We start from the raw sequence: 67,336 nt of genomic DNA, 5'->3' as shown, positions 1-67,336 counted from the left end.
AGCGTGTGAGAAAGTTTGCTACAAGAATGTAAATATCAGAAGGCTTAGAAAATCTTAAAGCCACACCTGTGTGCTCTCGGACACCGCGCCAGGGAAGCGCTGGCAGTAAATGGACACCACCCCATGCTGACAAAACTGAAACTGTAATTAATATTGATACAGTAATTAATATTTGGAAATAATGAAACATTATTATGCTTCATTATTAGTTAAAGGTGTAATGCTAAGAAAGAGAGAGGTTCCCCCCCCACCCCGTTCTCCTGCAGACATTCAGAACAGGAAGAAGCAAGAGATAACTATTACTAAATTTAGTTGGAAGAGAGGAAAATTTGGTTGGACACCAAGGAAATGTTAATTATATGAGATTTATTGCTTTAATGTTAGAAAGTAATATTGGCTTATATTGTATTAGCTTTGGCTTACATTATACCAGCTTGGTGCGCATGTGTAATCCAAGAGGTGAATCAAAGACATGGAGGAAGAGGAGAGGCCTTCATCAGGGACGACCCCCAAAGAGCAGACACCCCCTAAGGGAATGGTGGAGCATGCGTGGTAAAGGTGATGATGAGGGCAGTGATACGAGTGTGACCAATCGAAAATGGGAGGGGATGGTGATGACATACAGCATAAAAAAGGGAATTTTAGCTTTGCAAGTTTAGGTGCGGGGGGTCAAGCCCTGCCCTCTGTACCCCGAGCTACCCTGCACGGTTATTTTTGCATATGGGTATTATCAGGACCAAATTATCCCTTACTTTAACCAAATTATATTGTCAATATTTCAAGTGTATTCAATTTCATGTATTTTAAGCTACTTAATTAAAATTGCTGCTACGTTTAATTTTTTTTTTTGATGGGATAATTGGGCAAATATAACACCAGACACGCAGAACAGCAGCACCACGCACGGGTGGCACCCACAGGTGCTCAGGGCCTTCCCCAGGGCCTCCTTCTCCAGGACAGCTGTGAGGATCAGCCCGTAGGACATGGAGTGAAGGAGACATCCATCCCACCAGCAGGGAGGACCAGCCAGGGGCTGTGTACAAATCACCAACGGGACAGCACTGCTGGGAACGTGCCTTGAGCTGTTTTATTTTCCAGCATCTGTCTCATTCCATGGTTATGACAATGGGAAGGTGCCATCAGCTCACATCCCAGGCAGCAGACTAAGAACGTAATGTTACAACTCACTTTTTAAGTTTTTGACCAATCCCACAAAGCAAAAGCATATTGACAGTAGTTCCATCCAGCCACTGTAAGCACACGTACCTTTGGTTAAACAATACTTGCTTATTTGGAATACATTACCTGTCTGTAAGCCTTAAAACACAATGCACAGAGCTCCACTATTAAGCTTAGAACTTCTGAATATCTTGCTAGATATACTTTTCTGCAGCTTAGGGAGTTATTCTAGCCAAGCGTTAATACACAGACCATTGTTCCATTTGTCCTTTTCTATTTTTACATAATTTTTCTGCTGACTTATTTTATGTCTACTGCTTGGCTCTAATCACAGTTCTGCTGTCTTCGAGGCCTGCCTTTCACAGCTTTCCCCAAACCCTCTGATTTTATGGATCCCACAAAGGCCAGGCCATGTGCTGGCAGTAGGAGCGTGGCACCAGGCGGGAGCAGCAGGGCAGGGACGTCACCAGCCCCATCAGGAGGACAGAGGACAGCCCTTCCTGGGTTCCCTGCAGTCAGGATGACCCCAGAGTCCCTTTTTCCCAGCCTGGTGGCTGAAGAAAGAGTTGGGATTCTTCAGCTCTGGTTTGCAAGGTTGTTTATTATCTTTTATCTAGAATATTTTCTCTCAGAGCCACAAAGGTCTGATCTGCAGGTCAGTCCGAGGCACACTGCCCTGCCCTGAGGCACTGCTATCTCTTTATACTAGAAACTGTGTGTACTTTATTTACAGTTATTTTCCAATTTTTGTTATTACATTCCATTCTTATTCTTTCTAGCTTTCTGATGAATCTTTTCTCTCTGTTCTTTTAGTGTAGTTTTAATGTAGTATTTTAATACAATATATACCATAACATCATAAACCAGCCTGCTGAAACGTGGAGTTCAGACTCTCATCTCTCCACTCGTCCCGGGAGCACCCCACAGAGCAGTCAGCACAGGCAGAGCCCAGCCAGAGCTCGCTCAGCAGCCTGGGGAGCACAGACATCACCCTGAGAGCTTCCAGCACGGCCAGGAACCCACGGCTGGGGCCTGCAGGGCCCTGCCCAGCCCCAGCACCAGCAAAACCACCCCATTTCCTACCACGGCAAGGACCTAGGCCGAGCAGAAATGGAAGCCCAGGCAGGTGGAGAAAGCTCCCAGGCCAGGGACACCCCGCAGGATGGAGGAGGAGGAGCTCCTGTTGGGGAATCAGGAGCCGTTCTGGAGAATCTTCATTTGTGGGTAAAAATAGACACCAAACCTTGAGTCCCGAGGTACCAGGGGTAACATGGGGACTCTGCATCAGTGAAGAGCCAGATCAGGAATCCAGATCATTATTATGAGGTGTGCAACAGCATATCATCCTTTCCCCATGGAAAGGGTGCTCAGGCCTTGGCAGGGGCTGCCCAGGGAGCTTGGCAGTGCCCATCCCTGCAGGTGTCCCCTGCAGGTGGCACTGAGTGCTCTGGGCTGGGGACAAGGTGGCCGTGGGGCACAGCTGGCACTGCCTGGGCCCAGGGATTTGGGGATTCTGTCATCACCAGCTAGGGGGAATGGGTCAGAAAGGCAGAATAAATGGGGTTGTTGTGGCTAGAAGGCTCCTCTGAGGGGAAGAAGTTCATGTTTCAGGTTGTGCCAACAGGGATAACCAAGGGACTTCTAGTCTGTTGCTTGTGAAGGGTTTATTCCTTTGTTGGTTGCCTGCCAGGGCTCACTGACATCCTGAAATGAGCTGCAAGAGGAGAGAACAAGGAGGGCAAGGTCGGCTTCCAGCCCTGGCTTCCCTCAATGGGGCCAGCACAGGAAATTCCTCCAAATTTGTAGAGCAAAACAGTGCTCTGGGACATTAAATGTGATAATGAAATTCCCTTTTGCTGCTCTGCCTTCTGTCATCTGCCCTTGACAGAAGCCTGCAAAGGCAGGCAGAAGAAAACACCAATTTCTGAGGGTTTATTCAGATGGGAGAAGCTTGAAGGTAACACAGAAACTCCAGAGAACACTTCTGGAGGGAAAAGGAGAGTCTGAGCGTGGTGGGCAGGATCTACACCTTTGCTTGTGCTGAAATTTTTTCTGCTGCTTCTCCCCAGAAAGCAGCAAGGACCAGGCAGTGCTGACACACCAGATTCACCGGGAGAAATTGCCTGGAGGATCATCCACAGGAGCTTTCCAGTGCAGAGCAGGCTGTCCTGGGCAAGGCACAAACTCACACGCTCTTAGCCCGAACTCTGGGAGTTACCTCCCCTCCCATCCCATCCCATCCCATCCCATCCCATCCCATCCCATCCCATCCCATCCCATCCCATCCCATCCTATGGATCCCATCCCATCCCATCCCATCCCATCCCATCCCATCCCATCCCATCCCATCCCATCCATCCCATCCCATCCCATCCCATCCCATCCCATCCCATCCCATCCCATCCCATCCCATCCCATCCCATCCCATCCATCCCATCCCATCCCATCCATCCCATCCATCCCATCCCATCCCATCCATCCCATCCCATCCCATCCCATCCCATCCCATCCCATCCCATCCCATCCCATCCCATCCCATCCATCCCATCCCATCCCATCCATCCCATCCATCCCATCCATCCCATCCCGGGCACAGCCTGGCAGTTCCAAACTCAGGGTTGAACACATTTATTTTCCATCAGGATGAGACCCTAAGGTGGGAGAGGCAGACCCCGAGCTCAGCAGGCTCTGCTCACCCACCTGTGCAGTGGAAGGCACTCCCTGCCCTGGGCTGGGTGTCCCCTCTGACCCCCCCGGGAAATGGGGGGTGCCTTTGCACCTCTCCTGTGCTGCCCTGGGGATTCCTGCTGGGAGAGCTGATCCTCCTGCACAGGGGCTGGAGTCCTGGGTGGAACAGCGCAGTCAGCTGTGGGGCTGCTCCTGCTGGAGCCCAGAGCACCCTGCTGAGCCCCAAACCACCCTGCTGAGCCCCAAACCATCTTGCTGGAGCCCAAACCATCCTGCTGAGCCCAGAGCACCCTGCTGGAGCCCCAAACCACCCTGCTGAGCCCCAGAGCACCCTGCTGAGCCCCAAACCATCCTGCTGGAGCCCAAACCATCCTGCTGAGCCCAGAGCACCCTGCTGAGCCCCAGAGCACCCTGCTGAGCCCCAAACCATCCTGCTGGAGCCCAAACCATCCTGCTGGAGCCCCAAACCATCCTGCTGAGCCCAGAGCACCCTGCTGGAGCCCCAAACCATCCTGCTGGAGCCCAAACCATCCTGCTGAGCCCAGAGCACCCTGCTGAGCCCCAGAGCACCCTGCTGAGCCCCAGAGCACCCTGCTGAGACCCAAACCATCCTGCTGGAGCCCAGAGCACCCTGCTGGAGCCCCAAACCATCCTGCTGGAGCCCCAAACCATCCTGCTGAGCCCAGAGCACCCTGCTGGAGCCCCAAACCATCCTGCTGGAGCCCAAACCATCCTGCTGAGCCCAGAGCACCCTGCTGAGCCCCAGAGCACCCTGCTGAGCCCCAGAGCACCCTGCTGAGACCCAAACCATCCTGCTGGAGCCCAGAGCACCCTGCTGAGCCCCAGAGCACCCTGCTGAGCCCCAGAGCACCCTGCTGAGACCCAAACCATCCTGCTGGAGCCCCAAACCATCCTGCTGGAGCCCCAAACCACCCTGCTGGAGCCCCAAACCACCCTGCTGGAGCCCCAAACCATCCTGCTGGAGCCCCAAACCATCCTGCTGGAGCCCCAAACCACCCTGCTGGATCCCAAACCATCCTGCTGGAGCCCAAACCATCCTTCTGGAGCCCCAAACCATCCTGCTGGAGCCCAAACCACTCTGCTGGAGCCCAAACCATCCTGCTGAGCCCCAAACCATCCTGCTGGAGCCCAGAGCACCCTACTGAGCCCCAAACCATCTTGCTGAGCCCCAGAGCACCCTGCTGGAGCCCCAAACCATCCTGCTGGACCCCAAACCATCCTGCTGGAGCCCCAAACCACCCTGCTGGATCCCAAACCATCCTGCTGGAGCCCAAACCATCCTGCTGGAGCCCCAAACCATCCTGCTGGAGCCCAAACCACTCTGCTGGAGCCCAAACCATCCTGCTGGAGCCCCAAACCACCCTGCTGGAGCCCAGAGCACCCTGCTGAGCCCCAAACCATCCTGCTGGAGCCCAGAGCACCCTGCTGAGCCCCAAACCATCCTGCTGGAGCCCAGAGCACCCTACTGAGCCCCAAACCATCTTGCTGAGCCCCAGAGCACCCTGCTGGAGCCCCAAACCATCCTGCTGGACCCCAAACCATCCTGCTGGAGCCCCAAACCACCCTGCTGGAGCCCAAACCATCCTGCTGGACCCCAAACCATCCTGCTGGAGCCCCAAACCATCCTGCTGGATCCCAAACCATCCTGCTGGACCCCAAACCACCCTGCTGGAGCCCCAAACCATCCTGCTGGAGCCCCAAACCATCCTGCTGGACCCCAAACCATCCTGCTGGAGCCCCAAACCATCCTGCTGGAGCCCCAAACGATCCTGCTGGAGCCCCAAACCATCCTGCTGGAGCCCCAAACCATCCTGCTGGATCCCAAACCATCCTGCTGGAGCCCAAACCATCCTGCTGGAGCCCCAAACCATCCTGCTGGACCCCAAACCACCCTGCTGGACCCCAAACCATCCTGCTGGAGCCCCAAACCATCCTGCTGGAGCCCAAACCACCCTGCTGGACCCCAAACCATCCTGCTGGAGCCCAAACCATCCTGCTGGACCCCAAACCATCCCGCTGGAGCCCCAAACCATCCTGCTGGATCCCAAACCATCCTGCTGGAGCCCAAACCATCCTGCTGGAGCCCCAAACCATCCTGCTGGACCCCAAACCACCCTGCTGGAGCCCCAAACCATCCTGCTGGAGCCCCAAACCATTCTGCTGGACCCCAAACCACCCTGCTGGAGCCCCAAACCATCCTGCTGGAGCCCCAAACCATCCTGCTGGAGCCCCAAACCACCCTGCTGGATCCCAAACCATCCTGCTGGAGCCCAAACCATCCTTCTGGAGCCCCAAACCATCCTGCTGGAGCCCAAACCACCCTGCTGGAGCCCCAAACCATCCTGCTGGAGCCCCAAACCACCCTGCTGGAGCCCAGAGCACCTGCTGCAGCCCCAAAGCCCCTCTTCTGGAGCATCCCACCCCCAGGGTCCCTGTCCCTGTGAGAGGAAAGCCAGGGCTGTGTCCCGTCCCTCCCCTCCAGCCCTGGCACAGCAGGAAACGCTGTGACTGGTCCTGTGTCACACAGACATGGAAGGGTTAAACCGGGCTGCTGGCACTTTGGGAATGGGATGCAATTTTCTCAGGCACTTGTATCCTGTGCTTTAGCCAAAATTCCAAAGGGCCAGACCTCATCCCCTCGGCTCTCCAGGCATTTGACTTCCTTGACCCCCAAACAGTTTAATCTCTCCTCTAAGTCACTTTGTGTCCTACCCACGACACAAAGCAAGAGGTTTTCCAGGCTGGCTCCAGAGAGGAACACAAACCAAGAGGTTTTCCAGCCTGGCTCCAGTCAGGAACACAAACCAAGAGGTTTTCCAGCCTGGCTCCAGAGAGGAACACAAACCAAGAGGTTTTCCAGCCTGGCTGCACTCAGGAACACAAACCAAGAGGTTTTCCAGCCTGGCTGCACTCAGGAACACAAACCAAGAGGTTTTCCAGCCTGGCTCCAGAGAGGAACACAAACCAAGAGGTTTTCCAGCCTGGCCCCAATCAGGAACACAAACCAAGAGGTTTTCCAGCCTGGCCCCAATCAGGAACACAAACCAAGAGGTTTTCCAGCCTGGCTGCACTCAGGAACACAAACAGGTTCCAGGTCCCAGCCCTGTGTGAAGCATCCCACCCGGAGCAGCTGCTCCTTCAGGCTCAGGGACCCTTCTGGCTCTCCAAGCTGCCTGGCAGGAGGGTGCAGCCCTGTGGGTTGGGGCTCTCCACTGCTGTAACTCCCCCAAATCACCCATCCTGGCGTTTTCCCTTGCTACAAGGCTGTATCTCCCCAGAGCTCAGGATTTTCCCAGCCACCCACTCTCCTCCCAGGCGTGTTTGCTGTTCCTGGGTGTGTGCAAGCACAAGGGACAGGGAGTGGCAGGTCAGCCCAGGTGACAGGAGTGGCAGCTGTCACCTCTGCGTGTCTGCAGCTTGTTTGAGGTGGGTTTAACCCAGGAAGAGCCAGGTAATTAGCACTGCTGTAATTAACCTCAGTGAGGCAGCCGGTGGTGGTTGCAGGCGTGTGGCTGGCAGGTCTGGACCACAAAATTCACTGACTCTGGGGTGTCTGGTGTCGGGGTCGGCTGTCACTTGTCTCTGCCCCAGCACAGGAAAAGGTGGTTCTGGGCAGGCCATGCTCTGGAAGAAGGAGTCTGGACTCTTGCTTTTGGTCTTCAGTTGGGTTTATTGTTCCTTATCTACAAAGTGTTTCTGTCTGTCCAGCCGAGGTCTGATCAGCAGGACAGCCAAGGGCACTCTCTCCCGCCCACGGGGCTGTTGTCTCTTTTATAGTAAAAACTACATATAAGATATTTACCTTTAATTTCCAATACTTTTCGCCCTTGTTGGCAAGTGCACTTTCACCATGAACCAATCCACATATGCCAACATCATCCTGAACATGGATGTCAGGGAGAAGAAAGAAGAAGGACAGGGCACACCCAAATCCCTCCATCTTAGAACCCCTGACCCCCGTGTACAGAATTCCAAACCCCCCTGTACAACATACAAAACCCCCCTGTACAGTCTCCAACATTTTTCCCTTCACCCTGTGATTGCTACTACTGTGCTACTTAAACTTTTGTGGCCTGTAACTCTTCATATAAGGTTGGCAATTGCTCCATGAATTAAGGTCGAATTCCCAGGTGTCTTTGGCTTCCTGCCAGGGTCTCCGAGCCCCTGCCAGGGCTTTGAGACATCCAGGGCATCCAGAGAGATGCTCTGCGTTCTGACAGGCTGGAGGTGAGGAAGCCTCATTACCTCCACTAGATGGACTGGCACTGCTGCCCAGCAGCTTTTCTGGGTGGGTTCTTTCATATTCACCTTGGTCTGGCTAAAGTTCGAGCCAGGCTCAGAGCTGACACTGCACTTGAAAACACTGCCCCAACACCAGGTTAGAAGGAACAAATACACACCCAGGATGGTGTGGGACCTGATCCTGCTGTACCTGCAACCTCTGCAGGCACTGGCTCTCGCCCACAGCAACGCCTCAGCCTGCAAAAGACCTGCATGGAAAGACTGAAGTGCCTTAAGGAAGCTGATGTCCCTAATCACTGCTGGGATTTGAGGCACTGAATCATCAGGGGGAGAAGCTGCTGCCTGGGAATAGCCAGGAAGAGAAATGACAAACAAACACACTGCTCCCACTGCGTGGGGGATGTCTGCCCCAGCACCAAGATGCCAAACAGATCCTGGGTCATACGGGGGAATGTTTGAACCCGGGGTGGGTGTGGAGCTGCTGGAGAGAGTCCAGAGGAGCCACGGGCTGCTCCAGGGCTGGAGCCCCTCTGGAGCCAGGCTGGGAGAGCTGGGGCTGGTCACAGCGGCTGGACACGAGCCCAGGTGTGCCCAGGTGGGAGAGGCTGATGGCACCTGGGCAGTGCCAGCCCAGTGTGGGCACAGCCCCAGGGCAGGGACTGTCCCCTGTGCTGGCACTGTGTGACACCTCGAGGGCAGTGTCCAGTTCTGGGCAAGAGAGACCTGGAGGGGCTGGAGTGTGTCCAGGGCAGGGAACAGAGCTGGGAAGGGGCTGGAGAATTGCTGAGGAGCTGGGAAGGGGCTGGAGAATTGCTGAGGGAGCTGGGAAGGGGCTGGAGAATTGCTGAGGAGCTGGGAAGGGGCTGAGGCTGGAGCAAAGGAGGCTCAGGGGCCCTTGTGGCTCTGCACAAGTCCCTGGCAGGAGGGGACAGCCGGGGGGGTCGGGCTCTGCTCCAGGGAACAGGGACAGGAGCAGAGGGAACGGCCTCAGGCTGGGCCAGGGCAGGCTCAGCTGGGCCAGCAGCAGGAATTTGCCCATGGAAAGGGTGCTCAGGCCTTGGCAGGGGCTGCCCAGGGAGCTTGGCAGTGCCCATCCCTGCAGGTGTCCCCTGCAGGTGGCACTGAGTGCTCTGGGCTGGGGACAAGGTGGCCATGGGGCACAGCTGGCACTGCCTGGGCTGGCAGGGCTGTGCCAGCCCCAGGGATTTGGGATTCTGAGGGAGAGCAGCTCCAGCTCATGGGGAAGAACACAAACATGAGAACAGTGATATTTTTTTAAATCTGTCTTTTCAGTTGTGTTTGTCCTCCTGTGACTCCGACATAATTTCTGTTGCCTGAATTAGTTATTGATGTGTGGGGCTGCTGCAGAGCTGATTCACAGATCAAACACAAATCAGCAGCTCTGAGACATGCTGAAGTTAATGAAATCCATAATATTGCCACGGACTTAATGTATCTACTTCCTTTATTTCTCCCAAGTCTTAGAACAAGGAACTGCAGAACTGGGATATTTATAAATCCATGCTGATACAAAGGAGGTTCCTCATGAGGCACAAGAGCAAATCTGGCCGATTTCACTGCTGAGTCCCTGACCCAGCTCTTGCCACCCCAGCCCAGCAGGTAAGAGATCCCCTCACCCAGGTGGCCCCGGCTGCCCTGGGGGTCACAGGGTTTTGTAGGGTCTGTGTTTGCTTCCCCCAAGGTGTCCTCAGCAGCTCTTTCTCCAGCACAGAGCCCATGGCCAGGGAGAAGGAAAAAAAAATACAAATATCATCTTCAAAAAAAGAAAAAAATATATAATATATAAATAAAGTCTATAAATAGTAATTTTTCACACGTGTAGGAGGTTCCCAACTTAGTTGTGCAGGAACTGAGCTTTGCACATAGAGGAAATGATGGAATTGGGTTGTTTTGAAGCTTTTTAAGAGCCTCCCTCTACCCAGAGAACTGGGTATGAGGGATCAGGGGGGAATTTAAGATGCTGAAAGATGAAGGGATAAACTGGACAGTGAAATCCAGTGTGGGCTCATCCCTTTGGGGTGTGCCTGCTCAGGTGGGGCCCTTCAGGGCTGCAGACCCTCCAGGGCTGCACCTGCTCTGTTTGATATTTTCTGCCCTTCATAATAAATACATTTACACAAAGGCACCCCAATTCCCCACCCCTGGCAGTGCCCAAGGCCAGGCTGGGCAGGGTTTGGAGCAGCCTGGTACAGTGGGAGGTGTCCCTGCCCTGGCAGGGGTGGCACTGGGTGGGATTTAAGGTTCCAAACCATTTTGTGATCCTGTGACAAAACCAGGACAAGAGCAAACAGCCTCAGGCTGGGCCAGGGCAGGCTCAGCTGGGCCAGCCCATGGAAAGGGTGCTCAGGCCTTGGCAGGGGCTGCCCAGGGAGCTTGGCAGTGCCCATCCCTGCAGGTGTCCCCTGCAGGTGGCACTGAGTGCTCTGGGCTGGGGACAAGGTGCCCATGGGGCACAGCTGGCACTGCCTGGGCTGGCAGGGCTGTGCCAGCCTTACTGGTTCCAGAGTTTGGCATTCTGCACAGCTTTGGGAAGGTCCTGGCTCTCCATGGGCACCATCTCCACCCTGGTGCCCCCTGTGCCCACCCCATCCTCTGTGGCGTGAGCACCAGGCAGGGGCATAGCAGGATCCTGCTCCAATTTAAATTTTCACGGCAAAGCTCCCCCTGGGAAGGTGTGGGGTGGGAAGGGCTCCTCAGCTGTGCCCGGGCTGGCTCTCAGCACATAGAACTGGGGTGTGTGGCTGCTCATCCTGCAGCAAAGCCATGCACTGGGGTGCAGCAGCTGGGCTTGGTGGGGCACTCGGAGGCTGCCAGGAGCTGCCACGGGGCTGGGATGTGCTCCTTCCCTTGCTGCACATCCCTGAGTGACACTCACAGACAGCACAAAGCATTCATCTGCAATTAACACTGTGGCATCTTTCTCTTGCATTTAATCACTGCCTCTAATTTGGAAATTTATTTTTGGAAGAAGAAAATCAATAACACTTTGTGGAAGCAGAAAGTTCTAGCACAAACCCAATTAAGATCTTCATTTCCTGAATTAGGAACAAATTAACTCATTACCCACACAGCAAAATCATATTTGCAAACAGCCACTCACAATGCGTGTGGGGAGGTGTTTTGGGGTGGCTTTTGGCAATTTGGGGGGTGCAGGGTGCCCAGCAGGGAGCTCTGGGCTGCCCTGTGCCAGGCACAGGTGGTGCCACATGGATCAGGACCCATCACAAAACCATGGAACCATGGAAGGCCAGAGGGGTTTGGGATGAGAGGGACCCCAAATCCCACCCAGTGCCACCCTGCCAGGGCAGGGACACCTTCCCCTGTGCCAGGCTGCTCCAGCCCCAGTGCCCAGCCTGGCCTTGGGCACTGCCAGGGATCCAGGGGCAGCCCCAGCTGCTCTGGGCACCCTGTGCCAGCCCTGCCCACCCTGCCAGGAACAATTCCTCATTGCCAAGATCCCATCCATTGCTGCCCTCTGGCACTGGCAGCCATTCCCTGGGTGCTGTCCCTGCAGGCCTTGTCCCCAGTCCCTCTGCAGCTCTCCTGGAGCCCCCTCAGGCCCTGGAGCACCCCCAGCCCTGTCAGAGGTGTGGAACGGGTGCTGGGGGCTCCCCACAGCCAAAGGGAGCACCACAGCTCCCTCCAGCTCTGTGCCCCACCACTCACCCTCTGTGTGTGAAATTCATCACATTATCAAAAAAAAAAAAAAATCCAAATACCATTTCTGATTATGAATCAGAGGTGTGAACCGTGGTGGGTGGAGAGGAAGGAAAGGAGCTTTGAGGTCCCTTCAGCCCAAACCATTCTGTGGTTCTGTGGTGGTTCTGTCAATCCTGTGCCTGCTTTCTTGGCCTGGGCTCTTTTTTTAGAAGCCTTTTGGGGATTTTGCTCTCATCCTTGTTTCCTGGTGTGTAGTCCCTCTCTCTGTATCTCTCTCTCTAGATGTGATACAGACCCATGTACACAGATACAAAATCTCCCTTGCTGTAAATCAGGGGCAGCTGGGGCAGGAAGGCACCTGTGCCACCTCCTGTCCCTGCAGGGCTGGCCCTGGTGCCCCGTGCCACCCCCTGTCCCTGCTGGGCTGGCCCTGGTGCCCCGTGCCACCTCCTGTCCCTGCTGGGCTGGCCCTGGTGCCCCGTGCCACCTCCTGTGCCACCCCCTGGGTGCTGAGTGGCTCCCTGCTGGCCCTGCAGGGCTGCCCGTGGCTGTCCTCGTGGCCAGGACACCTTCCTGCAGGTGCCACACGCTGTCCCCTCCTCCTGCCTGCTCCAGGCCATGCTGAGGCCTGTGACAGGTGAGTAATGAGGTGATTGACTCCCACAATTAACACACAAGTATCATGTATGTAGGTTAGGAAAAGTTTTATAGGTTTGTAGTTATTTCTTACCCCCTTGTGTAGCTATCAAGGGACAGCAGGGGTTGGGACATCTGGGAGGGGTGGCTTTTGTCACTGTGGTGACACCTGAGCTCCAATCAGGACCTGAGGAAGAGATCTCCAGCACTGGACAGCAAAGAAGGGGTCAATGGACAGAACTTTGGGAGGGGTTGAAGGGTTAAAAAGGGAAAAAACCTCCATTGCGTGGAGGGGAAAATCCTCTGCTCCTGGCCCTGTAACCTTTTTCTCTATTCAGTCTCCTGTTGTATTTTTGATAAGGTTTAATAAAGCTTTCTAAATGATGAAAAGTGAGTGACCATTTCTCACAGGCTGCCGTGTGGGGATGTGCAGCCCAGCCTGCTGTCCCCCCTGCCCTGCTGTCCCCCCTGCCCACCACCAGGGCCATCCTGCTGTCCCCCTGCCCTGCTGTCCCCCTGCCCTGCTGTCCCCCTGCCCTGCTGTCCCCCCTGCCCTGCTGTCCCCCCTGCCCACCACCAGGGCCATCCTGCTGTCCCCCTGCCCTGCTGTCCCCCCTGCCCTGCTGTCCCCCCTGCCCTGCTGTCCCCCTGCCCTGCTGTCCCCCTGCCCTGCTGTCCCCCCTGCCCACCACCAGGGCCACCCTGGGCACTGTCCCTATGGGGCATGAGCCAAGCCTTCAGTACTGCAGCATGGGCAACCCAGACGTTGGAGAGGGAGAGAAAATGCATCTGACTCCATCATCAGAAGGCTAAAGAATTGGTTTATTATTCTCTACTGTATTCATTGCCTTGCCCTCGCCCTTGCTCACAGCTGCACAGGGCTGCACTGGTGCTGTGACTGTGCCGTGAGTGCCTGCAGACAGCCCTGACACAGACACACTCTGGGGAACAAAACACCCTCACTTTGCGTGAGCGATCTCAACACTGCATTCTACTTCAGCACAGCAAGAGACAAGAATCATGTTTTTCCCTCTTCTCTGCTTGTCTCACAGTTTCTCTCTGTTCAGAGGACATGTGAATGGCACACTTCAGCACCTGCCTGTGCCAGCTCTGCTCCATCCTGGCTCCTGCAGCCCGCTGCCAGCCTGGCTGTACGCACAGCCTTGGGGAGCAGCTGTCCCACGTCCTGGTGCCGTGCCCTGAGCCCCGTGCAGAGCTGGAAAATGATCCTCCCGAGGCACTGGCTGCAGGGCCAGGCCGGTGCCCAAAGGCAGACTCCTCTGTGCATCCTCCCCAGCCTGGAGCCCCTGTGGCCATCCCCTAACACCCTAATTCACCTCCTGCTGCCCCTCCAGGCTGGCAGCTCGTGGGCCGTACCCCTCCTGCAGAAACTCCTTGTGCTCCTGCCCGTCCCCTCACCCCTCCGTGGCACTGCTCCTCTCACGAGGGCTGGGTTGTGACAACCCACATCACCCCGCTCCCGTTTTGGGATGGCCAGGCTCTGAAGGGCACAGCTGGTGTGGCCGTGTGGCACAGCTGCCCTCCCTGCAGGCACGGCACAGACAGGGCTGCTGGGAGCAGGACTCCTCTGGGATTCACTGCCGGGAGGGGATCTGGTCTTTGCACAAATACAGAGTGTTCCCAGACTTGTGTTTTTATTTGCAATGTCCCTGTGGAGCCCAGGCTATGAAACTGTCAGTTCCCAGAGTTGTGTGACCCTCTGGACTGCTCAGCTTTCACTGCACAGCCAGAGTGAGTCACATCTCTGCAGTTGTGGAGACAAGAACTGCTGGCCTGTGGACAAACCCCGAAAGCTGGGACACAAACCCAGCAATGTGACTGTGGTCTCCTTGAGGGCTCTGCAGGGGAGTGTGTGGTTTTCCCTGTACCTGCTCAGCCCCTCAGCCTTTTGGGAACACCAGGAAATTCTGTCCCACCGCCCAGGTTCTGCCCCCAGGAGGACAGGCTGCTCTGAAGGGAGCTCCAGGGAGCCCTGGGTGTGCAGTGCCACCCAAAATCCCCCGTGACGTGTGGGGCAGGGCCTGGCCACGCGCCCCCAGGCACACTCGGGGAGCACAAGTGACATTTCATAGCTGGGCTGCTGAGCTGCCCCTCTCAGAGCATGCAGTGCTCACTGGGGAGCTCCAGCCACCCCAGGACAATCCCTCCTGTTAACCACACCAGGAATGCTGTAAAATAATCCTCCCTGCAGGAAACTCCTGGTGGCTTGTCCTGTCTGCAGGGTCCTGCCAGGCCCTTCCCTTGAGCCTTCCCTGGGCTGGGCTCCTCCTCTGGGAGGTCTCAGCCCAGCCAGCTCCTTATCCCAGGAGTTGTGGGGACAAGGAGGAGAAAGAGAGAGGGAAACCACACAATCCCACACTGGCTGTGGCTGGAGGGACCCCAGAGCCACCCAGTGCCACCCTGCCATGGCAGGGACACCTTCCCCTGTGCCAGGCTGCTCCAGCCCCAGTGCCCAGCCTGGCCTTGGGCACTGCCAGGGATCCAGGGGCAGCCCCAGCTGCTCTGGGCACCCTGTGCCAGCCCTGCCCACCCTGCCAGGAACAATTCCTCACTGCCAAGATCCCATCCATTGCTGCCCTCTGGCACTGGCAGCCATTCCCTGGGTGCTGTCCCTGCAGGCCTTGTCCCCAGTCCCTCTGCAGCTCTCCTGGAGCCCCTTCAGGCCCTGCCAGGGGCTCTGAGCTCTCCTGGAGCTTCTCCTCTCCAGGTGAGCCCCCAGCTCTCCCAGCCTGGCTCCAGAGCAGCTCTTGGAGCATCTCCGTGGCTCCTCTGGACTGGCTCCAGCAGCTCCAGGTCCCTGTTTAGGGGTCCCAGAGCTGGACTCACCCCAGCTGGGCTCTCCCTAGAGCAGAGGGGCAGATTGCCCTGCTGGCCCTGTTGCCCTCACTGAGGGGTGGCCCAGGACAGGGGCCGTGCCCTGTGCTCCCTCGGGGCTGTCCCTCACTCCCACCCTGCTGCTCTCCAGCTGTTCCCAGCTCACTGCCATTCTCTGCCTGCCTTTAATCATTGACAGCACCTCCAGCCTTCCCAGCAGTGCCTGTTTGCTCTGCTCTGTTTGACTTTCCACAGCAGCGCCCACAGCAATAATGGACAGACCCATTTTTCTAAAAGTGCCTTCCAGCTGTCGCTGCCTTTCCCCACCTGCATTTCCTCAGCCCTGGGCCTGCATACTGTATTTGCCATGCCAAAATTCCATTTTGCCAGCAAACAGTCTGAGCTGTCAACATCCCCTCCACACCAGCACCAGCACAGGGGTGAGTTCAGGAGCTGCAGGATGCTCACAGGGATGTGAAACTTCTGCTCTGGGAGAGCTGGGAATGTTCCCCTGGAGAGGAGAAGCTCCAGGCAGAGCTCAGAGCCCCTGGCAGGGCCTGAAGGGCTCCAGGAGAGCTGCAGAGGGGCTGGGGACAAGGCCTGCAGGGACAGCACCCAGGGAATGGCTGCCAGTGCCAGAGGGCAGCAATGGATGGGATCTTGGCAATGAGGAATTGTTCCCTGGCAGGGTGGGCAGGGCTGGCACAGGGTGCCCAGAGCAGCTGGGGCTGCCCCTGGATCCCTGGCAGTGCCCAGGGCCAGGCTGGGCACTGGGGCTGGAGCAGCCTGGCACAGGGGAAGGTGTCCCTGCCATGGCAGGGTGGCACTGGGTGGGATTTAGGGTCCCTCCCAACCCAAACCTCTTGATGATGATGAATAAATGACAATGCCTCACTTCATTCCTGTTCTGATCAACATTTGTGGTTTGTACCAATCTGACATTTTCATCCCTTGTCTGACATTCCTTTGGTATCAGCTGACCCCACACAGCCCCACCAGACATCCAGCTCAGCTTGTGCTGATGGATTTGAAAGAGTTTTCATTCCCAGGAAGGGAGAAGTGTCTCTGCAGCAGCACAACTTTCTTACCAGCAAAACTTCTGCTCTGGAAGACAAAAAAATGGGTGCTAAGGAGTTAAAGGAGTTAAGGAGACCGGCTCTGACATGCAGTCTGATCTGGGATACTCTGATGCATTCCACAGAGATATTTGTCCTCTTTATTGTTTTAGGATCAGCCTCTGAACTCTGCTTCTGTACTTTGGGATTCCACTGTCCTGTGAAGGTCCAGCCCTCCCTTGTGACCCAGCATGAACAGTGTGATCCCAGGGTGGTCACACGTTCCTTGGGACGTTTGCTGTATCTGGGATTTGGGCATGGCCTGATGCTCTGACCCAGGCAGAGCACACACAATCCTCTGTTCCCACCAGGCACCACCAGCCAGAGCAGCCCTGGCTCTGGGTGAGCAGACTCCATACATTAATTAACCCCAGCCACCAGTGAGGCCAGCACGGGCTGGGTGTTTCAGGTACACGACGTGCGACACCATAAAGGGACACAGGCCTTGTCACACGATGAGAGAAACCCCCCAAAATGCAGCTTCTGGGTTTCCCCAGGTCTGCACTGAGTGCCCCAGATGTGGGGCTGCCTGTGAAGGCCAAGGTGCCACGGCAGGAGGTGATGGCTTCATGTGGTCCCCAAAGCTGTGGAGCTCACCTGCTCTAGGTGAGCCGAGATGCTCTGTCAGCTCAAACAAAGAAACCTCAACCAAATCCCAACCCCAGCCCCACATCCCAGATCCCAAACCCTGTGTCTCTGGTTTCCCTGGGGCATGGGGCCATGGCAAGTGTTTATGGCTTTTTAGGCCGTGCACAGATAAACCCTCAGCTGTTCCCAGGCTGGACAATCCTTCAGTGGGCAAATTCCTGCTGCTGGCCCAGCTGAGCCTGCCCTGGCCCAGCCTGAGGCCGTTCCCTCTGCTCCTGTCCCTGTTCCCTGGGAGCAGAGCTGCTGTCCCCTGGCTGTCCCCTCCTGGCAGAGCCACAGGGGCCCCCAGAGGTACAGCTGGAGTGTGACACCAGCCCAAAGCCACCTCCCCATGAGCAGCACAGGTTCTGAGATCACTCAGCATCACAGCTGCTCATGTACTGGCCATAAATTCCCCTGGATCTTTCTCCCGTCCCTTCTGGAAGAAGAATCATCTGATAATGGTTTTCCAGATTGAATTTTGACCAGTTTGATGACAACCCAGTGATTTATTTTGGAGAAATCATTGCAGAATTGCAGCATAATGTTGTTAGTGCCTCTCCTCACAGCTCTGCCCTCATTTCCTTGCGTTGTTAGTGAGATGCCTGCTGCAATATTTTCCAAAAATCCCATTAAAACAGAGTGATAAAGGAGAATGGACACATTTGGCCTTATGAGAATGAAACTACTTCAAACTGCAGAACATAAGATCTGTTGAGGAGATCAAAACACGGACTCTTCTCAACCTTTTCAGAATTATATCCCTGGAAGTGTTCCAGGACAGGCTGGAAGGGCCTTGGAGCAGCCTGGTCTGGTGAAAGGGGGTGCAACAGGGTGAGCTTTAGGGTCCCTCCCAACCCAAACTGGCCTGGGACTCTATGATTCTGTATTCTGGAATTTTCATATTTTTAAACTTTGTGAAACAGGGCAAAGAAAAATGAGAAATGCACACACCACTCGTGCACCTCAACCCTGCCTCCGTGATCCAGGCAAGCTGGAGACCCTGAAATGGATTCTTTATAGGAAGGAAATCCTCCTGCAGAGCAGGCCGGAGCTGTCCCTGTCCCTGGCAAGCACCTGGATCCACCTGGCCCATTTTGGGCACCTGGGAATGCTCCAGAAATCAAAGCTGGCTTTTCAGTGACACTTTTCTGTTGCTTTGGCAGAGCACTGGTGTCTCCAGGTCACGCTGTGCCCTCTCCCCTGCCAGCCACTGCTGGTGGAGCTGTGCTGGGGATGGCAGCTGCAGGGGGACTGGGGGCAATGCTCCCCTCAGGAATGGCTCCTGTTTGTCCCAGAGTCCCCAGCATGGAGCTGGGGCTGGGCTCTGCTGTCCTTAGGACCACCCAGCAGCAGGAGTGGCACAGCTTTGCCTGACATTCCTTCCCCATCAGGGAGAACTTATTGCATCCCATGTGTTATTCAGAATCCCAGAATGTCCTGAGTGGGATTGACCCCCAGGGACCCCCCAGTGCCAGCCCTGCCCTGCCCAGACCCCCCAAGCCCAGCCTGGGCACCCCTGGCAGCGCTGGCCAAAGGCTCCTGGAGCTCTGGCAGCCTCGGGGCCGTGCCCATTCCCGGGGCAGCCTGGGCAGTGCCAGCACCTCTGGGGAAGAGCCTTTCCCTGCCCTGCAGCCTGGCCTGGCCCAGCCCCAGGCGCTCCCTGGTGCTGTCCCTGTCCCAGAGCAGAGCTGGAGCTGTCCCTGCGCTGCCCTCGGGAGGAGCTGCAGCCCCGGGGAGCTCTGCCCTCAGGCTGCTCCAGGCTGGGCTGGCCAGGGCACCTCGGGGCCCCTCCAGGCCCTTCCCCACCCCGTGTCCCTCCTGGGGCTCTGTCTGAGAGCTTTGGGTCCCTTTCACCTGCAGCTCTCGGCCTGGCAGGGGTGGGCTCTGGGCCTGGTTCCAGCAGGACGCCCGGCTGTGCCTCTGAACCTCTCTGCCCTCTCTGCTCGGCGCGGGCAAGCAGAACCCGCTGTTTGCAGATGTCTCTGGGCTGTTTGCTTTTCCATCCCGTGCACTAAAAGCGGAGTCTGCTGCCGTGCAGCCCCACTGCCTGTGCCCTCTGCCTGCCCTGAGCCCCGCTGGTTGTTTCCCTGATGGGCCAAGCCAGCCATTAACTGTGTCAATGTTTGCCCCTGAGCAGCTCATGCGCTCACAGGAGGGTGTGGGGGCCGATGGCAGCCCAGCAAAGTGGCTGCTTGCCCTTGGCTTCACTGGGGCTGGTGCTGGTTCCAGCCAGAGTCACCATTGCCCTCCTGGGCCTGGCCCGGGCCTCACCCCTGCAGCTGGAAACAGGACTGGGAGCACCTCCCTCTGCCGCTTCATCCATGGGCAGTGCAGAGGTCACAAAATGTTCAAAATATCGTGAATCCCACAATCCCAAATCCCTGGGGCTGGCACAGCCCTCCCAGCTGTGCCCCACGGCCACCTTGTCCCCAGCCCAGAGCACTCAGTGCCACCCGCAGGGGACACCTGCAGGGATGGGCACTGCCAAGCTCCCTGGGCAGCCCCTGCCAAGGCCTGAGCACCCTTTCCATGGGCAAATTCCTGCTGCTGGCCCAGCTGAGCCTGCCCTGGCCCAGCCTGAGGCCGTTCCCTCTGCTCCTGTCCCCTCCTGGCAGGGACTTGTGCAGAGTGAGAAAATGGGAAGGCAAGAGAAGGGGAAGGGGAAGATTTGGTTGGAAGGAACCTACAACATTTCAGTCTGTCAACCTGACCACTCTAAGGAAGCTCCTGTGATTGTCAGAAAAGGAATTTTCAGCCCTGAGCAGAGACAATAAAGGAATACGGGAAGGGTCTGTAAGATAAAAAATGGGGAGGAGATGATCCCTATGGAATCATTATTCAGCATCACTCACGCTACATGAACCAGGAAGGGGAGAACACGCCCTGAAAATATCAACATATTAAAGGTACATTAAAGAATATTCCTAACTGGTATTTGAGGTCACTGCCAGCACAAATCTTTCTATGATTTTGATCAAGTAAAAAAGTAATTTTAAAAATGAGCTTATAGTGGAATTAAGGAACCCATCACTGCTGGATGTAGTGGGATCCCAAAGGATGTGCAAAAGGATCAGACAAGCCCACGGGCGAGAAATGTTTTGTTTTCCATGAAAGGTGGTGGTGAGGTGCTGCTCCGCTCAGGAAACCTCTGAATGGACTGCCAGATGCTGGGCCACGTGCCAAGGGGATGATAAGCTGAAAATGAGCTCCCTAAATGGCCATTAATAGCCACTCTTGGGGCAGCACCGCGAGATGAGGATTCTTTAGTTTACTCAATAAAACTCCAGAGTGGTTTGGCTGCAGAGGAGCCCCAAAGCCCATCCTGCTCCACCCTGCCATGGGCAGGAGCACCTTGCATAGGGCAGGATGCTCCAGCCTGGCCTTGAGCCCTCCCAGGGCTGGGGCAGCCACAATTCCTTTAACCACCCTACAGCACAGCGTGAGACTGATTCATCTCACCCTGTGTGCTCCAAATGTCGCAGTTCCTCTGCTCTGTGCCTTGGGAGTTCCCCGCACCAAGCTTCCCACAGGGATGTCTCCCTGCTCTGCTCCCACCAGCCACTCTCGTGGTTTTCTGCTTAACTCCTGTTCCCAGGGGTTCTGCTGCACGTGGGGAGGGTGTGAGTGACTTTCATCTGTTTTCCCATCTTTAGGAAAATAACAGGAGCGTTCCCAGGAGCTGGCTGGGGGGCTCAGCCTCCCCTTGGCACCGGCAGTGTTTGTGAAGTGAGGCTGAGCCAGTCCCCAAAAACTGACCCTGCAGGGCAGAGTTCAGGGGTCAGGGCTGAGAGCAGGGCGGGAAGGGAGGGCGAGGAGAGAAGGAAAAGGGGTGGAGGTTTGGTCATGGAATCCCAAATCCCAAATCCCTGGGGCTGGCACAGCCCTGCCAGCCCAGGCAGTGCCAGCTGTGCCCCACGGCCACCTTGTCCCCAGCCCAGAGCACTCAGTGCCACCTGCAGGGGATACCTGCAGGGATGGGCACTGCCAAGCTCCCTGGGCAGCCCCTGCCAAGGCCTGAGCACCCTTTCCATGGGCAAATTCCTGCTGCTGGCCCAGCTGAGCCTGCCCTGGCCCAGCCTGAGGCCACTCCTCTTGTGCTGTCCTCCCGTGTATAAACCTCTACAAGAATTCATCCCTGGAGGTGCCCAGGGGAGGCCTGGACCTGGCACTCGGTGCCCTGGGCTGGGGACAAGGTGGGGTTCGGGCACAGGTTGGACTCAGTGGTCTGGGACACTTCTCCAATGTCGTGATCCTGGGACTCTGTGAATTTCCCGGTGTCCACGGAGGGCAGTGCCCCAGCACAGATGGGTTTGCAGAGGTGTCATTTAGGGCCAGAAAATGTCTGCATTTTCTACAGACACCTCACGTGAGACAAACCCGTCTGCTCTCCCTGGCCTGGTTCAGGCACAGAAGTATTGGTTAAATTCAGTTTCCACCCCACAGCTGAGGGGGCAAAGATAAATCTATTGCCACAAGACACCTTGGCACGGACGGCTCCTGGGCCACCCGAGGGGACACCTGGGGCTGTGTTTGCCTTTGTGACATGCAGTTTGTTTTTATTGTGCAATATATTATGATTTTAATTAAACATTTGGTGTCTCACCGGTCAAGGGGAGACAGCCAGAACTTCCCCTCTGTCATTCCCTCGGAGCGATGCTGCAAGCACTCCTCTTGCAAAATTTATGACTTCCACTACAGATTTACCCTCCCAATAAAAATTATGTGTATTGCCAGCACCGTGGCTGCAGCACTGCCAGCCATAAATCACCGGGAGCCATAAACATGTCACCAATAAACTATCAGGAGAAAATCCTGCCTGCTGGGAGAGCAGCATAAATGGAAATGCTCATTTACTGCACACACTCCTCCCGCTGTTTGCGCACCGAGCGGGGCTCGCGGCTCGGGTGATTGGGCAGGGTCAGCGTTAAAAGGGCTGCCCTGGGCACGGGCAGGGACAGGGACAGGGACAGGGACACGGGCAGGGACAGGGACAGGGACACGGAGAGGGCACGGGCACGGACATGGGCACGGGATCTCCCTCTGCTCCTCGACACCGCTGAGCCTGAGAGCCCCCGGCACCCTCGGTAAGTGCAGGCACTCCTGAGCCCCTCTGCTGGGACAGGGACACGGGTGGCAGCTGTGGCCCCAGTGCCCCTTGGGTGGTCCCCATGGCTCCGTGGTGGCCCCAGTGCCACTCAGGCTGTCCCCGTGATCCCCATTGGCCCCAGTGCCACTTGGGTGGTCCCCATGGCTCCGTGGTGGCCCCAGTGCCACTTGGGTGGTTCCTGTGGTCCCCATTGGCCCCAGTGCCACTCGGGTTGTCCCTGTGGTCCCCCTGGCCCCAGTGCCACCCGGGTTGTCCCCATGGCCCCAGTGCCACTCAGGTTGTCCCTGTGGTCCCCATGGCCCCAGTGCCACTCGGGTGGTCCCCATTGGCCCCAGTGCCACTTGGGTTGTCCCTGTGGTCCCCCTGGCCCCAGTGCCACCCAGGTTGTCCCCGTGGCTCCGTGGTGACACGGGTGGGATGTGTGGAGGGGGGGCTGTTGGTGTCTCATGTGGAGCTGTCGGTGGTGCCGGTGGGCTGTGGCCTGGTGTGAGTGAGATCCAGCTGTTCTCCCACTCCTGGGGGGCCATGTTAGCCGTGGGAATGGCCCTGGCCATGGTCCCTGTCCTGGCCATGGTCCCTGACCTGGCCATGGTCCCTGTCCTGGCCATGGTCCCTGTCCTGGCCTCCAGTGTCACCAGGCCATGGGGCTCTCTGGGAGCTGCATCCCCAGGGTGCCCCTGCTGATCTGTTGGTTTTTGGTTTTCCAAAACTCCAACACGGATGCTGCTCCCTTTGCTGAGCCCTCACTTGGTTGCTTGGGCAGGCAGGGACGCTGCTGTGAGAACAGCAAGGTCTCCTCTTTGGGAAGGAGCAGAGCTCTGAGCCTCACCCAGCCCCAGCTCCCGGGGCCCTGCTCCTGCCCTCGCTGACAGGAGCTTCAAACACCAGCATTTTGAGTTACAAAATGAGCATCAAAGTCAGAGACAGGCAAACAGTCTGGAGGTGGCTTTAAAGGCATGAGAAGGGACACTCAGAGAGGGCTCTACCCTGGTGCCTGGCCTCTTCTCCCTGGCAGGCTGGGCTGCTCCAGGAGCACCCTGGCACTGGGCAGCAGACACCCTCTCCGTGCTGCATGGCTCAGCAGCCCCCTCCAGGGCTGCCAGCAATCCCTGACCTGCTGTCCTCCAGGAATGGGAGTGTGCTTCCTCCCCAGGGCTTGGCTGCACAAGAAAGGTGCCATTGCCACGAATTCATGTTATACCCCATGAAAGCCAGCCAGCAGATCTCTTCCAGCCTGGTTTGGTGGCTCTGTGACTCTGTGACAGACACGTGCCTGCTGTGAGCTGAGCTGTGTGTTACCCACACACACAGAAATGCACATCAACAGGAGCAAGCCTGCCTGGTTGTTTATATATTTCACACATTGTACATGTGTTTATTTATACACATGCTTTACAGTGACACACGTGGAACATGGAGGGGTAAAACTGTCTGGGAGTGGAATCTGTAATGTGGTGGGGCACATAACAAACCACAGCAGCTCAGGGGGGAGCAGAGTGAATAAATCCTGTTTCTGAGTGATTTCTGCACTGTGGTGGGAGTTGTTGGTGTTGGGCAAAGGTTTGAGGGAAGGTTTTCTTATGAGTGAAGCATCTCCTGCAGACTCAGGGAGTTCTCACCAGTCCCCTCTTTCCTTGGTGCTCAACAGTCTCTTTTCCCACCTCCATATTCCTGGAGAATTGTTGAATCTCAGTGTCTTTGAGAGTTCTGGATGCCTGCCAGCTGCTGTACTCAGGGACACAGGCCTGCACACACTCAGATTTTTCAGGTTTTTAACCCAGGCCCCAGAGGTGGCTGATTTGCAGAAGTCAGCAGAGTTAATTCACTTCTCCTATCACAGGATTGTGGAATGGTCTGGGCAGAAAGGGACATTGAAGCTCATCCAGTGCCACCCCTGCCATGGCAAGGACACCTTCCCCTGTGCCAGGCTGCTCCAGCCCCAGTGCCCAGCCTGGCCTTGGGCACTGCCAGGGATCCAGGGCAGCCCCAGCTGCTCTGGGCACCCTGTGCCATGGGTCTGGACACCTTTCAGATGCTGTTGCATTGGCAGAAAGAGGTAACTCTTCCCTTTGGGGAGCTCTGAGGCAGCAGTGAGGGCCAGAGGTACCCGTGGGCAGTTTGCTGCGGTGCCACCAGGCTCTGTGAAGCCACCAGGGGCTGCACCAGCTGCCCCAAGCTCCCCGTGCTGCCCAGGCTCTCCTGAGGAAGGGCTGAGATTGTCCCTTCAGCACCTGGCACGGCGCAGGGCAGGTGGCTCTGATACCAACACAGGGCTTGGCCCTGCCTGGGGAAAATCAAATGATCTGGGGTTTTCCCAGGTCCCATCAGTTATGTGCTGCTTTTGCCCCCGGAGCAGGAAGATGCTTGTCCTTGCTAAGCTTCAGGATTTATTGTCACATTAGACTCTCAAGATGAGAATCTAATGAAGAAAATCATATTAGGACCCTAATAAATACGTCATGGAAGAACTGTCTGTTATTCAAAGATGAGCTGTGTTACGGCAAACCCTCTGGCTCCAAATCCAGGAACACTTCTGTATCCTGTGGAAGGTGCAGGAAGACTGAAGTCACAAATATTTTTTGCATTAATTAGCTCATCTTGCACATTTGCTGCCTTCCCCTACCCACCCAGAGGGTCACTGTGTCACTGAGGGACCCTGTCAGCATTGGCAAGGAAATGCAGGAAACTGGATTGTGCCAAGGCTCGGAGGTTCATTGGATAATTCACGATGGAGAGACTTCTGAAGACCTCTGGTCCAGCATCTGCCTCATGCAGGCCAGCTGGGACATCTCATGGCTCTGTCCAGCTGGGTCTTGAAAACTTCTGTGCATGGAGATGTGCAACCTGCTGCAGTGCTCGATGGGGAAACGTTTCTCACTTCATTCAGCCCAAACCCCCTCGTTTCAGCTGCCACCTGCTGCCTCCCATCCCTCGTCCACGCTCTGCTGTGAAGATCCTGGTCCTGAAGAGCCTCCCTGATGCCCCCTTGGAGGAGGATCCCTTCAAACAAACCTCCTTTTCTCAGGGCTGAACCTGCCTCTTTGCTGGATCTCTCGTTCCAGGGCGTTCTGCACCCACCTGTCCCACCTGTGTCACTGACATCCCACTGCTGGATCTCTGCCGAGCCTCCCTCCCCTCTGCTCTGTGCCAAACACCCCCTGTGCCCCCTGCCCTCCAGCTCACCCCCAGAGACCTGCCAGGCTGCTCCCCAGGGCTCTGAACCTGGAACATTTCTGCTTTGCCTTGTGCTTTGCCTTGTGCTTTGCCTTATGCTTGCCCGTTCTCACAGGTGTCCCAGGCCCCACACAGAGCCTGTGGCCCTGTGGGGTTTTGCTCATTTATTCCCCTCATCCTGGCAGTAAGGTTGTGAAAAGAGCAGGGCTTGGGTGTGTGAGTTGCTCTGAAAATCCCCCTTGCCCTGGGACCCATCTTCAGGGGGTCTGATTCTCTGTTCTGTTGGAAATCGTGGAATCCCAGACTGGTTTGGACTGGGAGGGGCCTTAAAGACCATCCTGTTCCCACAGCTCCATGGGCAGGGACACCTTCCACTGGCCCAGGCTGCTCCAATCTGGTGTTAAACACTTGCAGGGACGCGGTAGCCACAGCTTCTCTGGGCTTCCAGTGCCAGTACCAGTGCCAGTGCCAGTGCCAGTGCCAGTGCCAGTGCCAGTGCCAGTGCCAATGCCAACAAATTTTGCATTTCTTTCCAGGGCTGATTTCCTAAATAAGAAGTGTCAGGGCTAAACTTTTACAATTTTTACACCTTTTGATCTCCAGTTGTCATAAAAAAAAAGCAGCCTTGGCTTAGCAGCCTGGTCATTGTTGGGATGAGCTTGGAAAAGGCGTTTGCTCACTCCACAGAGCATCTCAAACCCTGGAATTTGGGGATGACTCTGAAATAGTCGAATGTTCTCCTTTTCATTCTAAAGCATTTCAAGTAGTTCTTTTTCCCCCCTCTTTTCAAACAAAAACTGTCCATCCTTTCCCTTCAGTTTGGGATTCAATGGGTGAACAGGAGTGCAGCCGTGTGTCTCCCTCAGTTGGGGATTCAATGGGTGAACAGGAGTGCAGCCGTGTGTCTCCCTCAGTTTGGGATTCAGTGGGTGAACAGGAGTGCAGCCGTGTGTCTCCCTCAGTTGGGGATTCAATGGGTGAACAGGAGTGCAGCCATGTGTCTCCCTCAGTTTGGGACTCGATGGGTGAACAGGAGTGCAGCCGTGTGTCTCCCTCAGTTGGGGATTCAATGGGTGAACAGGAGTGCAGCCACGTGTCTCCCTCAGTTTGGGACTCGATGGGTGAACAGGAGTGCAGCCGTGTGTCTCCCTCAGTTTGGGACTCAATGGGTGAACAGGAGTGCAGCCGTGTGTCTCCCTCAGTTTGGGATTCAATGGGTGAACAGGAGTGCAGCCGTGTGTCTCCCTCAGTTTGGGATTGAATGGGTGAACAGGAGTGCAGCCGTGTGTCTCCCTCAGTTTGGGACTCGATGGGTGAACAGGAGTGCAGCCACGTGTCTCCCTCAGTTTGGGATTTCATGGGTGAACAGGAGTGCAGCCGTGTGTCTCCCTCAGTCTGGGATTTCATGGGTGAACAGGAGTGCAGCCGTGTGTCTCCCTCAGTTTGGGATTTCATGGGTGAACAGGAGTGCAGCCGTGTGTCTCCCTCAGTCTGGGATTTCATGGGTGAACAGGAGTGCAGCCGTGTGTCTCCCTCAGTTTGGGACTCGATGGATGAACAGGAGTGCAGCCACGTGTCTCCCTTAGTTTGGGACTCGATGGGTGAACAGGAGTGCAGCCGTGTGTCTCCCTCAGTTTGGGACTCGATGGGTGAACAGGAGTGCAGCCGTGTGTCTCCCTCAGTTTGGGACTCGATGGGTGAACAGGAGCCCTGTTCCCAGCCAGCTCAGGGATCCCTGCCGAGGCTGGTGGGGAGGTGCAGGAATGTGCAGCTCCTCTTCTCAGCACAGAGTCCAGCAGCGTGGGGTTTTGTTGTTGGTTTGTTTTAGGTCTAGGCCATGTGAGAGCTGAGCTGGGATGGAGCATGACTCACACACCCCGTGGGAACTCAATGGCTCCTTCTATCAGCCTTCAGCTTTCCTCATGATGGGCATCCCGGGCCTGGAAGCCCTTCACCCCTGGATCTCCATCCCCTTCTGTGCCCTCTACCTTTCTGCCCTCCTGGGGAACTGCGTGATCCTGTTCATCATCAGGAGGACCCCGAGTCTCCACGAGCCCATGTATTATTTCCTGTCCATGCTGGCCATCACCGACCTGGGCCTGGCCCTCTGCACCCTGCCCACCACGCTGGGCCTCTTCTGGTTTGGCGTGCGCAGCATTGGCTTCGACGCCTGCCTCACTCAGATGTACTTCATCCACATCCTGTCCTTCATCGAGTCCTCCGTGCTCCTGGCCATGGCCTTCGACCGCTTCATCGCCATCTCCCACCCGCTGAGGCACCCGGCCATCCTGACCACGAGCACGGTGCTGAAGATAGGCCTGGCCATCGTGCTCAGGGGGGTGCTCTCGCTGCTGCCCATCCCCTTCCTGCTCAAGAGGCTGAGCTACTGCGGCAGGACCGAGCTGTCCCACTCCTTCTGCTTCCACCCCGACATCATGAACCTGGCCTGCGCAGATATCAAGGTCAACGTCTTCTACGGCATGATCATTCTCTTGTCCACGGTGGGGACGGACTTCGTCTTCATCGTGCTGTCCTACATCCTCATCATCAGGACCGTCGTCAGCCTCACCACCAAGGAGGAGTGCCTGAAGGCTCTGAACACCTGTGTCTCGCACATCTGCGCTGTGCTGGTGTTCTTCATCCCCATGATCGGGCTGTCCATGATCCATCGCTTCGGCAGGAACGTTCCTCCCCTCGTTAACACCCTGGTGGCCTACACCTACCTCATCATCCCCCCCGCCCTCAACCCCGTCATCTACAGCATCAAATCCACCCACATCCGCGAGGCTCTGCTCAGGGCCCTGTGCAGGAAGCGTGCCCCTGACTGCTAGCTTCCTCCTGCAGCTCTGCCAGAGTGCTGAGGGACTGGGGGGCTCTGTCACACCCCTGGGACTGGGGGGGTCTGTCACACCCCTGGGACTGGCTGTCTGTCACACCTCTGGGACTGGGGGGGTCTGTCACACCTCAGGCACTGGGGGCTCTGTCACACCCCTGGGACTGGGGCTCTGTCACACCTCAGGCACTGGGGGCTCTGTCACACCCCTGGGACTGGGGCTCTGTCACACCCCTGGGACTGGGGGCTCTGTCACACCTCTGGGACTGGGGCTCTGTCACACCCCTGGGACTGGGGGCTCTGTCACACCCCTGGGACTGGGGCTCTGTCACACCCCTGGGACTGGGGGCTCTGTCACACCTCTGGGACTGGGGCTCTGTCACACCTCTGGGACTGGGGGGGTCTGTCACACCCCTGGGACTGGGGCTCTGTCACACCCCTGGGACTGGGGCTCTGTCACACCCCTGGGACTGGGGGGGTCTGTCACACCTCTGGGACTGGGGCTCTGTCACACCCCAGGGACTGGGGCTCTGTCACACCTCTGGGACTGGCTGTCTGTCACACCCCTGGGACTGGCTGTCTGTCACACCTCTGGCACTGGGGGCTCTGTCACACCCCTGGGACTGGGGCTCTGTCACACCTCTGGCACTGGGGGCTCTGTCACACCCCTGGGACTGGGGCTCTGTCACACCCCTGGGACTGGGGCTCTGTCACACCTCTGGGACTGGGGCTCTGTCACACCCCAGGGACTGGGGCTCTGTCACACCTCTGGGACTGGCTGTCTGTCACACCCCTGGGACTGGCTGTCTGTCACACCTCTGGCACTGGGGGCTCTGTCACACCCCTGGGACTGGGGCTCTGTCACACCTCTGGCACTGGGGGCTCTGTCACACCTCTGGGACTGGCTGTCTGTCACACCTCTGGAACTGGCTGTCTGTCACACCTCTGGGACTGGGGCTCTGTCACACCCCAGGGACTGGGGCTCTGTCACACCCCAGGGACTGGGGCTCTGTCACACCTCTGGGACTGGGGCTCTGTCACACCTCTGGGACTGGCTGTCTGTCACACCTCTGGGACTGGGGCTCTGTCACACCCCAGGGACTGGGGCTCTGTCACACCCCAGGGACTGGGGCTCTGTCACACCCCAGGGACTGGGGCTCTGTCACACCTCTGGGACTGGGGCTCTGTCACACCTCTGGGACTGGCTGTCTGTCACACCTCTGGGACTGGGGCTCTGTCACACCCCTGGGACTGGGGGCTCTGTCACACCCCTGGGACTGGGGGCTCTGTCACATCTCTGGCACTGGGGGCTCTGTCACACCTCTGGGACTGGGGCTCTGTCACACCTCTGGGACTGGGGCTCTGTCACACCCCAGGGACTGGGGCTCTGTCACACCCCTGGGACTGGCTGTCTGTCACACCCCTGGGACTGGGGCTCTGTCACACCCCAGGGACTGGTTCCTTGGTCAGATCTCTTGGCCTGGTTCCCCAGTCAGAGCTGGTGCCCTGCTCTCCTGGTGCTCCATCCGTGCAGCTCACTGCCAGAGGAGAGAGCTGCAGCACCACTGGCTGCTGTCCCCCAACCCAGCGCTGTGAGCTCTCATGTTATGTCCTAGCATGGTGCTTTCCTCCCTTCCTGCACACAGCATTTCTCATTAGGCCTTCTTGGGGGGCCCAGAGCACTCTCAGCCCCTCTGAAAAACCTGCTCAGCCATCATCCATTTGTTCAGAGCGCCGTGCCCATCCCCAGTGAGAAAACAGCTGCTTGTGCCTCTCTTTGGAAGTCTTTGATCCTTACCAGCTTGCCAAGTCTAATTAATGTCCCGTCATTGTTCTGCAGTGAGTGTCATGTATGTGCAGCATCTGCAATAAAATCCATCCATGCCTTGTGAAAGGTCATAAGACTTCAGGAAGCCTTTTTTTCTGTCTCTATGATACAGAAGGATTAGTTTGGAGTTGCCTAAAGTCTTCAGGGTGTGCGGCAGGTGAGCAGCACTGGATGAGCCAGGTGTTTGTCTGGATGGGCTTGGGGATCTGGTGGGGCTGGAAGCTCTCTTGCAAAAAAAGAGAGGAGTTCAAAACATTGTAGGAATGGCTAAACTTCCTGACTCTCAGGCCCACGTGCTGCTGCCTTCCACCTGAGCCCTGCTGGTGCTGGCTGTGCCCCTCGGGGATGGGAGGGGATCCCCAGGGGCACCCACAGGTGGGATGGCAGCGTGTCCCAGCACCTCCTTGCTCTGCTGGAGGCTGGCTGTGAGCCAGGCAGGCAGAAAGGTTCCATGGTTCTCCTGGCTCCCACAGGCAGAGTAAAGTGTCTCAAAGCCACAGAACAGAATCACAGAACCACCAGGGTTGGAAAAGCCCTCCCAGAACTGTGACTATCCCTCCCTAGAGCACCAAGAGCCACGTCCAGCTGTAACCATCCCACTGCTCCAAATGGCAGAGCTGCAGTTCTGTTGATCTCAAATCACGTTTTGGCCAGTCTTGAGCATGGTGCAGAAGAATAATCAACAGTTTGTGTTGACCTGGGAGGGATGAGGCAGCAAAGGCACCGGGACAGGATCCCAGCCCTGAACTGTCCTGGTTTGGCCTGACACTGAGCACTTCACCAGCCCAGACCAGACTCTGTCCTGCTCCACAAGTGCAGTAGCTGGAGAGAAAAAAACTGAGAGAAAAAATAATGCGGAAACAGCTCCATAAAAAAGCAGCAAGAGGGCAGGGAGGATTCCTGAGGGGAGGATTCCCAGGCCACAGCTTGCTCTGTGTTGTGCTCGTTATCTCGCTGTGTCCCAGGGTCCCTTCCCCGGGGTGGAACACCGACAGCCCCCAGGAGCTCAGCCTGGGGAGCAGCTCCCCCTGGCACTGGGGAAGGGGAGAGCTCTGCTCAAATAGCTCTGACCTAAACTGGAGCTTGCAGGAAAAACTAACACACGAGAACAACAGCCAGGAGAAAAGAGCTTTGCTGTGGGGATGCCTGGCTTGCAGCATCCTCACACGGGATTATGAAATTGGTGATTGAGAATTCTGAGAAGATTCTGAGTCTGCTCCCGTTCTGAAAACTTCCAGAGTTCTTCCCTGGATGTCCGTGTTTCTTGGCTGCTGCTGTTCTCCAAAACGGCTCCGGAACAAAAAGCCTGAGGAGCCTCTGCCACAGTAAGGAAATGTTTGTGGGGGAGTTGGAGGGCAAAGTGTGGGCATTTGTCAGCACATCTGTCAGCACAGCTGGGAGAGTGGGGTGGAGGGGAATGAAAGAGGGAGAGATAAAGAGAGGAAGGGGAAGGGAAAGAGGGAGAAGGCAGAGAAGGAGAAAAAAGGAAAGATGGGAGAGCTGGGCTTGTTCAGCCTGGAGAGGAGAAGCTCCAGGAGAGCTCAGAGCCCCTGGCAGGGCCTGAAGGGGCTCCAGGAGAGCTGCAGAGGGACTGGGGACAAGGCCTGCAGGGACAGCACCCAGGGAATGGCTGCCAGTGGCAGAGGGCAGCAATGGATGGGATCTTGGCAATGAGGAATTGTTCCTGGCAGGGTGGGCAGGGCTGGCACAGGGTGCCCAGAGCAGCTGGGGCTGCCCCTGGATCCCTGGCAGTGCCCAAGGCCAGGCTGGGCACTGGGGCTGGAGCAGCCTGGCACAGTGGGAGGTGTCCCTGCCATGGCAGGAGAAGGAATAGGATGAACTTTAAGGTTCCTCCCAACCCAAACCATTCCATGGTCCTTTAACAAGGCAGGGATTGGTCAAAGGTTGGACTCAATGATCCCGGGTTTCCAGCCTCAGTGATTCTGTGATTTACTGCTGGGGGTGCTGCTTGGATCCCCCATGGCAAATAAATCTGCATTTGCTGGTGTTTCAAAGGCATGGATCCAGTTTCCATCCCTGCAGAAACCCAGGCCCTCACAGCACCAGCTCTGCCCACCAGCAATCCCAAATCCCGAGCCACTCATGCAAACCTGACTTTATTTATCAGTGCCAGAGAATTAGAGACAAACTGAAGCATCATCAGGGGTTGTTTCAGTGCCTGTCTCACAGCCCCATTCCCTCAGGGAAATGATCAGGAGGGCAGAAGTTTTCCAGTGGGAGTCAGGTAACCCCGTCAGGGCTGGCAGCTGAGGTGCCTCAGTACCTGCTGGTGGTTACTGAGGCTCCTTCTTCATTCCATCTGTGTCTTAATTCAAATGCTTGGCTGATAACAGCATCCCTGGAATAGATTTTGGGCACAGTGACAGCAACAGTCCTCCCACACTGTGTGTAAATCGGGTATAAAAAGCTACGATGTGAGTCCTACTTGTTATACATCCGAGATGGAAAAGCCCCACATCAGGAGAATAAAGCCTGGTGCTATTTCAGGCCTTCAGCACAGATGTGCAATAAAAACCCCCTGTTTCACAACCCAACATTACTTATAAAATAACTCCATTAATAACCTGCAGAGCTTGCCATGAAGTCACTTTGCATGGTTAATTTGCACAGATTGGGCACAAAGGAAAAAACAGAAAGCTCAGGCTGAGCTTGACCTTGTGCTGCCCATCCAGGGCAGGAGGGATGGTGGCTTTAGTCCAGCACAGGTACTGGCTTGGTGCCTGAAAATAGAAAGGTACCTAAAGCAAAGCCTTTTATGTATCTTCAGGCCATCATCCTTGGATCACAACACTCCTGGAAAATCTACAAACACAGAATAAGGTAAATAATCTGGGTTTTTTTGGTTTTTGGGGAGTTTTTAAAGATATTCTGGTTTTTTTTTTCCATACATGTTTTTCATAGGATGAAAATCCAACTTGTATGTGCAAAAAAATTTGAAAGATCCACGTCTTCCTGTGCCTGTGAGCTGTTCTGGGGAGGGCTGGGTCGTGGGAGGCAGCACTGCCAGCTTCAGCCTCACTGAGCACATTTCTGACAGGCCACCACAGCACATATGGAAAAAATCAAGCAGCACTGAAGTATTACAGAAAGCACTAAAAGTCTGCCGGGTTTTTTGTTATCACTTTTAATTTTGTCCTTTAAAGAGAAAAGCAAACAAGTTCAGCTGATGGGTTTATTATTCAAAAGGTCGATTTTACGGTGTTCTGCCTTTTAGAGAATTCAGGCAATTCCTGTTCAAACTCAAATGTCAGCATTTTGTCACCGCATATGTTGTTGCACAGAGCCATAACGGGGTAAAAAACCAGGAGAGGAGCTCTCTGCATCAGCGTGGCAGCCCTGGGAATCCCCGGGATGGCCCTGTGGGATCCCAAGCCATGGGAGAGGGCTCGTAAAAGGTCCCGTTTGCGTTTCCCTTGCAGCAGGAAGCGCGCGGGCATAGCATGAGCGGCCGCGGCGCTGCGGGCCATGCCCTTCTCCAACAGCTCTGAGCTCAGCCCGTCCTTCATCCTGGCCAGCCTCCCGGGGCTGGAGGCGGCGCAGTCCTGGATGGCCATCCCGCTGTGCTCGGCCTACGTGCTGGCGGTGCTGGCCAACGGCGCCGTGCTGCTGGTGGTGCGCGCCGAGCCCAGCCTGCACGCGCCCATGTACTTCTTCCTCTGCATGCTGGCCGCCATCGACCTGGCGCTGGCCACCGCCACCGTGCCGCGCACCCTCTGCTTCTACTGGTTCGGCAGCCGCGAGATCAGCTTCGCCGCCTGCCTGCTGCAGATGTTCCTCATCCACACGCTCTCGGCCGTCGAGTCCACCGTGCTGCTGGCCATGGCCGTGGACCGCTACGTGGCCATCTGCCACCCGCTGCGGCACGCCGCCGTGCTCACCAACGGCGCCACGGCCAAGATCGGCCTGCTGGCCGTGGCCAGAGGCGTGCTCTTCTTCCTGCCGCTGCCCCTGCTCCTCCTGCCGCTCCCCTTCTGCGGCCCCCGCGTGCTGTCCCACTCCTTCTGCCTGCACCAGGACGTGATGAACCTGGCCTGCGCCAACACCACGCCCAGCGTGGTGTACGGGCTCACCGCCATCCTGCTGGTCATGGGGCTGGACGCCGTGCTCATCTGCCTCTCCTACCTCCTCATCCTGAAGGCCGTCCTGCGCCTGGCGGCCTGGAGGGAGCGGCTCAAGGTGTTCAGCACCTGCATCGCCCACATCTGCGTGGTGCTGGCCTTCTACGTGCCCCTGATCGGGCTCTCCGTGGTGCACCGCTTCGGCAAGGACCTGGCCCCGCTGGTCCACATCATCATGGGCAACATCTACATCCTGGTGCCCGCCGTGCTCAACCCCATCATCTACGGGGTGAGGACCAAGCAGATCCAGAGGAGGATCCTGAGCCTGATCCACGTCACTGCCAGAGCTCCGTGGTGACCCGGCCGCCGCCCCGTGTCCTCACCCTGGCTCACCTCGTTTTACACCCAGAGCCGTTGGTGCTCTCCGTGTCCTCCCCGTGTGCTCTGAGGTGCTGCCACCAGGAAAAGCTGATTGTAAACTCCTTCCCAGAGCGTCTGCCCTCACCAAACTCAGAGAAATGACTGCAGTGGTCTAAATCCAATCCCGACCTGGCAAGGCTCCACAAGAAGGGAAAAGTGACTCAGCAAACTCACACAGATGTCCCAGCACTGCTCCTCTTGGCTCCCTTCTCACCTCTAACCGTGGCAGGGCAGAGAAAATGCCGGATGGTTTGGGATGATTTAGTTAATTAATTGTTTTCACGTGGGGCACAGTCACACTCCAGAAGTTTTGCCAGAAAATTTGCATGTAGCATCATTATTTTAGTAAAATAATTACAGGACACCTGTCCAAAATGACGTTAGAGATGCAGAAAGGTATTTCAGAGAAAGAACATCCACCTCTGTGGTCTTGTTCTGACCTGCTGTGTGCTCTGTCAAGACCCCTCAACCTCCTCATAGCAGATGCTGTGGAAAAATTTCAGACTCAGAGTTACTGGTAGCAACCGTAAAAATAATTTAAATTAGTAACTGCACTCAATGAAATGAAAACATCTCAAGGGAAAAAAATAAGCAAGTTATAAATGTCAGTGATGATTCCAAGCTGAAGGAAGTCTCGATTCCAAGCCAAAGGTGTTCCACACTGGGAATTCCTGAAATGTCCTGCCACTAGCACCACTGAGCAGAGTCTGGCACCATCCTCTGGCACGCCTTGGAGAGAAGTGTGTGGATTGATGGGAACCCCTCTCAGTGCTCTCATCCTCATGAACTGTGGCTTCACACTCGAGGTGAATCAGGGATGTTCCCAGACACGGAGATCCCTCAGGGAGGGGCTGCAGGAGCGCTGGGGCTGGGCTCCTGTTTGGTCACCGTGGGTTTGGCTGCCCCAGGGGTGGCACAAGGCCCTGCCCAGACCTTTCTGGGGGAGCTGCAGCAGCACTGCTCCGACCTGCACTCCATCACGAGGCCCAGGTGCTCCCAAACCCCCGTGTCTCCATCAGCATCCCAGAATCCCAAATCCCCGGGGCTGGCACAGCCCTGCCAGCCCAGGCAGTGCCAGCTGTGCCCCATGGGCACCTTGTCCCCAGCCCAGAGCACTCAGTGCCACCTGCAGGGGACACCTGCAGGGATGGGCACTGCCAAGCTCCCTGGGCAGCCCCTGCCAAGGCCTGAGCACCCTTTCCATGGGCAAATTCCTGCTGCTGGCCCAGCTGAGCCTGCCCTGGCCCAGCCTGAGGCCGTTCCCTCTGCTCCTGTCCCTGTTCCCTGGAGCAGAGCCCGACCCCCCCGGCTGTCCCCTCCTGCCAGGGACTTGTGCAGAGCCACAAGGGCCCCTGAGCCTCCTTTGCTCCAGCCTCAGCCCCTTCCCAGCTCCTCAGCAATTCTCCAGCCCCTTCCCAGCTCCTCAGCAATTCTCCAGCCCCTTCCCAGCTCCTCAGCCTCTCCTCATGGACTGGCTGTCTAGGGCAGAGGTCCCAGAGCTCAGGGGCCCTTGGCCACGACTTTGGATGGGAGATCTCACCAAAGGCTCTGCCAGGGCCCCCAGTGCTGCAGTGTTTGGTGGGGTTTGGTGCAGTTTCTTCCCAGTTCTGATGAATTCTGATAGTAACAAAAGCCTCATTTTTGTAGTCTGTGCTGGTACAGCTTCAGTCGTGCTATAACCTTTTCTGCTAAATCCAACCCCAATTTATTTCAAAATAAATACTTTCATTTAGGTGGGCTACAAACAGTTCTCATCTGGGACTTCAAGGCAATTCTGTCCTGTCATTTTTGGCATATTCTGGTTTAATAGAGCTTAGAAGGGTAAAAAAAATCATAAAAATGAAAACAATCTGTACCTGCCTAATGTGATTTGGGAAATGTGAATGAATTTTTCAGAGGCATTATGGGTCTAAACCCTTTTCAGGTGGCCATGGCACTGAGAAATGGCTCCTGCTCATTCCCCATATGTTCCTTTCTTTCCCTCTTGTGCTGAGAAAAAAATTAATAAAGAAAAATGAATGAACTACCCCGGAATGCTGTATTGTATTTTCTAGTCATTTATTTCTCGGAGAGTTAATAGAGGCTGGGAGCAGGAAGGCATGATGGATTGATTTCTCCTGGGTGCAGATAAAACTCACTCACGTCTTGTTTTCCAAAGTTTAGTCGTGGAGTGCTGCTTTGCTGGGGAACAGAACATGCTGGAACATGGCACCTGTCTGTGCCAAGGCAGCCCCTTCCTCCTGGAATGGGCCCAGGTCACCTCTCCTGCAGCACAAGGAAAACCCCGACCACACCAGGGGGACACCCAGCCCACATCTCCTCCGTGAGCGGGGCCAGAGCCAGAGGTGGGCTGGCCCAGATTAACTGGGAAGGGCTGGGTTCACTTGGCTGAAAAGGGAAGGTTGGGACAAGGCAAGAGAGGCTGGAGGGAGGGAGAGAAAGGAGGATGGGAGAGGTGGGAAGAGGATTGGGAGTCACAGGGGCCTGGAGGTGGCAACAGAGGCAGCAAGGACGCACACACGGGGCTGTAGCAGTTGGAGATCTCCTAGAAGATTTCCTGGCATCCTATCTTCTCCTAGAAGATCTCCTCTGACCTCCAAGTCTCGTCTCTTCTCTTCTCTTCTCTTCTCTTCTCTTCTCTTCTCTTCTCTTCTCTTCTCTTCTCTTCTCTTCTCTTCTCTTCTCTTCTCTTCTCTTCTCTTCTCTTCTCTCCTCTCCTCTCCTCTCCTCTCCGGGCAGCCCCTGCCAAGGCCTGAGCACCCTTTCCATGGGCAAATTCCTGCTGCTGGCCCAGCTGAGCCTGCCCTGGCCCAGCCTGAGGCCGCTCCCTCTGCTCCTGTCCCCTCCTGGCAGGGACTTGTGCAGAGCCACAAGGCTCCAGGCTGAGCTCCCTTGTGCTCCAGCCCTTCCCCACCTTTGCCCACTGCTGTCCCAGAGTCTCCCAGCTGCCTTGGGGTTGGATACAGCTCCCAGTAATGGAAGGGGTTTATTTGCTCAACGTTTTGATTGCAGTTGGCTTTGCTGAAGGTTTGGCACAGAGGGGCTGCACTGCCTGAGCTCCACACAGCACAGCCCAGGGGTGCAGGGTGACACCCAGCACCGAGTGAACTGAACAAACACAGTTCAGGTTCCCAGATCTGCCTGGCTGCATCATCATCCTCCAGCTGTGCCGTGGGGATGGTGCTCCTGACTTCCCTCTCCACGCCTGGATTAGAGCTGGGGATGAAAAGCAGCCAGAAGGGGTAGATTGCTGTTGTTTGGAAAGGATCATTAATACATACCACAACAGTCTTAATTGCAAACCCAGAATTAAACCCAAATTTAACCTTGAACTGCCCAGAGAAGGTCAATGGAGCTGGGGAAGGGTAGGGTGGGGATCAGGCTCTGCTGCCAGGGAACAGGGACAGGAGCAGAGGGAACGGCCTCAGGCTGGGCCAGGGCAGGCTCAGCTGGGCCAGCAGCAGGAATTTGCCCATGGAAAGGGTGCTCAGGCCTTGGCAGGGGCTGCCCAGGGAGCTTGGCAGTGCCCATCCCTGCAGGTGTCCCCTGCAGGTGGCACTGAGTGCTCTGGGCTGGGGACAAGGTGGCCGTGGGGCACAGCTGGCACTGCCTGGGCCGGCAGGGCTGTGCCAGCCCCAGGGATTTGGGATCTGGTCTAGTGGAAGGTGCCCCTGCCCATGGCAGGTGGTTGGAACTCGATGATCTATCAGGTTCCTTCCAACAGAAGTGCTTCTGTGATTCTGTGATGGCTCCTAGATCTCCTCCACATCAAAACCCTGGAAGAAACCAGGTACAGAACAGCGAAGCACAGCCCTGCTTGCGAGGTCATCGGCACCGAGTGGGTTAAAAGCTGCCACCTTCACTGGCTCCTGTCTCTAATTGCGCCTGAAGTAGCGGGGGAGATGCAGAGCTCCCCGCTGGGATTGATGTGTCAGGCAGAAAAACATCTCAGGTCTCTGCAGAGCGTCCCCTGGAGAGCCGGGTGAGTGCTTGGGGCTGGCAGCAGGAAGGGCTCTGTGCCATGGGGCAGCCCCACTCCTGCCTGCACTGCCTTTCCTGGGAGCTGTGCTCCCTGTCCCTGTGCTCCCCAAGGATTAATGAAGTTTTGGGAGCACCGTCAGCAGAGGCAGCTGCCTGGGAGGAGGTGAAGAAGAAAATTGCCAGGACTTGAGATTCCTGGCATGTTTAAAGCCACACGGAAAAAAATGGGGAAGGCCCCAGAGTGCAGGTGTCCCCAGAGCAGCTGTGAGGGCTCCAGCCCAGCCCAGCTCCAGCTGTGACTGGGGCCGTGCTGGGACGGGCTGGGATGGCCACAGGGGGACATCTGTGGGGTGCAGTGGGACCAGAGCCCAGCTCGGCTGCATCAGACCCTGGGGGGGTCCACTGGATCAGAATCCCCAAATCCCTGGGGCTGGCACAGCCCTGCCAGCCCAGGCAGTGCCAGCTGTGCCCCAGGGCCACCTTGTCCCCAGCCCAGAGCACTCAGTGCCACCTGCAGGGGACACCTGCAGGGATGGGCACTGCCAAGCCTGGCTCTGTTCTGGGACTCTGCTCACCCCTCTGCTGCCCGCAGGTCTCCATCAGCTCCAGGAAGGTTTCCAAAGCTCCAGCCAGGCTGGGGACATCGGCCTGGCGTGCACTGCAGGGCTCCTCAAGGGATCCTTTCTGCATTAGGGGCAATGGAGCTGAGCAGGGTGCAGGGTCTGGGGCAGTCCCTGTCCTTTGGGGCAGTGGGCTTGTGGGCCAGGGGGAGGGGGGCTGTCAAATACTCTGAGACTGGCCCTTTTGGCCTGCAATCCATTGTTTCTTGGCCAAGAGGAGCTCTTGGCAGCTCCGTTCACACTGAGGAGCAGCACAGTGCTGTCAAACGTCCTTGGAGCTCAGGGCTGGTGACAGGGATCCATCTCACCACTAAGCACACCCCAGGAAGGCTCACTTCAGAGCAGCTCTCCTCTGGTCTCCTGGGCTGGTCACCTTTTATGTCAGAACCCAGGACACCCCTCTGGATGCCCTGGATGTCTCAAAGCCTTGGCAGGGGCTCACAGACCCTGGCAGGAAGACAAAGACACCTGGGAATTCCATCTCAACCCATGGAGCAAATTACCAACCTTATATGAAGAATTACCAGTCACAGAAGTTTAAGTAGCATAACAGTAGTTGTCACCAGGTGAAAAGTGGAATTTTGAAGATTTTTTTACTAGAGGGGTCTAGGAAGCAAATGGAGGGATTTGGGAATTGTCCTGTTCTTCTTCCTTCTTCTTCCTAGCCTCCATCTTCTGGGTGATGGTGGCACTTGGGATTGGTGTAGAGTAGAAAGTCAGTGTCTAACACAGGTGACAGGTATTGGAACATAACTGTAAATATTTCAATATAAAGAGTTAGCACCACCTCAGGGGCGGGCAGTGTGCCTCAGACCGACCTGCAGAACAGACCTGGGCAGGCAGACAGAAAATGTTTTAGACAAGAAATAATAAACAGCCTTGAGAACATGAGCCAAAGACTTCTGACTCCTTCTTCCACAGCTGGGTTGGGGAAAAGAGACTTTTAATACATCTCGGGGTATGTCCCCACCAGGAGGGACAGGACACTTCCACGGGAGCTGCCAGGACCCTTATTTCACAGGGGCTCTCCAGCAGGGGCCAAAGGCTGTGGGGGCAATCTCAGCTCCCCTGTCACACCAGTCTGCCACTGGCCAGGTCCAGAGTGCTTGGTGCTCTTTTTCCCACAGGACAGGAAGCTCCCAGCACAGGCAACAGCCAGGAAGGGTCCATGTCTCTGACATGAACCCACACGACCCTTTCTGCCTCCTCCACCCTCCTCATTTCCTCCCCTCTGGTACCCCTGGGCTGCAGGAGGAGCAGTTCTGGGTTGCCTTCCCCTTCTCCATCACGGCGTGGCCCTGCTGGGGACACCTCCCTTCTCCTCATCACCAGGGCACAGCCCAGCCTGCAGGAGCCCCTCTCCTCTTCCTGGCCACACCGACCTGGCCCTGTGACCTCACGCTGCCCAAAGTGCTCAGCACCTTCTGGCTGGGCTCCAGGGGATGGGGCTGCCCTCCTGCCTGGCTCAGATGTTCTCCATCCACCTCTCCAGGCTGCAGTCAGGCGTGCTCACAGCTTGGGACATTCCCTGGCACTGAGGGGCACCCAGCACCCCTCAGTGCCCACGGGGGTGGCCCTGGAGAGCCTGGTGCTGGTGCAGGGGGTGCTCCTGGAGAGCCCCCGGTGCTTCCTGCCCCACCAGAGACATTTCTGAGCCAGCACCACGTCACTGCCCCCTCCTGCTGCGAGCACGCGGCTGTGTGACACCGGGGACACCAGGGACAGCGTCACTCGTGGCTCCTCGTGGCTTTCCTGGTGCCAGGGAATGTCCCTGAGCAGCTCTGGGACAGGGAGCTCTCCTCTCCCAGCCCCTGACCCAGGTGGGCTCAGCCTGCTCCCTCTGAAGGTCCTTTCCAACCTTTTCCACTCTGTATGTGCTCAAACTGTGCCCATCCCTTGCTGCAGCTGTGGGCAAACACAGGGACTCTTTTGGGGCAGGGATCCCATCAGAGATCAAAGGAGGTCCCTGCAGGTAAACTCAACGAGGGTGGCACTGCGAGTGTTCAGGGGGGAGCCTGCCTCCCTGCCCGGGGTTTAAGAGACCCACTCTGCAGAAATCACTTGGTTCTCTCCTCTCTTACCGCTGTCCAAGGAGGTTTCATCAGCTCTGTGATGAAACTTGGCATAAAAGCATTGAATCTGACTTCTGCACCCCTGGGAATGCGGAGTTCACCCCTCGCAGGAGTTAAACTCCTCACTGCTAAAATCCTTTCACAATTAAAAAAAACCTGACTAATTATTTTCACTGTGAGGCTGAGTAGTTCTGAGAGACCTTCCTGCAGCAGATTTCATCTTATGACGATGGCATTTAAAAGCCCCACAAGAAGGTGCATTCACACCTCTCCCTCCTGCCCCACAGAGGCTCTGCCTGAACGTTTCCTCCTGCCTGAACTGCCTTGTTGAGCCAGCAAAGCCACCCCGCGTTCCCACCCTGCTCTGGCATCGTTGCCAGGCCTGTTCAGCTCCTGGGGGCAGCCCAAGGCAGCCCCACAGCAGCTCCAGCTGGACACTGGGCTCACTCAGGAGCTCTTTGCATCATCCCCTCTGACAGCAGGTCAGCCAAAAAAAACCCAAAAAAAACCCCTCTCCAAAACAACAACAAAATAACCCCACAAAACAACCAAAAACACACACAAAAAACCCCACAAAAACACCAAACTAAACAAAAAAAAAAACCAAAAAAACTCCTCCCCAAAAAAAAAACACCCCCAAAACAACAAAACAACAACAACAAAAAACCACCCAAATAACCAAAAAAAAAAAAAAAGAGGAAGAAGAAGCATGGAATGAGGATTCCTGGGGGACCTTGTGGAGGGGGATGCAAAGACATTGACTGGCAGCCTGGAGGGAAGATGCTCAGGCAGCTCCTCTTTGAGTCTGGATATAGAAATACCTATTGCAATATTTGTATTTAAGGCAAAGTGATCCGGCCTGTCCGGGCTGCTTTTCACCTGTCAGCTGCAGATAAACATCAGCTGGCGGTGGCAGCGCTGCTGTGGGCACAGTGAGGTCAGGGTCACAGCCAGGGTGGCCCTGTCACCAAGAGCTGCTTGCCCTCAGACCCTTTGTCCCCACAGGGCAGAGCTGTGCACTCCATTTGTGCAGCTGGGGCAGAGCAGGGCTGGCACAAGGTGCCCGTGGCAGTGCCAGGTGTGCCACGGTGCCCCAGTGGGGCTGACAACCCCTGAGACTCTGCTGGCACAAGGTGCCCGTGGCAGTGCCAGGTGTGCCACGGTGCCCCCAGTGGGGCTGACAACCCCTGGGACTCTGCTTCCCTCCGAGCAGGGACCCAGGCAGGGCCAGAACCCTGAGCAAGGACGATCCCTGTCCATTTTCCAGCCTGGCCAGGTGGCCACAGGTCTGAATCTTCTCTGCCCAGCAGGCAGAAGTGGCTCCTGGGCAGCACAGGGAGCTGCCAGCGCTCTCCCCTCCAGGAGAGGGTGATGTGGGTATTGCTGACTTCATTCCTGCTGGAAGCAGCACTCCAGTTTGTGCATCCCAGTCCAAAATCTGCCCCCCCTGGGCTGGCAGATGTTCAGGGCGCTGCTTTTGGCACCCACAAGCTGCTGGGTGCTTGGCAAAGCCTGGCTGCCCTCAGCTGTGCTCAGCTCAGAGAGGCACAAACGGCCTGGCACCAAGGCACTTCCCCCAGGCTCTGCTGCCAAGGGTATTTTTAGGGAAGGAAAAGATCATCATGGGGCTTTTTCACAGAAAGAAGGAAAAAGAGAGGTGCAAATGATTTAAGATGATAATAATAATAATAATAGTGACAAAAATAGATCTGAAGTGAGGACGTGGCTCCCTGGCAGCAGAGAAGACGTGCTCTGCACACCCACACAGAAGGGATCCAGGAATCTCCTCCATAAACCCTGAACCCACACTCAGCTCTGCAGGTGAGGGTCACCTGGGACATCCCAGCCAGGTCCTGGTGCGTGCACAGGATCCTCCTCTGGGCCTGGGAGGCCAGAGCAAGGAGCAGCGGGCTCCCAGCTGCCATCCCAGCTGTGTGGGATGCACCCTGCTCTCCTGTAGCCATGATATCTCATGAAAAATCCTCTGCTGGGATTTTTCCTGTCCTGAGGAGCTGAGAGCCTCAGGAGAGAAATGCAAACAATAACTATCTGCTGCTGTGGAGTGCCACAGGTGCATCTTCCATTGGTCCATGTGGATTGTTTTCAATTGGTGACCAATCACAGCCCCCTGTGCCAAGGCTGTGAGCAGTCACAGGATTTTGTGATGCATTCTATTCCTATTCTGTTCTTGTCTTGGTAGCCTTCTGATCTTCTTCTCTCTCTGTTCTTTTAGTATCGTTTTAATGTAGTATTTTAATATGATATATAACATAATAAATCAGCCTTCTGATCAAAATGGAGTCAAGCCTCGTGTCCTCACACAAGGGGTCTTTGCCAAGACAACTCTCCCCTGCCCCTCTATCCAGGATCAGCTCCCAGTTCTCAGCTGCCATCCCAGGGGTGGGTTTGTGTGGGATGCACCCTGCTGTCCCCTGCTCTCAGCCAGGATGTTCTCTCCAGCCCTGTTCTCTCCAGCCCTGCTCTCTCCAGCCCTGATCTCTCCAGCCCTGCTCTCTCCAGCCCTGCTCTCTCCAGCCCTGCTCTCTCCAGCCCTGATCTCTCCAGCCCTGCTCTCTCCAGCCCTGCTCTCTCCAGCCCTGCTCTCTCCAGCCCTGTTCATCTCTCCAGCCCTGCTCTCTCCAGCCCTGTTCTCTCCAGCCCTGATCTCTCCAGCCCTGCTCTCTCCAGCCCTGCTCTCTCCAGCCCTGCTCTCTCCAGCCCTGATCTCTCCAGCCCTGCTCTCTCCAGCCCTGCTCTCTCCAGCCCTGCTCTCTCCAGCCCTGCTCTCTCCAGCCCTGTTCATCTCTCCAGCCCTGCTCTCTCCAGCCCTGTTCTCTCCAGCCCTGCTCTCTCCAGCCCTGCTCTCTCCAGCCCTGATCTCTCCAGCCCTGCTCTCTCCAGCCCTGATCTCTCCAGCCCTGATCTCTCCAGCCCTGCTCTCTCCAGCCCCTCATTGTCCCAGGGGCACAGAGCTTCTATATGTGTCCTGACTGCTCTTTTTGGGGAATTCTTCTGCAGGGTGAGCAGGATCTGCTCTGGGATCTGCTGGGGGATCTGCTCTGGGATCTGCTGGGGGATGTGCTCTGGGATCTGCTCTGGGATCTGCAGCTTGACCAAAGAGGCTGCACTAGGAGAATGAGGAACAGGCTGAGACCCTTCCGAGGGTGTTGGGGCTGAGCCCCAGGTTTGAGAAATCTCCGTGGGTGATCTCCCACATCAACAGATGTGTTACACACACACCACCACCCCAGGAGAGTGGTGAGAGGCGAGAGTGGTGCTCAGGCTCCCTTCCCCAGCCTGTGTGGCACTGGTGACCCCAGTGCTGCCCTGTCCCAGGCAGGTGCCACCAGTCCCAGGGCTCTGGGGCTCTTGGGGCTGCACTGAGCTTGTTGCAGCAGAAGGAAGCACATGTTCTGTGTGGAACCGAGGTTTAAATCCCCCATAAAAACACAGAGGGCAGCTGTTACCAGCCCAGAGCCTGCCCTGGTGTCCTGTGCAAGCTCTGGGAGCTCCCTCCACGCACTCCCTGGTGACAAGGCAGAGCAAAACAAATCCTGCAGCATCCCCAGTGTCCCATTCCCCCTGCAAAGGGGCTCATCAGAAGCATCAATCGTGGGATTTGGGGCACTCATGGTCCCCTCCAGCTGGAGCCACTCTGCCCAAGTCCAGAGCACGGCCCTGCCCGTGGCTGGGGTGAACAGGGGGAGCTTTAAGGTCCCTCCCAGCCCGAACCACTCCGTGATCCTACTGCTCCTGTCCCCCAGCTCAGCCCTTGCCGTGTCCCCTCACTCCCCCCAGGGCAGGAGAGGGGACGGCTGCAGCTGTGTCTGTGTCCCTCTCTGGCTCTGTGCTCCCAGGAGCTGCAGGACAGCAGCAATTGCCAGAATTTACTGAATTTACTGAATTGCCACTCACACTGGCCCCCGAGGGCACAGCTCGCTCCCACAGGTCTGAGCCTTTGGCAAATCCAGAGCTTTCTGTTTCCCTTCCTTTCCAAGTCCATTCACCATTCCAGCTGCTGCTGTTGCTGTAACCCTAGCTGCTCCCAGGGCCAGGCATTGCAGCAGATATTTATCAGGAAAGCACACAGCAGCTATAATTCTTATTGGGAATGCTGTTATTGCAGCTACAGCTGCGAGGAAAATCAGGACACGTGCCCAAGCCCAGAGCTGCCAGCCCAGCCCACAGAGCCCTGCTGGGCTCTGGGGAATACAAATCACAGCACAGCAGAGATGCTTCAAGGGCTCAGGCCAGGAATGCAGAACAGTGCCTGTGAAAAATGCCCACCACTTGTTTGTAAAATTTTAAAAGTGTAAGAGTAATAAAATGGTTATAAAAATAGCAATATAATTAGAGTAATAAAAATTTGGACAATTAGGATTAGGACAATATGAGACAATAAAAACAAAGAGTTATGGACAGTCCAGGTACCTTTTCTGGGCAAAATAAGCCTGAAAAAGGACCCACATTAACAGAAGATTAACCCTTAAAAGCAAGAGCCTGTTGCATATTCATACATCTCATACATGATGCATAAATTCCATTCAAACACAGGATTCTGTCTGATCACTGTCACCTTCTTCCTCTGAATCCTGACGGGGCCTCATGGCTGAGCTAGGCAGGAAGAAGTTGGTTTCTTCTGCTAATGGGGCAATAAATTATCTTTCTCTGAAAGATTTAGGTGTCCTGTGGCTGCTCAGTGTGAGTACCTCATTCCTTTCTTTAAAAAAACATCCCACATACATAATTTCTATTTTAACATTATGTTATAACCTAAAACTGTATTTAACACACTACTAACAAAATTAATACAGCACAACTTTCTAACATAACATATATAATATTCATTTTAATACACATTATTCACAGTGTCTTTTGCAAGGCAAAAATTAAAAGCAAGCTATAAATGCCCCTCAAGCTGACACTAAGGAGTTCCTGACTTGCCCACTGCTCTTTTTAGGGGCTGGAGTGGGAGAAGTTAAAACTTTTCCAGCCCCCAGCATTCATGGAAGTCACACTCAATGTGTCCGTGCAAACAGGGAACGGAATTGTTTAGCTGAGGCTGAACTCATCAGCATGCCATGAAATTGGTGTGTTTTCACCTGCCCCACGTCTCAGACAAAGCTCCAGACAGCTGCGCCTCCGCTCCTCACTGCAGCAGCTCAATGATTAGCTCGGTAAGTTAAATTAGCAGACAGCTTTCCAGGTGCTCTAATGGCCTTCAACACGAAAATACAGATTTTAGTATTTGAATCTGAGCATGCAAACTCGGATCTGCAGAGCATACTCATCCTCTGCAACACCCCCCAAAATAATTAGATGATTTATTCATCCTGAGCATCACCCACTGCTCTGGTCCAGGTAAAAATGGGCAAGAACTGGGACAAGTCCCACCCTGCAGCCACAGGGCTGCCCAGGGCCTCCCAGCCCGGCTGCAGAGAGCTGGGGCAGCATCCCAGCCCCGCTGAGCCCTGGGCACCCTCACAGCTGGGACTCCATGGCTTGCAGGGCTGTTCCAGCCCCAGCGGCTCTGGGATTCGGGTCACTGCAAAAGCCTCACGCTCCCTTCTCCACTGCTTGATGAGAAGTTTTGACAAGAGCTCCACAGGAGCCAGGCTTTCCCGTGGCAGAGCTTTGTGGAGAGAGGGCTGAGGAGGAAGAGGAGGATAATGATGATGATGATGGTGCCCTGTCTGCAAAGCAGCCCTCAGCTGACCTGGGCAAAGAGAGGTGCAGGTGATGCCTTGTGAGGCTGAGCCACAGCAGAGGCTGGGCAGAGCCACAGAATAAAGCAGGGATTGATTCAAGGATCTCCTCCATGGATCCACCCTGGGGCAGCACCAGAGCCCAGCCAGGGCTGCACCCAGGGTGAACCCAAATGGTCCCAAAATGCACCCAGGATGAACCCAAATGGTCCCAAAATGAACCCAAGATGAGCCCAAATGGTCCCAAAATGCACCCAGGGTGAACCCAAATGATCCCAAAATGCACCCAGGATGAACCCAAATGATCCCAAAATGCACCCAAGATGAACCCAAATGGCCCCAAAATGCACCCAGGATGAACCCAAATGGCCCCAAAATGCACCCAGGATGAACCCAAATGGTCCCAAAATGCACCCAAGATGAACCCAAATGGTCCCAAAATGCACGAGCGCTGCCGGGGTCTCTCCCTGGGCTCAGCTCTGCTCCATGTGCACATTGCAGTTCAGTGTCCAACCCCAGCTGCAGCCCCTTCAGTCCCATCCTTGTTTTTCTCTCTGCAGCCCACGGGGTTTGTGCTCCTGGGCTGAGATTGGGATCATTTGTCCTTGGTGCCCAGCTGGAGTAGGAATTGTTTTGTGTCCCTGCTCTGTGCACAGAGCTCACCATCCCCTGATGTGAACCCAGACCCCACACTAAAGCAGCACAGAAGGTGAAAAATATAAAAAGTGCAGAAGGGTCTGGTCCCAGAGGTAGCTGTGTGCAGGCAGTGAGAGTCCTGCACTTCACCCCAAGTCAGGTAAGACTGAGGGGTGGGAAAGAGACACTCAGCAGCAGCTCAGAAATGTGATTGCTGCACGTGTCTGGGTCTCTGCTGCAAGAATTTGGGCTAGAAGGGCACTGACAGAGGGGAGGAGGCAAGGGGGTGGAACAAAGGAAAGATGAGGCAGATCAGCTCTGACAAGTCCCTCTGGGGCTTCCAACCTTCCTCCGAAGTCACCAAGGGATCAGAAATCCTTTAACATCCCCGTGCTGTTTCTGGGGGCCTTTGCAGCTCGGCTGCAGTTGCCATGACATCAGGTTGTGGCAGAGAGAGGAGAAAGTTGGATCCTGTTCCCAGCCTGCCCCTGCAGCAGGGCTCAGGGCAGGGCCCCTCCTGCAGCCTCACCCCTGCTCTGCCCATGTGCATTAAGGGCATCCCAGGGAACTGCAAGGGTCCCTCTGTGCCACAGGCAAAGAGATTTTCTGTCCAAATATCTCTGAGGCGTGGCACGGCATCAGAAACTGAAACAGGCCCTGCAGGAGCAGAGATTCTTTGGGCAAGAATTTCCACTCAGTCCTAGAGAAAACAATGTTTTCCTTTACCTCCCAAAAGCCATGAAGCATCTTTTAAGCATCAGAGCGAGTACAGTCCAGCCCCACCCTTGCAGCAGTGCCAAACACAGCACACACATCCCAGGGCAGCTGATGTTGTGACTGCAACCCAACCCCAGCAGCTCGGGCTCCTGAAATGCTCCATGACGCTGCCACTCCTGACAGAATTCCCTTGAGAGGTGTAAAATCGTGTCTAGAAATACGTGAAAAATAACCCCGGCAGGGGCAGCACAGAGCTGCTCAAAGAGTATTTTTGGCTTGTGCTAAGAAGTGAACTGGGGACTTCTCCTGCTCCAGCAATTTTGATAAGTGTGGGGATAAGGCCAAGACAAAAATAATTACATCTGATAGTCCCCTGGTTCACCTGCCCCTCACTAACATTTGAATAAAAATTCTCTAAAAGATGCTGGGAGTTGCAATCAGCACAGATTTGGTTCAGGTCTGATTGAGAAAAGATGGAAAACTCCTGAGTCCCTCTGAATGCAGCTCTGGAATGGTGGAAGCTCAGCCCAGCAGGATGATGGATTGTGCTCCCACAGCACCACAAACCTTTGATGAATGAGCTGCACATGGGAGAGAAAGGCAGGGAATGTCCACAACAACAGCAGGGAGTAATGGCTGAGCAGAATTCAGGAGAGGAGGATTGCTCTTGGGCAAAATGGGTAGGAAAAAGCAGTGGGAAAATGTTAAATTATAGAAATGACCATTGTGGGAGATGGCATCTCTCCTCCAGGCTGGGGCTGGGCTGCCAGACCCAAGGCTGCTGTCACCAAGGCTCTGCTGTGACCAAGGCTCTGCTGGCACTGGAACCCCCTCACCACCACCAGCTTTTCCTTTGTGTCTCTCTGCTTTTTCTGTGCAGATTCTCCCCCTCCCCAGTCCCTCTCCCCCCCAGACCCCTCCTGCTGCCCACAGGTTTCCTCCCCTGACTTCTCCCTGAGGCAGAATTCCCCTCCTGAAGGGCTCCCACACCCTGCACACTCCTCCTCCTCCTCAGCCCTGGTTGGGGCATGGCTCACTCCCTGCTCCCTGCCACAGCAGAACCCTGTCTTTCCACAGACAGCTCTGGGAAAACAGTATTTGTTTCATTCTTAAAAATAAAATAAAACAAAGCCAGAAAGAAAGAACCTCAAACTAGTTCCCCATTTTCAGAATGCTGAAGCATTTGGATTTGGCCTGAGACCCACCCTGAAAAACACTATTTTTTTTAGTAGACATAAATGAAGAGAATTGTCCTTTTTAAATTAAAAGTGTTGGAGGAGGAGGGAGTGTGCCACGCCCCGTGCTGGGCAAGGCAGGACCCTGCTCCTTGGTTCTGCCTGTCTTGCTGTGGGAGCTTGGATTTCCTGAAATGCTCTGCTGAGCTCCCCTCTGCTCTGGGTCCTCAGCCCAGGCTGCACCTTCCCCTGGGGCTGTTCCACCAGGTAACACCAGGCTCCTCCAGGTGTTCTCTCCATCCCTGCCTCTCCCTTGTGCTGTGCTGGCACCAAAAATGGGACTTTTGGGGGAGAAAGTCACAGACACCACTGCAAAGACCTTCACACAAACCATCACCTCTCTGGGGTACTCCACAGGGATTGCTCCCCTCCAGCCCCAGAAAATGTCCCTGGACAGAGCAGCAGCCAGGTCTGGCTGTCCCCAGAGAGCCAGGGAAGGGCGGGGGCTGCACACTCAGCTCACCCTGAAGTTCTCGGGGTCCACGTGCAGCTTGTCGCAGTGCAGCTCCGACAGCTTGGAGTAGGTGCCCTTCAGGTTGTCCAGGTTCTTGATGGCCTCCCCGAAGGAGGTCAGCACCTTCTTGCCATGGGCACGCACCTTGGGGTTGCCGATGATGGCCGTGGGGCTGGACAGGTTCCCGAAGTCAGAGAAGAACCTCTGGGTCCAGGGGTAGACGATCAGCAGCCTGGGGAGAGACACGGGCGGGTGAAGCTGCCTGACTCAGTGGCTCCCTGCAGGGCAGGGCCCTTCTACATGGCTGTGTTCGAGGGTGCCAGGACGAGGAAGAGATGAGAAACTTGACTCCATGTTTCAGAAGGCTGATTTATTATATTATTATATATATAATGTTAATGATATATTGAAACTAGAGTAAAAGAATTGAGAGGAAAGATCTATGAGAAGGCTAGAAAGGACAGGAGAGCAATGATAACAGAATCTCGTGACTCTCGGAGAGTCCAAGCCAGCTGACTGTGACTGCCCATTAATTAGAAACAGCCAACAAGCACCAATCACTGATGCACCTGTTGCCTTCCACAGCAGCAAATAATTATTGTTTACATTTCTTTCCTGAAGCTCCTCAGCTTCTCAGGAGAAAAATCCTGACAAAAGGATCTTTCAGCAAATACCATGACTGCACTTCTGGAGCTGCACCCTGGCCAGGGCCTCGCCGCCGCATTCCTCCACGCTGACCTTGGCCCAGACGCTGGTGATGAGCTGCTTCTCCTGGCTGCCCAGTGCACCATGGTGGCTGCAGGAGCTCACAGAGCCGTGCTGAGCCCGGAGCCTGGGCCGGGTTTTATGGCCTGGGCCAGCCCCGGGCAGGGGTCCTGGGGCAGCAGGAGGGGGTGGCCTGGGCATGGCACCCCAGAAGGGGCCTCTGGTTATCCTGAGCTCCAGAGCTCATCCCATCCCCTCTGTGGGGCAGCTCCTTCCCCTTCCAGCAGGGCCGTGCCGAGCAGGGGCTGCAGGAGCCCAGCAATGCCCATCCCCACTGCCATGCAGGGGCTCAGGGCCGGCTCCTGGCCCCGTGAGCTCCTGCCCCAGCTCTTTGCACACCCAGCTCTGCCTGGCATCAGTGACGAGGTGAATGTTCAAAATTTGTTCTGTAGCCCATGGCAGAGCCACGCAGAGGGGTTTGCCCCCAAAAAACCCTGCAGGTCCCTGCCCTGCCCAAGGCCTGGTGTCCTTGCAGCAGCAGGAGCTGTGCTGGAGCTGCTCACAGGATGCTCAGGCTCTGCAGCCAAATCTGCATTAACCCCATTGTCCTTCTCCTGTAACAGAACTTGACCTCTTGGATTTATTTGTGCCTTTTGGAGCTGGAGGAATTATAGCTGGACTTTGGAGTCCAACTTCTGAGCTGGACTTCAATTATCATGGTTGGTGCTTTCCAGTTGGAGATGTTCTCAGACAGAGTGTCAGACTGGTTTGGGTTGGACGGACCATGAAGCTCACCCCTGCTGCCCAGACCTTGTCCCCTCAGCTGTGCCAGGGCCAGCCTGCTGCAGTGCTGTGGGCAGGAGCAGGGCCAGGCAGCAGCACCATTCCTGCCTGCAGCCACATCCCTGAGCAGCCCTGAAACGACCTTGGAGCACGGGGTTGGCTGCTGCAGGTCCTGCTGTGGGCTCTAAAACCTGCACAGGCTCAGCTCAGGGATGTCCAGCGTGTGGGGGAGCCCCTTCTGACCCTGCCCAGTTCCCCCTGCCACGTTCAGCCGGGCCAGGCTGTCCTGCAGGAGAGGTTTGGATTCCCCTGGCACACCCTGGAGTTACCAGGGGTGCAGCTCCTCACCAGGAGCAGTGCCCCGGGGAGATTTCCTCTGTTGTTTTTGCACAGAGCCCCAGGAAACACCATTCTTGCCGAAATCAGCACAGGGGTTTGATGCCAAGTGCCAGGGTCAGTTTTCCTGTTGTTTTCCAGAGGGCTGGGCTGGGCTGAGGAGGAGCTGCTGATCCTGCAGCCTGGGGATGGGTGAGGGCATGACCAGGCTGCAGCAGAGCCCCAGGGCTGCCCAAGCTCCTCCATCAGCACTTCCTCCAGGGACCATCTCCTGATAAGTGTCTTTTGCACTGGAAATATGGCAGGAAAAGCAATTAAAAGAAAGCAAATAGCGAGGGAGGTCTCCAGCCTGACAATATCTTCCCCCCCCCACTAGTTGTAGACTCTTTTTTTAGTCTTAATAATCTTCATTAAATTTGCTTACATTTGCCTTTTCTGCAGCAAATCCAGTCCCCACAGCTGAGGGCTGGACCACCATGGCAAATGAAGTCAAGCTCAGCCTGGAACAGGCAGGAAGAGGGGATAGGCAGGGGAAAAGGCTGCCAGGCTGCCACCAGTGCCCACCCTCCTGCACCCCCTTATCAGCCCCTCCAGGAGCTGGGTGCTGCCAGTGCTGCACTGGGCACCACCCAGGGGGTGCAGGCAGCCACAGGGGTGTTCCGACACCATGGAGTGGGAGCAGGAAAAGCAGCACTGGGGGGATTGGTGTGCTGGGGCACTGGGAGCAGGGTGGGAGTGGAGGTGGGAGTGAAGGCACAAGGCAGCAGCACTGAGGGCTGTTCCCATCCTGCTGTGCCTCAGCAGGTGCAGGGAATGCCAGAGCCTTGGGGGTCTGCTCGGGTTTGGGATCATGGAATGATAGAATGGGCTGGCAGGGACCCCAAATCCCACCCAGTGCCACCCTGCCAGGGCAGGGACACCTTCCCCTGTGCCAGGCTGCTCCAGCCCCAGTGCCCAGCCTGGCCTTGGGCACTGCCAGGGATCCAGGGGCAGCCCCAGCTGCTCTGGGCACCCTGTGCCAGCCCTGCCCACCCTGCCAGGAACAATTCCTCATGGCCAAGATCCCATCCATTGCTGCCCTCTGGCACTGGCAGCCATTCCCTGGGTGCTGTCCCTCCTTTGTCCCCAGTCCCTCTGCAGCTCTTGTCCTTCCCACCCCCAGACACGTTGCTGGCAGGAGGAGTCCTGCTCATTCACACAGTTCACTCCTTTCCCTGGAGCCCATGAACACTCACCTTCATGGGAAACTACTCATATCTCTCATGAAGCCAATGTAAGTCATGAAATATCTGGGGGTTTGGTGACTGTGCCTGCCCGCTCTCCCTGCAGGGAGAAAAACCCTCTGGGACTGGCTGTGAATCATCTTCTCTCCCTCTCAGTGTGTACCTTGCCAGCAGGAACAAAATGCCTCTTTTTTTGGGTGTCGTGACTGAGAAAGGGCATTTCTGGGTCACAGAGGGCTTCTAACACCTTCCTGTGGGTCAGGGGCAGAGAGTGAGTGCCCGGAGATGTGGGTGAGGCAGAGACAGAGCACAGTGCAACCTGCCTGCCAGAATAGCTTTGCCCAATGTTTTCCCTTAGAAGTGGCACATCCTTTCAGCCAAGCATCGCTTTTGCCTCGTCATGCTCTGTTCAGATGTGCTTCCCATGCCAAGAACAAACCCTACCCAAGGAGTCCTGCTCTGCAGACACCCAAACCCACCCAAAACTCCCATCCAGGAAATTAAGTCTGCTCTTGGCAGAATTGGGCCCCCCCAACTGCAGAGTGGGTGGCGCAGGGTGGGAGGGATGTGAATAAACAAAGTCTGCTCAGGCCTTGATAGCAAAATGTTTATCTAAAACCTGCCCCCACCCAGCTGGCTGCTGGGCCTGTGTGACTCAGCTGATTTTGGGTAGGTTTTATGCCAGGGATGAGCCAGGGTAGATTAAAGTCTTCAATTTGTTTATCTTCCCCCTCCGAAAAATAGGAGTCCTCTCAATTTCCCTTGTCTAGGAGAGACATGCAGGTTTGACAGCAAAATTCTGAGTAGTTCTCCGTGCAAAGCCCCGGTGTGACCCCGGGGGTGGCAGGATTTACCAACCCCATATCCTGCAAGCACAATTTCCAGAGGCCAGTCCCAGAGAAACCACCGAACCCCCCCAGAAGGAAGGCAGGGTGTTTTCTGTGACCCCGCTGGAGCTGCCCGCTGTGCCCCGAGCCCTCCCCGCCCCAGGGACACACGGACGCGGCAGAGTTGGCAGGATGAGCTTTATTTGCTGTCAGAAGCGGGTGGCTCGGCGGCAGCGGGTGCGGGCGCTGCCGGGCGCTCCTGCGGCTCCTCAGTGGTACTTGCGGGCCAGGGCGTGGGCCACCACGCGCACCAGCTTCTGCCAGGCAGCCTGGCAGTCGGGAGTGAAGTCCTTGCCGAAGTGGGCGGCCAGGACGACGACCAGGATGTCACCCAGGAGCTGTGGGGAGGGACCAGAGCGGCCTCAGGTGAGCAGTGCCCCCCGCGCAGCCCCGCACAAGCACTCCCACTGCACCCAGGGAAGCCTCTGGAAACCTGCAGTCCTAAAAACCTCCCCCAGCTCCTTTCTGAGATGCACCTTAAACTTGGTCTCTGCTCTTGCTCTAAAGGTTCAGGTTCCGCTACCGTATGGGAAGAGTAACCAAAAATTATCCAGAGTTTTTTGGAGTAAATTTTTCTTTGTCCCTTCCGGCTTTGTTTTGGAGTTTCTCTCAAGCAGAAGACCCAGCCGAGCTCCCAGGGCAGCAGGAGATGGTGCTTGGACCCACAGAGCACAAACAAGGAGCTCATGCTGACACAGCCTTTTTTGCCAGCCCCAGCCCCAGCCTAGGGACAAATGGTGGGGGAAATTCCCCACTGAGACACTCTCAGCCAAAGTTTTCTCTCTGTAGATCCTCTTTTTACTTCTGGCATCCAGCTGCCATCTCCTGCTCCTCACTCATCTCTCCGTCCTCCTCTGTGCCACACTTTGCTTTTGCTCCTTCTCTTCCCCCTTGGCTCAAACCTCTTCCTGCTCAACAACTGCTCTCACTTTGTTCTCCCCCTCCATTCCCTCACTGGAGCCACATCCTCCCCTCCCCTGCCGCCTGCCCACAGCCCTGTCACCTCTCAGCCCCCTGTTCACAGCCCCTGTCACCTCTCAGCCCATGTGGTTCCTCCCCACCAGGCTGCCCTGGGTCCCTTCCCTCCCTGTCCCTCTGCATCTCCCCCCACGCCAGCCCCAGCCCCTCTTCCTCCCGCACTGCCCTGGCTGGGGAAATCCCTCTCCTGGTGGATCAGGCTCTGGGGACAGCCCGCACTGGGGAGGGCAGGGCAGGGCAGGACTCACCCTGAAGTTCTCGGGGTCCACGTGCAGCTTGTCGCAGTGCAGCTCCGACAGCTGGGAAAAGGTGTTCTTGATGCTGTCCAGGTTCTTGACGGCTTCCCCGAAGGAGGTCAGCACCTTCTTGCCATGGGCTTGCACCTTGGGGTTGCCAAGGACGGCGGTGGGGCTGGACAGGTTCCCGAAGGAGGCGAAGAACCTCTGGGTCCAGGGGTAGACGATCAGCAGCCTGGGGAGAGACACAGAGAGACAGAGTCACATCAGCATTCCCGTGGCTGGAACGTTTCCCTCTGCAGCTGCAGGGCCCTTTGGAGCTGCACCTACCTGGCCAGGGCCTCGCCACCGCACTCGGCGACGTTGACCTTGCCCCAGAGGCCGGTGATGAGCTGCTTCTCCTCAGCTGTCCACTGCACCATGGTGTTGGCAGGAGGGCTGCGTGTCGCACGGAGGAACGCTGGGCTCTTGCTCCCGAAGGATCGCACGCTGGGGAGCCTCTGCCCGGCCCCGCTTTTATCCCCTGCACGGGGCCCCTCCTCTCCCCGCTGCACCCCTCCATTGGCTGCGCCCCCGGGGGGGCCCCGCGGCCCTGGCACCCGGGGGAGGGACCCAGCATCAGGGTGGGGCCCGGGGCAAGGTGCCCAGATCCAGGCTGGGCTGGGCTGGCCGGCCGCCCTCCCCGTCCCTGATTTCCAGCCCTGCTGAAGGGCCATTATCTCCACGCAGAGCCCCAGCACGGCCCCGTGCACGTCCTGCAGCAGCTCCCCGGGGAAGGTGCCAGCCCTGGTGTCCCTGGGGTGTGCCAGCCCCTGAGGCAGGAGGTGCCAACCTGGGGCTCCTGGGTTCTCCCTCTGAGTGCACCAGGTTCTCCTTCTCCCCTTCCTGCAGGACCTGTCGGGCTTTGGGCTCTCCCTTTGCTTTCCCATCAGCTCATTAGGAGTTTGATTAACTTCAGGGTGACACTGCTAAAACCACGGCAAGGCTTCACAGCCAAGAGGGAGCTCCTGTCTCAAAGAACCTCTTGGCAGAGGTCAGGCAGGGCTGGAAAGGAGATGTTATAACCCAGGGCAAACCAGCTCCCTGCTGGCTCACAGGGCATGAGGAGAGGTGGGAACACTGGGATTACTGGGATACCATGGAATCCCCAAATCCCTGGGGCTGGCACAGCCCTGCCAGCCCAGGCAGTGCCAGCTGTGCCCCATGGCCACCTTGTCCCCAGCCCAGAGCACTCAGTGCCACCTGCAGGGGACACCTGCAGGGATGGGCACTGCCAAGCTCCCTGGGCAGCCCCTGCCAAGGCCTGAGCACCCTTTCCAGGAAGAAAAAACATCTGCACAGATGTGCAGCCTGATAGTGCCTGACCCAGGGGTTTGGCAGCCAGAGGATCAGTGGTGTCTGAGAACTGGGAGAGGCAGCTGGGTCTCTGCTCTTCTGCTCCTGTGCCCAGCTGAAGGTGGGAGGGGACAGGGATGGAGCTCATGGGGCATGGGAATGCCCTGCTGGGGTCTGCATGACCTTGGAGCAAAGTGTTTGTGTTTGTCCCTGCTCACTGCAGGAGGGGCTTGGCCAAGGATCCCAGCCAGGCTGGGGGTGGCACTGTTCCCACTGCAAGCAGCACTGCTGTTTCATGGGATCACAGAACCCCAGACTGGCTTGTGCTGGAAGGGACCCAAAATCTCATCCAGTCCCTCCCCTGCCACAGGGGGAGCAGGGACACCTTCCACTGTCCCAAGATTTTTTCAAGTCCCATCCAACCGAGTTAGAGGGTTGTGTCTGTTACCTTCTGCCTTTGCTAATCTAAGAATCTTGGGGTTTTAAAAAACCCCAAGCCAACAAAACCCCACATGTAGGAAGTTATGAGCCATGGCCCCACTCTCCCTGTCACTTCTCCCACTGCACATTTTTGTACAGTTCTACTCTGCTCACTCTGTGAAAGTCTTCAAACATTGACCAAGCAATGATGCCCCCAAAAAGTGCCAGAGTGTTCCCGTTTGTATTTTGTGGTGTTTATTTGGGTTTTGTCTTGAACACTCCCCTGGGATCTCCATCTTAGACAAGCTGCACTTGCCTGAAGGAGATCGTGGCTCATGTTATCCCATGTGAGCCCCTGTCCCTCCCTCCCGTTCCCACAAAGAGCCAGACATCTCCTGGTGGCTGGAGCAGCTGGTGTTTATTGGTGGTTAGAGCCCAGCAGAACCCGAGGAGATTCCCCAGGAGTGTCTCCAGGCAGGAGGGCTCCCAGGAGGCTCAGTGGTACTCGTGGGCCAGGGCGTGGGCCACCACACGCACCATCTTCTGCCAGGCAGCCTGGCAGGCGGGGGTGAACTCCTTGCCGAAGTGGGAGGCCAGGACGACGATGAGGATGTCACCCAGGAGCTGTGGGGAGCGAGCAGAAGCTGTCAGCCGTGCTGCCCCCACACCCCTCCCTGCTGTGCCCCCTGCCCTCTGGGCAGTTCACAGCACAGCAGGGAGCAGATTTGTCCTGGCCCCATCCGTGCACAGGCTCTGAGTGTGCTCCCCGTGCACTCAGGGGTCTGAGTGTGCTGGAACCTCCCTGGGTGTGCTGGATCCTCCTCCAGCACCTTCCTGTGCCTGCTCTGCAGGGTCCTCCCTCAGCTTCTACTGGCTTTACTCCTTCCTCTTCCATCCCTCCCACCCTGGCTGTCCCTGGGCTCAGAACCCTCCTGCCAAAGTGCCTGTGCTTTTTTCCCTTCTGGTATAACCACTCCCTCAGAGCCAAGCCCAGCTTTCCCTCTAAATCCCATCTCAATTCCTTCCCTCTGGCTGCTCCAGGCTGTTTCTTCTGCCCAGGACACGCTGGTCTGTGCATTTCTGCCCATTCACCCTGCCTGCCTTGCCTCCCTCACAGATCCCAGCCCCATAACTCCTCTCTGTTGCCCCCAGATATGACTCTCCTTCCCCCTCCACTGTCCCAACCCTGCACGGGCTCTCAGGCAGCCCCAGGGTTTCTCTGGAGGTCTCAGTGGCTGTCAGACCCCTCTGAGCCCCTGAAGCCCCTCCTGAGCCCAGCCCTCTGCCCAGCCCGGGCTGGAGCTGAGTGTGGCTCACCCTGAAGTTCTCGGGGTCCACGTGCAGCTTGTCACAGTGGAGCTTGCTCAGCTGAGCAAAACATTTCTTGATGCCATCCAGGTTCTTGACAGCCTCCCCAAAGGAGGTCAGCACCTTCTTGCCATGGGCACGGACCATGGGGTTGCCAGTGACAGCGGTGGGGCTGGACAGGTTCCCAAAGGAGGCAAAGAACCTCTGGGTCCAGGGGTAGACGATCAGCAGCCTGGGGAGAGGTGGAGGGGCACAGACAGACAGAGACGTTGATGTTCCAGTGATGGGAGTGTTTCCCTGCATGCAGGGGCAGTTCTGGAGCTGCACTTACCTGGCCAGGGCCTCGGCGCCGCATTCGGCGACGTTGACCTTGGCCCAGAGGCTGGTGATGAGCTGCTTCTCCTCAGCTGTCCAGTTCACCATGGTGTTGGCAGGAGGTTGCTCGAGCTTCCCTGAACAATGCCGAGGACGTGGCTCTGAGGCTGCCCCAGGGATTTTTATAGACAGCTCAGCCTAATCTCAGTCCTCGGAGCCACTGCTTGGGGCTGGGGAGGGAGCGGGGCTGCACAAGGGCAGATAGTGGCTTTGGAAGCTGTCCAAGGGGGAGAGAGGCCCTTTCCCCCCTCAGTCTGTGCAGGGACAAGCATCACCTCAGCCCCCAGCACAGGTGGAGCTGCCGGCCCGTGGGGGCTCCAGGGCTGTGTCCTGCTGGGGAACATCATCCCCTCCTGCCGAGTGAATCCTTCATGGTGCTGTGCACATGGAATCATGGAATCCCCCACCACTCCAGGCTGGGAGGCACCTTAAAGCCCATGGAGTGCCACACCTGCCATGGCAGGGACACCTTCCACTGTGCCAGGCTGCTCCAACCTGGCCTTGGGCACTGCCAGGGCAGCCACAGCTTCCCCGGGCACCCAGAGCCCCTCCAGTTAATTCTCAGCATGCTCTCCAGCAGCTGCACCAGTGCCCCAGGGCACTCACCAGCTAAAAACATGAGTTTAAACTCCCTGAGAAAGAATTCCAAGGGATTCTATATTTGAAGGTTATTGAGCCATGGAGAAATCTGAAGGAAGCCTGCTGTGCCAGGCTGGCCCAGAGGCTGTTTGCAGCAGTGGCCAGGGGTCCACAGCACCGTGCACCAGTGAGGCAGTGAGGGGCTGGATCACCTCTCAGTGAGGAGCTGGATCACCTCTCAGTGAGGGGCTGTGTCACCTCTCAGTGAGGGGCTGGATCACCTCTCAGTGAGGGGCTGTGTCACCTCTCAGTGAGGGGCTGTGTCACCTCTCAGTGAGGGGCTGGATCACCTCTCAGTGAGGGGCTGGATCACCTCTCAGTGAGGGGCTGGATCACCTCTCAGTGAGGGGCTGGATCACCTGTCAGTGAGGGGCTGGATCACCTCTCAGTGAGGGGCTGGATCACCTCTCAGTGAGGGGCTGGATCACCTCTCAGTGAGGCAGTGAGGGCTGGATCACCTCTCAGTGAGGGGCTGGATCACCTCGCAGTGAGGGGCTGGATCACCTCTCAGTGAGAGGCTGGATCACCTCTCAGTGAGGGGCTGGATCACCTCTCAGTGAGGGGCTGTGTCACCTCTCAGTGAGGGGCTGTGTCACCTCTCAGTGAGGGGCTGGATCACCTCTCAGTGAGGGGCTGGATCACCTCTCAGTGAGGGGCTGGATCACCTCTCAGTGAGGGGCTGGATCACCTCTCAGTGAGGGGCTGTGTCACCTCTCAGTGAGGGGCTGGATCACCTCTCAGTGAGGGGCTGTGTCACCTCTCAGTGAGGGGCTGTGTCACCTCTCCAGTGAGGGGCTGTGTCACCTCTCAGTGAGGGGCTGGATCACCTCTCCAGTGAGGGCTGGATCACCTCTCAGTGAGGGGCTGGATCACCTCTCAGTGAGGGCTGGATCACCTCTCAGTGAGGGGCTGTGTCACCTCTCAGTGAGGGGCTGGATCACCTCTCAGTGAGGGGCTGTGTCACCTCTCAGTGAGGGGCTGGATCACCTCTCAGTGAGGGGCTGGATCACCTCTCAGTGAGGGCTGGATCACCTCTCAGTGAGGGGCTGTGTCACCTCTCAGTGAGGGGCTGGATCACCTCTCAGTGAGGGGCTGTGTCACCTCTCAGTGAGGGGCTGTGTCACCTCTCAGTGAGGGGCTGGATCACCTCTCAGTGAGGGGCTGTGTCACCTCTCAGTGAGGGGCTGTGTCACCTCTCAGTGAGGGGCTGGATCACCTCTCAGTGAGGGCTGGATCACCTCTCAGTGAGGGGCTGTGTCACCTCTCAGTGAGGGGCTGGATCACCTCTCAGTGAGGGGCTGTGTCACCTCTCAGTGAGGGGCTGGATCACCTCTCCAGTGAGGGGCTGGATCACCTCTCAGTGAGGGGCTGGATCACCTCTCAGTGAGGGGCTGTGTCACCTCTCAGTGAGGGGCTGGATCACCTCTCAGTGAGGGGCTGGATCACCTCTCAGTGAGGGGCTGTGTCACCTCTCAGTGAGGGGCTGTGTCACCTCTCAGTGAGGGGCTGGATCACCTCTCAGTGAGGGGCTGTGTCACCTCTCAGTGAGGGGCTGTGTCACCTCTCAGTGAGGGGCTGGATCACCTCTCAGTGAGGGGCTGTGTCACCTCTCAGTGAGGGGCTGTGTCACCTCGCAGTGAGGGGCTGTGTCACCTCTCAGTGAGGGGCTGGATCACCTCTCAGTGAGGGGCTGGATCACCTCTCAGTGAGGGGCTGTGTCACCTCTCAGTGAGGGGCTGGATCACCTCTCAGTGAGGGGCTGGATCACCTCTCCAGTGAGGCAGTGAGGGGCTGGATCACCTCTCCAGTGAGGCAGTGAGGGGCTGGATCACCTCTCAGTGAGGGGCTGGATCACCTCTCCAGTGAGGGGCTGGATCACCTCTCAGTGAGGGGCTGGATCACCTCTCCAGTGAGGCAGTGAGGGGCTGGATCACCTCTCCAGTGACGGGCTGGATCACCTCTCCAGTAAGGCTGTGAGGGGCTGGATCACCTCTCAGTGAGGGGCTGGATCACCTCTCCAGTGAGGGGCTGGATCACCTCTCAGTGAGGGGCTGGATCACCTCTCCAGTGAGGCAGTGAGGGGCTGGATCACCTCTCAGTGAGGGGCTGGATCACCTCTCAGTGAGGGGCTGGATCACCTCTCAGTGAGGGGCTGTGTCACCTCTCAGTGAGGGGCTGGATCACCTCTCAGTGAGGGGCTGTGTCACCTCTCAGTGAGGGGCTGTGTCACCTCTCCAGTGAGGGGCTGTGTCACCTCTCAGTGAGGGGCTGTGTCACCTCTCAGTGAGGGGCTGGATCACCTCTCCAGTGAGGGGCTGTGTCACCTCTCAGTGAGGGGCTGTGTCACCTCTCAGTGAGGGGCTGGATCACCTCTCAGTGAGGGGCTGTGTCACCTCTCCAGTAAGGCTGTGAGGGGCTGGATCACCTCTCAGTGAGGGGCTGGATCACCTCGCAGTGAGGGGCTGGATCACCTCTCAGTGAGAGGCTGGATCACCTCTCAGTGAGGTTGTGAGAGGCTGGATCACCTCTCCAGTGAGCAGACACAGCTCCCATGTGCCTGTGAGGATGGCAGGGTGAGCCTGGTCAGCACTGCCCCAGCTCAGAGCAGTCCTGCAGAGAGAGACCTGGCAAGAACCAAAGGCAAGCACAGCCCAGAGAGTCCCAGACGTGGGCTCACCCTGCTGCTCCATTCAATTTTATAAGAGTTATTTCTCAGCATGCTTGAAAATCCCCTGCTTCCTGCCTCGGGGGAGCAGCCTGGCTGGGAGATTTGGGAGCTCAGGACTGCCTGCTCAGGGAGCTCTCTGGGACACAGGCTGGGAGGGGAAATGTTCATCTCATGTGATGGGCAGGGGCCATTTCTGTAGCTCTTTTTGAGTCTGCAGAGTCAAAGGGAGATCTCCTTCCCCAGTGCAAACCCAGCAGCACCGGGCAGCTCATTCCCAGCTGCTTCCCAGACAGAAGAGCAGGCCCTGCTCTCAGCCTGGGATAGATTTCACTATGCTCAGGACCCTTCCCTCCAGCATCCTTCCAGGGCTGTTCCCTTTGGTGTGGATGGAAGATCTCTGAACTCCTGGAATCATAGGATCATGGAATAGTTAAGGTTGGAAAGGATCTTCAGGATATCTCATTCCACCCCCCTGCCACAGGCAGGGAACCTTCTACTGGAGCAGGTTGTGGCCACACACTTGCCCCCTTCCATGGACAAGAACCTTCCCTTTAGAGACAAAGGAGGGCCAAAGGCAGCTGCAGTGAGGCCCTCGTGCCCCAAGCAGAGTCCCTTGGTCCCTGATTGCAGCAGTGTCCCCGCCAAGCTTTGCAGAGCCCTTATCAGCAGCAGTGGCATCTGTGCCCAGGCTCTGCTCTGGAGCCAGGCCAGCCTCCACGCTCCTCCAGAGACTGCAGGGCCTTGTGTCGTAAGCCAGCAGGTCCTGGGGGTGTCCTTGTTCCTATTTTAAAATCCCAGAAGGTTTGCCTTGGGAGGGACCTCACAGCCCACCCAGTGCCACCCTGCCATGGCAAGGACACCTTCCCCTGTGCCAGGCTGCTCCAGCCCCAGTGCCCAGCCTGGCCTTGGGCACTGCCAGGGATCCAGGGGCATCCTGCATCCAGGGCTCTCCTGTACTCTCCTGACCTGTTTTTGGCTCCGGGGGCTGGTGGTAGCTGTGGCTTGGTCACACCAGAGAGGACAGCTGTCACTGGTGAGTGGGACACTGGCTCTGTGACACAGGCACCATCCCTGTCACTGTCCCTAGCCCTGCACAGCAGGACTGTCCAGGTGCTGGTCAGAGAGCAGGACTGCACAGCACCACTGGCACGTGTCCAGAGGAGAGCAGACTGATCACAGTGAGATCACTCACTGAGCTGGAACGGCCCTGCTGAAGTCCCCAGCCACTGTACTGGGTGCTGCCCCAGGCCAGGGTGCTGCTGGCTGCACCCACCCTCCAGCGCTGCTGCTGGAAAGTTCCACGGCTCTGAGCTGGAGCAGGACGTGGGGATGGTCTCACCTCCTGCCAGCCTGCTGAAATGCCCTTTGCTGCTGAAAGGAGAAGCTGTGCTGCAGGGAAGTTGGATTCAGATTTTGGGCTTTTTTCCCTAATTGTTTTCCCCAGCCCCTCGGTGCTGCTGGCAGAGCTGGACCTTGCCTGCCTGGCTGTGCAGGATAGAGGGGTGAGTGCACATCCCTGCTCTATCAGGAGAAAGGCAGAATATTTATTCCTAAATCATGCTAAACAAGTGTTTTATCATTCTGAGACACCAACTTGTCTCTCCTTGTTTCTTTTTAGGCTGTTCCTGGAAAAACATTGCTGAAACTGAGATGCTTACATAGAATCTTTCAATTCCAGTGAAAAGATGTGCTTCATTAAGCCAAAATGAGTAAAAAAAGGCTCTGACCCATCCTGTGTGAGACCTGCCCTCATCCCCTGCTCTTGGGATCTTACACATTTCAGATATCAAACTCTGACCAAGAAGCACCAATCCTGCATCTTCACCGATGCAGAAAATTTGCTTTTGATCAACTTAATACATCAGTAGCAAACTATGGAGGGGTAAATTTCTGCCTAATCAGTGAATCTCTATGAATTTATATCCTTGCAAATATCCCAGGAGGAGAGGCGCAGCCCCCCCAGGCAGCCACAGAGACACAGAACACAAAGAATTCCAGAAAACGTGTTTTTTATTGCCCTTTACAGACAGGTGCCTCGCGAGGCCTCAGTGGTACTTGCGGGCCAGGGCGTGGGCCACCAGCCCGACCAGCTTCTGCCACGTGGCCTGGCAGGCAGGGGTGAAGTCCTTGGTGAAGTGGGCGGCCAGGACGATGACCAGGATGTCACCCAGGAGCTGCAGAGGGGAAGGCAAGAGGGAAATCAGGTCAGCAGAGGGCTGGGCACCCCCTCGCCCTGCACAGCACCCGGGACCAGGGACCCCAGCTCCCCCGTGGGAAGCTCTGCCAGCTGCAGGACAAGAGCCCTGTGCTGGCCGTGGGCATGAGTGCCCGCCTGCTCCATCTCTGCCTCCTCTCACACTTTCCAGCCGCTAGACATTTTTCTGCCTTTCCTTTTTCTGCTGTGAAACCCCACACCTACTTCAGCTGAGGGTCAGTGCAAGGTCCACCTTCTACATCCCCAGAGCCAGGCTAAAACAGAGGCTGAAGGAGAGGCAAACATCCTGCTCCTTTTCTCCAGCCATGCCTGCACAAGCCCCCAGACTTTCAGAGAATCCCCCTATGCTTGTCACCACATTTGCCCTTGCAGCCCAGAGCCTAGTATTACCCTGCACTATTGAATTCCCAACCTTCCCCTGTCCCCCAGCTCCCACTCCAGTCAGCCATGTCCTGTTTGGTAACTAAAATACAAATTACTGATGCCTGTTGGAAAGCTCCCAGGCACTGAGATGCTCTGAGGAAGGAGGGACAGAGGGGAAAACTCCAAACACAGCTCACCCTGAAGTTCTCGGGGTCCACGTGCAGCTTGTCGCAGTGCAGCTCCGACAGCTTGGAGTAGGTGCCCTTGAGGTTGTCCAGGTTCTTGATGGCCTCCCCGAAGGAGGTCAGCACCTTCTTGCCATGGGCACGCACCTTGGGGTTGCCGATGATGGCCGTCGGGCTGGACAGGTTCCCGAAGTCAGAGAAGAACCTCTGGGTCCAGGGGTAGACGATCAGCAGCCTGGGGAGAGACACGGGCGGGTGAAGCTGCCTGACTCAGTGGCTCCCTGCAGGGCAGGGGTCCTTTGGAGCTGCACCCACCTGGCCAGGGCCTCGCCGCCGCATTCCTCCACGTTGACCTTGGCCCAGACGCTGGTGATGAGCTGCTTCTCCTCGGCTGACCAGTGCACCATGGTGGCTGCAGGAGTTCACAGAGCTGTGCTGAGCCCGGAGCCTGGGCCGGGTTTTATGGCCTGGGCCAGCCCCGGGCCGGCCCCTGCAGCGGGGCCATTGGCTGGCACGGGCGGGGGTCCCTGCCGGGGGTCCCCATGCAGTGGTCACTCTGCAGTGAGGTGTGGTCTTCGAGGAAATCCCTGCGAGTCCCTTAACAGGCCAGGCCAGCACACAGTACCCTCTTATCTCTCTCTCCCTCAGCCCTGGCTGCCTGTTCACCACAGGCATGGACATTCCACCCATCCCTGAACAGGCACAGAGCCCTCAGAGAGGTGCTTTAGAATAATGGAATTGTCTGGGTTGGAAAGGACTTTAAAGCTCTTCTAGTTCTACCCCCTGCCATGGACAGGGTACCTTCCACTATGCCAGGTTGCTGCCAGCCCTATCCAGCCTGGCCTTGGACACTTGCAGGGATGGTGCTGGTGAAGCAGAGGTCACCTCCTCAGCTCCAGGTTTCCAGGAATACCTGTGTGGGATGGCAGGGTGGGCTGCAGCTGTGAACAGGCTCCTTGCCCACGTGTGTCCAGTGTGAGCCCTCCAGGGGTCTCTCCCTGCAGGAATGAAAGGACAGCAGGACCCTGCCCCGTCACAGGCCATCAGCAGCATCCATTTCCACCAGGTCAGGCTCTGCCTACAGGCTTTTGTCTGACTCTGGCTGACACCTCCACAGGTGTTTTCCTGGTTTCCAGGCCTCCAGTGAAGCTGTACCCCTGTGCTCAGAAAGGCAAAGCCAGGATGCTTGAGCTGTCAGGCATCCAGACACAACCACAGACATGGAATTATTCCAGGCCAGGCTGGATGGGGCATGGAGCAACCTGCTCCGGTAGAATGTGTCCCTGCCCAGTGCAGGGAGCTGGAACTGGGTGATTATCCAGCCCAAACCATTCCAGGATCCTTTGAATCTGTGGCTTTGGGTCTGACTGTGGGATGGTTAAGAAGTCTCATCCAGACCTCTGAAATCTTCTAGTTACAGACTGATACTGGTCCATTGATCTGGGAATGCTGGAGAGGAACTTCTTACATGGGGAGGCAGAAATAGGAGCCAGGGAGTGGCTGCCAGTGCCAGAGGGCAGCAATGGATGGGATCTTGGCAATGAGGAATTGTTCCCTGGCAGGGTGGGCAGGGCTGGCACAGGGTGCCCAGAGCAGCTGGGGCTGCCCCTGGATCCCTGGCAGTGCCCAAGGCCAGGCTGGGCACTGGGGCTGGAGCAGCCTGGCACAGGGGAAGGTGTCCCTGCCATGGCAGGGTGGCACCGGTTGATCCTTAAAACCCCTCCCAACCCAAACCATTCTGGGATTCTGGAATTCTCTGTCTGCTTTTCTGTTTGAACTTGTGATTTCTTCTTCTCTTGAAGCACTTTTCTCATCCTTTGCCTCATCCTCACACCAGGCAAACCTCATGCCATGGCTGTTGTGGTTTTGGTACATCCCATTCATGGCATGGTGCATTGCCCTATGAACTTGGGAAAATCTCCTGGAGACCTGGATTTTGCCTCAGTCCCTCTCCCTTTTGCAGTGCCAGGACACAGGAATAGCTCCCAGTGCCAGAGGGCAGGGCTGGATGGGATCTTGGCAATGAGGAATTGTTCCCTGGCAGGGTGGGCAGGGCTGGCACAGGGTGCCCAGAGCAGCTGGGGCTGCCCCTGGATCCCTGGCAGTGCCCAAGGCCAGGCTGGACACTGGGGCTGGAGCAGCCTGGCACAGGGGAAGGTGTCCCTGCCCTGGCAGGGTGGCACTGGTGAGGTTTAAGGTCCCTCCCAAGCTGCAGCAGTCTGGCACTGTGTGATCTCACTGGAGACACAGTGGCAGGAGCCCATCACCGTGATCCTCTTGGGCCATTCACATCTGCAGTCACACTGTAGCTCCTCACCACAGGGTTCTATGAGACTTTATTAATTTTTTCCATTTCTGGGCCGTGGGAGAGGCGCTGTGAGCAGCCCCAGGCAGGCTCTGATAGCCCGGGCAGCGGGGCTGTGTGGGGCAGATAAAGGTATCGGTGCTGCCTGGGCTGCTCACCTGCACAGCAGGCACACAACACACCCGTGCCTCTCAGCAGATCTGGGGACTCCAGAAGTTGCCCAAATTCACCCTACAGAGCTACAAGGAGTGTGATGGAATAGTGCAGCCTGAATTCCCAGGCAGGCATTCCCATCCCGAGCCAGCAGCTGCTCGCCCAGCTGGGGATGACAATGAATGGCCTCAGTGGCCTCTGCATTTATTACCTCTGCAGCCTGAATTCCCTGGCATTGAAATTAAAACCCAGGCTGCATCTGGGGCTGTTCTTAGCAATGCACTCGCCTCGTCTCTGATAGGAGATTCATTTTCAGCTCTGCAAGGCCGAGCTT

At 56.5% G+C, this 67,336-nt stretch overlaps 6 protein-coding genes across 9 annotated transcripts in view; 2 read left to right on the top strand and 4 right to left on the bottom strand.

Moving 5' to 3' along the window:
• The first annotated feature begins 21,979 nt into the window (after positions 1-21,979).
• LOC135290974 (olfactory receptor 51E2-like) lies at positions 21,980-36,491 on the top strand. Of its 2 annotated transcripts, XM_064404981.1 has the most exons (4): positions 21,980-22,111; positions 31,208-31,294; positions 32,758-32,810; positions 33,410-36,491. In XM_064404981.1, exon 4 carries the CDS (start codon positions 33,456-33,458, stop codon positions 34,404-34,406), a length of 951 nt encoding a protein of 316 aa, XP_064261051.1. In that variant the 5' UTR covers positions 21,980-22,111; positions 31,208-31,294; positions 32,758-32,810; positions 33,410-33,455; the 3' UTR covers positions 34,407-36,491. The 2 variants fall into 2 exon arrangements, with proteins under 2 accessions (XP_064261051.1, XP_064261050.1); XM_064404980.1 differs by lacking the exon at positions 21,980-22,111 and having other exon boundaries at positions 30,489-31,294.
• LOC135290960 (olfactory receptor 51G2-like) lies at positions 22,063-28,173 on the top strand. 2 transcript variants are annotated; one of them, XM_064404972.1, is made up of 2 exons: positions 22,063-22,111; positions 27,137-28,173. In XM_064404972.1, exon 2 carries the CDS (start codon positions 27,165-27,167, stop codon positions 28,137-28,139), a length of 975 nt encoding a protein of 324 aa, XP_064261042.1. In that variant the 5' UTR covers positions 22,063-22,111; positions 27,137-27,164; the 3' UTR covers positions 28,140-28,173. The 2 variants fall into 2 exon arrangements, with proteins under 2 accessions (XP_064261042.1, XP_064261048.1); XM_064404978.1 differs by lacking the exon at positions 22,063-22,111 and adding an exon at positions 25,367-25,984 and having other exon boundaries at positions 27,197-28,173.
• A 13,397-nt stretch (positions 36,492-49,888) lies between the features above and the next one.
• Positions 49,889-50,794, bottom strand: LOC135290672 (hemoglobin subunit rho-like). The gene is made up of 3 exons (XM_064404603.1): positions 50,563-50,794; positions 50,458-50,464; positions 49,889-50,120 (listed from the first exon to the last, which is right to left on the bottom strand). The coding sequence occupies exons 1-3, from the start codon at positions 50,792-50,794 to the stop codon at positions 49,889-49,891; spliced, it is 471 nt and encodes a 156-aa protein (XP_064260673.1).
• A 3,152-nt stretch (positions 50,795-53,946) lies between these two features.
• Positions 53,947-55,535, bottom strand: LOC135290939 (hemoglobin subunit beta). Its single transcript, XM_064404961.1, has 3 exons — positions 55,367-55,535; positions 55,049-55,271; positions 53,947-54,160 (listed from the first exon to the last, which is right to left on the bottom strand). Exons 1-3 carry the CDS (start codon positions 55,456-55,458, stop codon positions 54,032-54,034), a joined length of 444 nt encoding a protein of 147 aa, XP_064261031.1. The 5' UTR covers positions 55,459-55,535; the 3' UTR covers positions 53,947-54,031.
• A 1,653-nt stretch (positions 55,536-57,188) lies between these two features.
• On the bottom strand, positions 57,189-58,595 carry LOC135290948 (hemoglobin subunit beta-like). Its single transcript, XM_064404966.1, has 3 exons — positions 58,431-58,595; positions 58,109-58,331; positions 57,189-57,415 (listed from the first exon to the last, which is right to left on the bottom strand). The coding sequence occupies exons 1-3, from the start codon at positions 58,520-58,522 to the stop codon at positions 57,287-57,289; spliced, it is 444 nt and encodes a 147-aa protein (XP_064261036.1). The 5' UTR covers positions 58,523-58,595; the 3' UTR covers positions 57,189-57,286.
• Positions 58,596-63,773: 5,178 nt separating this feature from the next.
• The window catches only part of LOC135290926 (hemoglobin subunit rho), an 8,485-nt gene continuing 4,922 nt past the window's right edge, over positions 63,774-67,336 (bottom strand). The window contains exons 2-4 of one of the 2 annotated variants that reach the window (XM_064404948.1): positions 64,860-64,956; positions 64,557-64,779; positions 63,774-63,955 (exon numbers count right to left, since the gene is read on the bottom strand). In XM_064404948.1, coding sequence (XP_064261018.1) covers positions 63,827-63,955; positions 64,557-64,779; positions 64,860-64,956 — 449 coding nt within the window. In that variant the 3' untranslated portion in view covers positions 63,774-63,826. Of the gene's footprint in view, positions 63,956-64,556; positions 64,780-64,859 lie in introns of both variants that reach the window. The other variant, XM_064404952.1, reaches the window with a different exon arrangement.

This window comes from Passer domesticus, chromosome 2 (genome assembly GCF_036417665.1).
Source record: "Passer domesticus isolate bPasDom1 chromosome 2, bPasDom1.hap1, whole genome shotgun sequence".
Classification (NCBI taxonomy): Eukaryota; Metazoa; Chordata; class Aves; order Passeriformes; family Passeridae; genus Passer; species Passer domesticus.
The sequence above is the reverse complement of the archived record's forward strand: the minus strand, read 5'-3'. Positions and strand labels throughout refer to the sequence as shown.

Coding starts and splice junctions, on each gene's coding strand:
- LOC135290960 (XM_064404972.1), top strand. CDS start 27,165: ATGGAGCATGACTCACACACCCCGTGGGAACTCAATGGCTCCTTCTAT.
- LOC135290672 (XM_064404603.1), bottom strand. CDS start 50,794: ATGCCCAGGCCACCCCCTCCTGCTGCCCCAGGACCCCTGCCCGGGGCT.
- LOC135290939 (XM_064404961.1), bottom strand. CDS start 55,458: ATGGTGCAGTGGACAGCTGAGGAGAAGCAGCTCATCACCGGCCTCTGG. Junction 55,272..55,366: donor GGTGGCGAGGCCCTGGCCAG/GTAGGTGCAGCT, acceptor GTCTCTCCCCAG/GCTGCTGATCGTCTACCCCT. Junction 54,161..55,048: donor TGGACCCCGAGAACTTCAGG/GTGAGTCCTGCC, acceptor CCCTCCCCACAG/CTCCTGGGTGACATCCTGGT.
- LOC135290948 (XM_064404966.1), bottom strand. CDS start 58,522: ATGGTGAACTGGACAGCTGAGGAGAAGCAGCTCATCACCAGCCTCTGG. Junction 58,332..58,430: donor GGCGCCGAGGCCCTGGCCAG/GTAAGTGCAGCT, acceptor ACCTCTCCCCAG/GCTGCTGATCGTCTACCCCT. Junction 57,416..58,108: donor TGGACCCCGAGAACTTCAGG/GTGAGCCACACT, acceptor CGCTCCCCACAG/CTCCTGGGTGACATCCTCAT.
- LOC135290974 (XM_064404981.1), top strand. CDS start 33,456: ATGCCCTTCTCCAACAGCTCTGAGCTCAGCCCGTCCTTCATCCTGGCC.